The sequence below is a fragment of the Podarcis gaigeae genome, assembly GCF_964106915.1.
Source record: "Podarcis gaigeae genome assembly, chromosome: 5".
NCBI lineage: Eukaryota > Metazoa > Chordata > Lepidosauria > Squamata > Lacertidae > Podarcis > Podarcis gaigeae.
In genome coordinates, this window is record NC_139681.1 from 71,416,223 (window position 1) to 71,487,048 (window position 70,826).

General features: G+C 39.9%; 1 protein-coding gene across 6 annotated transcripts; it reads right to left on the reverse strand.

Moving 5' to 3' along the window:
* Positions 1–3,000: 3,000 nt before the first annotated feature.
* On the reverse strand, positions 3,001–54,717 carry CUL3 (cullin 3). Of its 6 annotated transcripts, none has more exons than XM_083742083.1 (17): positions 54,245–54,704; positions 35,388–35,585; positions 28,749–28,862; positions 27,316–27,476; positions 25,463–25,577; positions 24,265–24,493; positions 22,702–22,847; positions 21,270–21,446; positions 20,300–20,470; positions 18,894–19,001; positions 8,209–8,333; positions 7,866–7,962; positions 7,032–7,166; positions 6,193–6,261; positions 5,205–5,391; positions 3,808–3,953; positions 3,001–3,480 (listed from the first exon to the last, which is right to left on the reverse strand). In XM_083742083.1, the coding sequence occupies exons 1-17, from the start codon at positions 54,308–54,310 to the stop codon at positions 3,349–3,351; spliced, it is 2,376 nt and encodes a 791-aa protein (XP_083598209.1). In that variant the 5' UTR covers positions 54,311–54,704; the 3' UTR covers positions 3,001–3,348. The 6 variants fall into 6 exon arrangements, with proteins under 6 accessions (XP_083598209.1, XP_083598210.1, XP_083598213.1 ...); XM_083742084.1 differs by lacking the exon at positions 54,245–54,704 and adding an exon at positions 43,113–43,220; XM_083742087.1 differs by lacking the exon at positions 54,245–54,704 and adding an exon at positions 42,858–43,024.
* Positions 54,718–70,826: the final 16,109 nt, after the last annotated feature.

Consider the following 70,826-nt stretch of genomic DNA (forward strand, 5'->3'; position numbering starts at 1 on the left):
CTCTGACTAAACACCAGGAAGAACTTTTTGTCAGTAAAAGCTGTTTGACAGTGGAGCGGACAAACTCAGGAGGTGGTGGATTTTCCTTCCTTGGAGGTTTTTAAGCAGAGGTTGGATGGCCACCTATCATGAATGCTTTAGTTGAGATCCATGCACAGCAGGGGGTTGGGCTAGATGACTCACAAGATCCCTTCCAACTCTACAATGATTCTATATGGCATCATCATGAAGTATATCTGGAGTGGACACAATGCTTTCTGCCCTAAATGACACAGAATAATGGGGAAATGGAGTCAAGAAGTACGGTAGTAGGATTTGCAAATGCTGCCAAGGCCGTAAACAGGAGTCAAAGCAAACGGGTTGAGCAAGGAAAACTTTAAAAAACTCCTTCACCCACCTCCCAAAACCTCTAGAAACAGTGTTCATCATAGAGTATTATTCAGCCTTAATATAAATTAGCAACAATCTAAAGGTTAAACTAGATGATGTGCAGGAAATCTAGAAGCAGATCCCCATTCCACATATACCTTTTTAAACAGTATACTAGGGTGGGAGGTTGAACTCAATACATTTTCCTCAGCAGGGCAAATAGCTTGTGGGGTGGGTGGAATTTTAGTGAGAAATGGCAGAAAGGGCTAAGCAACCCGCAACCCTCCTTCCTCAGCAAAAACAAATTTTGTTTCCAGAGTTGTTGCTACTTAAAGTTAATCCCCCCCCCCCCAATGTATAAGCTTCTGGCCTTATTTACATTCAGACACTAGATCACAGGATCAGGTCTATAGGTCCCCATTATACACTTGCATAGGGGAAAACTTATCAGCTTGCACCAGCTGGCAGCCTTATCCCAGTCTTGCATGCCAGCATTCCTCACCTGCAGAGCAGATGTATCTTGTATCTTGTGAATACCTTGTGAATAGGACACAACAGTCCCTTAAGGGGCATCTTACTGGCTGTTTATCAGCCCTAGAGCCTGAAACAGTGCAATAAGACAACAATGCTTCCTTCCCATCAGCAAATGGCTACTGAAAGATAGGGCAGACAGGATGTAGCTTTATAGAGCAACGTTTATCTTGCAGCAGCTAAACTTCAGTCACAATGAAAAGTCTGCCAGATATAGTTCTTAAATTTACAGCTAATTAAATTAGCATGCTTGTTGCAGACTTTGTTATAAATTCCCTAGCAAATCCATGCCCTTCAAGCTTACAAAAAGAATTGAATACAAGGATATGGCATGCTAACAATACTACAAAAAGGAATGTTAAAGCAAACTTGCCTAATTTTTGTAGTGAACATGATCAGCAAACAGTAGTAGCCTCAATAAGAAATATTAAGAGCAATCATCTTCATGTTCAAGTAAGTATAGGCTGCAATCTTAAGTTACCGGTACTTTTAAAAAATTGGATGGGAAATCTTGGGAAGGTATAAATATATGCAGTTCATTGCTGCTGAAGCCTATGCATTTTATCTGTGTTTGCTTCAAACAGCTTCTGTCACAGAACCACTTTTATTTATCAGCTAATGGTCAGGGGCCCCTTTACCCCTTACCTTTGTATTTCAGATCCCCCCTACAATTCCCCCCCTTTCAATTTCTCTTCCCCATCATTCTTTTGACTTACTTTACATCATCATAACTGACAATATATGAGAAACATTGCAGATGTGCTAAACTCCTGCTAAGTAGCAGCTATTCTACAAAAAAAGGTATTTGTTATATATTCAAATAAGCATACAAATATACTGCAGCAAAATGGCCAACTGAGTTCTTGGAAGTTTTCCCTTGCACTAGCTGTACAGTTCACCCTGACAGAGACCAACATGGAGTGCTACGTGAATATTGCTCAAATACAGACCCCTTTACAAGGGGCCAACACATAACAGGCAGGGAATTTGCGTCTCCCCACCTCCCCCCCAAAAAAACTTCAACTTTTTTCATGCTGCACTGGTTTTGTTTTTTAAGTTCACAATGTTACAGAGAAAACAATCAGAGCTGTAACATCTGAGAGGTTATTGATTACTATGCATGAAATAAAGCTAGATTTAATTCACCAGTGGCAACTTGAGGGTGATCTCTAAAGAAGATAGTTATTTGATGCAAAGGCATGTATGTTATATGGTACAGGGACTACATAAAGCTAACATTTACGAACATCCTCTAAGAAAAACCCTGGTTTTGAAAGCACTGGAGCAAATGTTATGCTGAACCACCCTGAGGAGAGGGAGAAAATACTTGCTGTAAGAACTGGAGATTTCATTAAGATCAAAGTAACAATATTTATTGCATTTTTAGATTGCATTTTAAAACAGTAAATTAATAGTGCACAATGGCTTCACTTGAACCTTCTGAAAAGTGGGAAATCAAAAGCCATAACCCCCTCTCTACTTCGTGAATAGAGTGCAGGCTAATGTGCTTCTCCAAGGGGCAATATTTAGTTTAATAAATTGCCATCCCTGTGCTCTAAATACACTTGAATTAGTGCTCCTTGTACACTAAATCCATTTATTTTAAATTTGTTTTGTCTACATTGAGTGAAATAAAAACATCGCTCTGTACAATCCACTATGAGCAGTGAGTACAACAGCAAAAAGTATCATACAGTTTATACACACTAAATTTCTTCCCATTTCTCCTATAAAGGAACCAGATCAAACCTAATCAGTATGTAACTTAATTTGGAAGAACTCAAATTACAAAAGGGAAGGCCAAATATTACAGCCCATAACTGTACCCAGAAAAAAGGTTCCTGATCATATTAGCTGGAACATGAATGAATGCAGGTGGAGAAGTAAAGCATGCCAAAACTGTGTTCTCAGGTCTTTATAAATTCACCAAATATTTAAATTAAACATGGCTCTTTAAAGAAATGTCCAAAGCAGAGCAGTATTTTTGGAAATTCAGTCTTACCAGCTGTGTTTTTCTTGTAACCCAACGTATACAATGCGCAAAGTGCTAAGCAACACTACAGAAAACACATTTACATCAACACTGAAGATCCGGGGAAATGAAATTCCAACAATTTTATTTTTTAATGAGCTGTATTTTCTAAATTTGTTTTTATTTTATTTTTTCCTGTTTTCATACAGTATTGAAAACAAAACGCGGCACATTCACATTTTCCCGAGGAACTGTAAGGATGATTTCTACTGGGATAAACGCTGAGAAGCTTGATGCTCAATCATTTTGATGTTGAAAAACTCTCAGAAGGAGAAAAGGCTTGATCTGAATGATCTAGAACATGTATTGTAATTTAATAGAAGAGATGGTCGTCTTAATATTTAATGATTTAAAAGAACTTCCCAGTTCATGCGAAGAGTATAGTCCAAGAATAAATCATATTTGCGGAACACATTTTATGCTACGTAAGTGTATACTTTGCGGTCCTCAGGTGTTCGTGCCAAATATTCACGCTCAATAAGTCCTTCAATACGCTTTTTAATAACAACTGGACTTGGTAGGAATCGTGCCTTCAGTTGTTGGGTTACCTGGAATATAATAAAAATTATTTTAATATTGATAATGATACTGGCACAGCAAGAATGCACACACTAGACTTAACATTGACTTTAAAACAAGAGGGAACTTGTGCCACCTCAGTTAGCTGTGTTTCACAAATGGCCATTGCATATTAATCAACATTCTATAAAGCAACCAATCATCTGTACCAAAAGATGTAGTTAGTGGCCTCAAGAGTTCAGCAGCAATTTATTTTTATTATACAGTTGACACTGCTCTAAAGCAGAGGTGGCTAACCCTTTTGGTCTGTGGGCCACATCCACCCTTGACTAACCCCTTTCAGTGAGTGAGATTACCTCTGCTACTAGAACATTATGCTGCATCTTCTTCCTAGATTTCATTATCCGGACTATAGCAGCCTCTATCTCATGTTTTCTGTCATCATCTACTTTCTGTCTTGTTTCTTTTCTTTCTGGGTCCGATTCTCCTTGTTTGGCAGCAACTGAAAGAACAGAAGAAATATCTCAATTTAGAAATACTGTAGCTATTTAATTCTAAAGATACTAAAGCCAAAATATTATTCTTTAGCAGTGTCAATAAATACTTGAAACAGAATATGATGCAAAAGGACAACCAACCAAAGTGCAAAAATGGAACATATTTAAGATTAATAAATGATTATCAGTTACAGCAACAAGTTTTAAAACAGGTCAAATGCTTCTTGAGGGATTTGATATTTTTATTTTTAGAACTGAATGCATTTAAAAGGTTCCTTCACATTTGTTAAATTGCAATTCTGGATAACACTGGGTTTCATATATTGAGTCACACACGGAAATAAGTTATATAATACAACCTTTGGGGCTTGTTTAGCTTGCTTTGTTGAAGTGCCAGTTTCTACTGAGATAGTAAGTGAACTGGGTCTTTGCATTTGCTATAATCATGAAGCTTTCCTAGCATAAGTAGTTCACAAAGTCTAAAAGGGCAGCATTGTCTGTCATAACATGCTTTTTCTATCTGCATATCCCTACATCTGTAGCTGCTGTCAGTGGATCTTTAGCCTACTTCTTCATTTTAGGCTTCCATTTCCCTTCCAATTTGGATCCATCTCCATCTTCATTTTGTATAAGTATCCTGTGTATCACTGGTAATCAGTTTAACTATATACTAGTCAAGAAGAAAGGATAAGGCTACCAAGGATTATTAGCTATGATGGTTTATGCTCTCCCTCCACTGTTGGAGGCAGTATGCCTTGGAATACCAGTTGCTGGGAATTACAAGCGGAGAGAGTGCTGTTGCATTCAAGTCCTGCTTGAGGCCTTCCTATAGGCATCTGGTTGGCTATTGTAAAAACAGGATGCCAGACCAGATGGGTCTTTTGCCTGATACAGTAGAGCTCTCATGTCTGAAGTAAATGAAGGCTTTAAGGAGGTGCAAGCATAAAGCTCACAAAATACATGTCTGGTTTATTAAGTTAAACACCCACCTGGAATTATAAGGCTATGGCTTTATGAATATTTGTATTACCACAGTACATGACATGGAAAGGATCACAAATAGAAAATACATAACAGAATCCTATCCAGCTTGCACTGAGGCAAGCATTGGTTCAAGAATATATTAGTTCCTTGAAGGCAGCCCTAAGAATGGGTGACCAGTTTAGTTTCCATACTAGAATGTATGATTCCAATATGGTAAATTCAGGAGTTGGACAGATTCTAGACGTGGTAGCTGAAAATGAAAGTGAGCATACCTGTTTGAATCTTGACTCTGTGCAGTTTGGATGTGAACTGGTCATTCACTGTAAATATGTGTCCATTTTCTATTTCTTTTGATTTCGGCTCTTTTGTGAGAACCCGTTGTGTTGGCTTTCCACACGCGAGGGACTGTAGCGCTCGTACAAGCTCTCTTTCGGGGATATCAGTCTCTTGTTGTATTTCCTACATTAAATTTAACAGCCAGATGGGTGGGGTATAAATAATAAAATTATTATTATTATGGCAAAAGGTAGTTATGAAGAAAACAAAATTCTGAACAGTTTTGAAGATGTCTTCCCCCTCTAATCAAACTAGTTCAAGACTATCAATGGTTATTTTGACAAATTCAGAAAACATCTGGCAGTAAATCTATATATAATTCATAGCTGAAAAGGCTATTTAAAGAAAAAATGAAAGTTACTCTAAACTAAAAGTTGACAGCATTGTGTTTCAGCACTTAATTTTATCACTTAATACAGTAATCTATATAAACTTCAACTGTGCAAGTTACTGTAGCACAGGACACCTTGTTCACAAATCTGTAGAGGAGTAGGATGATCTATATGTTCAGCATATAGGAAGTTTTACATATACCAAGTGAAACTAGTGGTCCATCTAGCTTAGTACTGTCTATTCTAAGTGACAGTGGCTCTCTATGGTTTTGGACAAAGGTCACTCCCAGCCCTACCTGGAGATACTGGGGATTGAACCTGGGACCTTTTGCGTTAAAGGAATGTGTTCTACCATGAGCCATGGCCCTTCCCTCTTGGCACAGGTGTGCTGAAGAGTCCCTCTGAACTATACCACTTCAGACTCCAGGTAGGAGGTAGGAAGTAGAGAGAGTTCCTTGTAAAAGGCTTCCTTTCTATAAAGAAGCACTGAAAGAAGGCTCCTAGAAACCCTTCCCAGATTCCCTCATTTTCTACATGTAAGGATTTTTCTTTTTAAATGTGGGGGGAGCATTCAAAAATGCAATTCCTGCACCTGCAGACTTAAGCGTTCCCGTCCAGGAAATACTCTTGTCACTTGAACATGGTGCTCAGCAATTAGTGTCTATATAAGAACAAGATTTTTTACAAAATATATTAAAACATCAAACTAGAAAAGAATGGTAATTGCTTGATTACAGGGTTGCATTTCCTTTGATTTAAATATAGTTTTAAGGGGAAGTAGCAACTAGACTTCCTGTCCACAAACTGTTAACATTCAGGCTGCTTGATTTTGTTTAATTTCACAATGTATCAATTCACCTTGTGTGGTGACACTTAAAGAGTACTTTCACTTAAGTACTACTGTCATACACACATGGTGGCAAGACGGCAACTAAGGATTTGTTTTCCACATCATTACATGGCAAGTAAAAAAAGGAGTATCCATTAGGAAAAATACACACCATGAAAAAGATGTGATTACTATCAGTAAATACTGTAAATAAATATATTTGTTTGGGCTTCCAACACTTGAATTTCACCCAACACAATTCAAAGGAATTTTAAAATCTTCCTTGAATCACAGGGCTTTGAAACATATAAATTATTTTTAGAGCTGAACCCAAGAAGTATTTAAGTATAGAAGTATATAATGAATGATACAATCTCAGACTTTCACTAACAAGTGAGGGTATTCCTGGATGAGGACCAGTAAGATTCCAAAATACTCTAAAAGTGTTAGCAGCCTCATATACCAATAGTTCAAGAACTTCCTGTACAAATGGCTCAAAGGGATGAATAATCCCTCTTCTCCATACGGTAGAGGAAGATGAATGCATATTTGGGAGATAAGTTAAAATTTTTACAGCTAGCAGAGAAAGTCACAGCTCATACCTCAAAAGTGTATTTTTCTCTGTTGTTAAAGAGCATTAGTATCGTCATCTGGAAAGTGGAGACTTGCAATATGTGCTTCCGTGTGTTAGAGCCAGTTACTTGGGCGCCTCCTACACCAACCTCTGAGCCATCTTCCTGTTTTAATTTTCAAAAAAGTCAAAAATCATTGTCGGAACATTATGTTATGCTCCTTTCAGCTTTCTATGTACTTGCTATAAGGTATAAGTCATGATCTGACTCATCTGCTTGTAAATATAAAACAAAGATTTTCATTTTGAGATACTCATTCCATTTTATTCCAGTTTATATAATTAGTTTTGCCATTAAAAAGCAAAACAGCTTATAGAGCTGTTTGCTTTGTAATAAGCCAGCTGAAGATCCAAGTCACCATAGCATCTGACAAATAGGCTTTCACAAAACTGAGTCAAGATTGTGCAGTTTCTCAGCATACGTAAATTGGATAAGTTTTTTAATGTCAAACTTTACACATTATGACAACCACAGCTTCTGATACCCCACAGCTTCCCAAAGTGAACTATAATTCCACTGAGAGCCAGAAGCAAAGGCAGCCTGCTAGAAAGATGAAAATATATATATTTTCAGAGAGGGCTATTCTGGGAAATTTGCAGTGCTAGACGGTGTGTATGAGTGTGTATTATATATATATATACACACACACACACAGCTGACTATATATATTAAAAGTGGTAAGTATTGTTAACATGAGCTTATATATGAAAGACTGAAATGTATGTGGAACTGAGTTTATTTCTAAGTTCACAATAGCTGAAGGCACAATCAAAGCAATAATATGTTTACAGACACAGCACTTACCTTTTTAACAGGACCATAGAAGGTGGCATTGAGATCTGCAGAGCCCATATGATGCTGGAGTGTCAGCTGCCTTCCACTATGTTTGGCTAAATAAAATCTACAAAATTCAAGAAGTTGAATGGCCATTTGATCATCTATACTTTTAACTATGGAAGCAAGAGCTTCTTCTATATCAATATAGAAGATTACTATTTTGTGACTGATAACATGGCAAGCAAGCTTCAACTGCATGCATATAAAGAAGCATTTAATGCATGCAGATTATCTGGCCATTAGCTGTATCTTTTTTTCTTTTTACACATTCCACTAACCACTCACACAAATAATCTTAACCATTCCTTACCTCCTAAATATTTCAAAAGCATGTCTGGGGGCTGGGGGAATGTTGCACTTTGGTGTGGCTGACTGAGTAGGCCAGTAGCCTGTTGTGAGAACCCGCACTGTCAGATCAACACCACCTAATGAGACCTGCATGAATACAAAGACAAACATTTGTTTATTTGTTTTTGTTTTCCACACGGCAGGAAAGAACATAGCTTGCTATTGAAGACAGACTTGGCTGCCTTAATTTCATTAAGCAAAATCATTAGAAGCTGGTATTCAAGCGTGTGGGCTACAGCAGAAAAACTTGTATGTGCAAAGTGAGCCTTAGGTGGAAGCAGGAGACTTTACACTTTCTATGAAATGCAGAAGGGCATAGGAGGGCAACCCAGACACATGGAGATAATAGAGAGGTTTTCTGGTGGGAGGAGAGTCTCAGTGAAGGATGTATAATGTGTAGTGAAATGTTAAGAGATGGACCAACAAAACACAGCACAGGAATTATGCAAGTACTATGTCCTGCAAGGGAAAGCAGTGATAGGAATTGCAGAGGCTTCTGAGTTCTCTTCTCCCACATTCTATAGGTACTTAACCAGATGGGACCAAGACAGGCAATTTTCCATTCCACCTCTTGATTTATCAGTTTCAAATATTGTGCTTGGAAAAATTTCACTTCTCTCAGCACCTCCTTCGACTTAGGCCTGGATCTTAGTTTTTTCTCTCCATCTCTTATTTTTTCCAATATCTTCTCCTTCTTTTCATTCCAGAATTTTTTCTTGATCGTATTTTGTTGTATTAGAAACCCTCTCATGACTGCTTTACTTGCGTTCCAGATTATTCTTTTTTCCACAGTGGTATTTAAATTTATCTCAAAATAGTCCTTTAAAGTTTTTTAAAGTTTTTTGGGCCTTCTTAACAATCTTCTCGTCCCTTAGTAAGGTGTCATTCATTTTCCATCTGAAGGATCCGGTTGTATTTAGTCTCAATTCCATTTTCAAAGCATTATGGTCGGAGCAGGTTTTTGGGCAGATTTCCACCTTTCTAGTCTTGGGTGCCAGTCCTCTAGTTATCCATATTTGGTCGATTCGTGTCCATGTCAGATGAGCTTCAGAAAAGAAAGTCCCTTCTTTTCCTAGGGGGTTCTTAACCCTCCATATGTCAATTAAGTCCACATTGTCAGTCATTTCAAAAAAAGTTTTAGGTAGTCTGCCATCTTTCGTTATGTTAGCACTTTGCGACTTATCCATATTTACAGACACAACCCCATTCATGCCACCCATCATGATGATGTTGTTATAGTCTAAGTAATCCAGCATAATCTCATGCAGCTTCCTGAAAAATTCCGATTTTCCTTCATTTGGGGCATATATTCCTAATATCAGAAATTTTTCTCCTTGTGTCTGAATTTCAATCGCCAAAATTCTGCCATGTTCATCTTTAAATAAGAATTTCGGTGACAGGCTCTCCTTTGCATATATCACCACTCCTCTTTTCTTCACTTTGTCCGAAGAGATAAATTCTTGGCCTAGTCTTTTATTAATTAACACTTTTCTGTGGAGCCTTGTCACATGCGTTTCTTGCATGCAAATAATGTCCAATTGTTCTTTTTTCAAAATATGAAATATTTTTCTTCTTTTTTCCGGAGAATTTCCGCCATTTATATTCCAACTAAGAAGCTGCAGCGACATCCTGGTCTAATTGGTGGGTCTACAATGGGGTGTCTAGGCTTCCCTCCGATCCCGGAGGTGGTAATGTTGGTCCAGATCCAGGCGGTGTAGGCTTTGGAGATGGTCCCGGTGGTGGTGGAGGCCAAGAAGCTGCGGCTCCTTTCTGGAGGTCCTCCTCGTGGTCGTGTAGGAACTTCTGTTGGTCCTCCGGTGTTTTAATTCTTACTTTCCTTCCTTTGTAGGTAAATGATAGTCCTTGCGGAAACTCCCACCTATAAGGGATTGTGTTATATCTCAACAATTTGGTCAAATCTGTATAAGTAGTCCTAAGGTCCAAAAGGTGTTTAGGTATATCTCTGTAAATTTCAGCCTTTTTTCCTTCTATCTCCAAGGATTTTTTGAAGTGTAGGCCTAGTATCTTGTCTCTTTCCTCTCTCGATCTCAAAATAACCAAACAGTCTCTGGACTTGTCCTTCTTTATCAATTTTCCCAGTCTAAAGGCAGTCACAATTTTAAAGTCCTTATCTTCCTCTATCCCCCAGAATTTGGAGAACAAAAGTATTAAAAATCCCTGTAGGTTTCCTTCCTCCAATTCTGGGATAGCCCTTAATCTGAGATTATTTTCCTTACTTTTCAATTCAACCAATGACAGGTAGGCTTGTTGTTCCCCTACCTGTCTTTTCAGAGGCCTTACTTCCCCCCTAATCTCATCAACCTTTTTGTTCGCCTGTTCTGCTTTTTGACAAGCTTCCACCGCAAGCTTATAATTTTCAGTCGTTGCCCCTTGTAATTTTTCAATTGCCTGAGTATGATGGGAAACTTGCTCAGATAATTTGGTAATAGAGGATGTAGCTTGGTCAATTTTTGATGATTGGTTGTCCACTTTTTGATTTAAAATTCCAAGTTGTTCCAAGATTTGCTTCAGAACTATTTCAGATCCTCCAGTTGCCATATCTTCTGCAACAGGCTCTGCAGCAGGCTCTTCAAATTCCACCTCCTGTGCTGTCAGCACAGTTGGGACGGATGATCTTCGTTGATGAGATAGGGTTGTTTGAACAAGTTGCCCTGGTTTCTTTTCTTTCTCTTTAGCTTTAGCTGCTCTTGTTCTCCCTGTGCCACTCATTCCACACCTGCCTCTGTTCAAGGTCAAATTTTCTTTTGTTTCATAAGTTAGACAAAGTCCAGAGTGTAAACAATTTAACCACAGAGAATCACAATAAAGTACAGTTCCCAGGCCTCTATATCTCCACAATCCTCTAGGTGGGGGTATTTCAAAGTTTCAAGGAAGGAGAGAGTGCTTGTCCACCATTGAAGTTCTTATATTCCCTATGTTAAGTCTTTAATAGTTCCAGAGCACAAAAGGAAGTTTCCACAGGCTTTCTTTGTCTTAAAGAAAAGCCACAAGGTGTCAAGAAGGGTCCCAGCAACTATGTTTAAACGTTAATGTCTCAGTCTATGTATCAGTTAAGCTCCAATAACAGTATCAGCAGTTTGACAGTTCTCCTTTGCACACTGACAGCCCGATCGCTGGGTTGTCTCTTTTAACTCCACATAGCTCAAAATTAGGAAGAAGGTCCCAAGAATAAAATCCACAACTTTTACAAAAATTTCCTGCTTGTCTTTTCGCTACAAAGTCTGTCAAATACACCCTCGTTTTACTTTTACAGTCCCTTTTCAGCGCTTCAGCGCTCTTCTGCGCAATTGCTTTAATCTGGTTAGCAGGATCGGGAGACGGACTTCCTGTTACTCGCCTCCCGTTTTCAGCCGAATTTCAACCAAATTCCCAAATTTTCCGATGTTTAGCTCCCCTTACTCACGGGTATGTAGCAGCCAATTTTGATGTTTTCAAGAAGAAAGGTCGGCGCTCATCAGCAGCAGCAGCGCGGCTTTGCATCCACGAAAAGAGCGATGAACTCACAGCGCCGCTCCCCCTTTCGCGTTCCGGAGCCCCTTACGGAGCCCCTTCTTCGTTTCCGGGGGGGCTTTAGGCGCCCGCCGAGTCCCACGGCCACAGGCTCGCTCTGCCTGCGGTTTTTCTTAATGGGTCTCCGCTTTGCCGTAGCGGACGACCCTTTTTCGCGGAGCCCCTCTTCACCAGGTAAAGAGGACCGCCATTGCTATTTTGCGCCGCCTCCGGAAGTCCTCTTCTCCCACATTCTATAGGTACTTAACCAGATGGGACCAAGACAGGCATGAACTGAAGGATTTACCGAAGGCCAAAACAGAGAGAAAGTGCTTATCTGATCATAAAAAGTTGCTGTTCTGAACTGCTACAAAGGCTAACTGAGGAAATCATAGAACTAATGTGAGGAACCCTTGGCCCTCTGAACCACAATTCCCATCAGTTCAACACACACACACACACACACACACACACACGTGTGTATAGTGCAGAGAGAGAGAGTGTGTGTGCGCATATGGAAAAGCATATGGAAACCCTTGGCATGGATTATTTGGGGGATGGAGGGGGAAATGATTTGAGGATCACTTATGCTGTCCCCATGTTGGCTGAGGTTAACAGAACTACATTTATGCATATCAGCAGTTTCTCTGTTTCATATTACTGCTGCCACTTTTGAAGACTGCTAAGTCTTTTATTTACTGTTTACATCTATCTGTGCGCTCATTCTTCAGGTGCTTTGATCTTCTGACAATTGCTTAATATTTGGCATGTTACTGAAATTAAATATTCTTTAAATAGTTATTGACATTAATTGTTAATTGTTTCATATGCCAGGATAGTTAAACATATTCAGAGGCCTCGATTTTGAGGTAGCATAGCTTTGAGTTCAAGAAGCTGAGGACTAAGAATAGAGGAAGCCTAATACCTTCATGCTTGAGGGCCCCTTTGGGAGCATGGGGGGGCACTATTGGAAGCAGTTGCGTCCTTGGTGTGATCCAGCAGGGCTCTTTATATTCTTAATACTTTTTTAAATATAAACAAGCTTAGGTTTTTTACAGTCAATATTCTGATGTAATTATAATTCCAGTACAGTACTTGTTTTGACATGCTACAAAATTATAATTTGAGAGCCTATGTAAATGAGACATTGAAAGATGGGAGATGTAAGCAATCTCTAATTTATTTAGAAATGATATGGGGGTGGAGGTGGGAGGACAACTGCAATATGATCCTGAGGTTGGAGGGAGGGGGAGCTTCAACCCTTTCCTTGCACCGTTTCCCTAATTTAAATATGCCCTCTCAGCTATTAGCCCGATTTTACAGGTCATTTATTTTGGCCTTAAACCAATCAGTCTTTAAAATGATGTTATCAATAGGTCCTAATATCAGGTAACAAAAGTCAGTTTGATCCAATGAGCTAAGCTGTTACAGAGTTCTGAAAATTAAAACTCTGATGACACAGATGCTTTTATTTTTTTAATGCATGAACTACAAAAGGTCACAGCGCTCACAAAAATACTGCCAGAAGTTTAATTATATTTCATTATTTTAATAACAAAAAGCAGGTGTGTGCCACCTGCTGGTGAAGCAGTTCAGTTAACAGATTTTGTTTTTAAGATTCAAAATGTTTCTTCAATCAAAAAGTAGCACATACAGTGGTACCTCAGGTTAAGTACTTAATTTGTTCCGGAGGTCCATTCTTAACCTGAAACTGTTCTTAACCTGAAGACCACTTTAGCTAATGGGGCCTCTCGCTGCTGCCGTGCCACCGGAGCACGATTTCTGTTCTTATTCTGAAGCAAAGTGCTTAACCTGAAGCACTATTTCTGGGTTAGCGGAGTCTGTAACCTGAAGCGTATGTAACCTGGAGCGTGTGTAACCCAAGGTACCACTGTATTCTAGAAAGGGTTCTAACCGGCCATCAATTTACTGCCTCACAAATGTTACAATTTCCACAGTGCAATGCTACAAATATTGACCTCTTGTGGAACTCAGAAGGCAGAATTGCCATTAGTACTACGTAATGAAAACATGGCTGTCCTGAAGGTGGCTTCTCTTGTTGGGATCACACCATCTCCCTTTTAGTGTTAGAGCTACAAGATCCCAAAGCTAGCAGGTGCTGGTGGGGTGGGTGATGAAGGAAATCCCCCGTGTACTGCATGTCTCTGTTTTCCTTTGTCCTTAAAAAGCAAGGAAGCCCCATGATTCTGTGGGAACCAGAATAAAACACGAGCCTCATAATTCATCCTCCAAAGAGTCTCACATCCAGTTTATCCAGTTGTATACAATCCTCAGGTTTTTTTGGTGGTCACTCCTAGGATTATCCCATGCACTATCCTCTCTCATCTTATCCCAATTTGTTGTCTCCCCTTTTCTTGCTCCAGCACCCAGAAAGCAATCACCCTCGACAATCTTTTCCTCCTTCAAACCCTTCACCTAGTCACCACCACAGAAATCTTGCTTCCTAGGGCTGGCATTGCCAGTTTTGCAGCTCTCACCTTCTGCCACACTTTTCTTTGCAAGCTGCAGTAGTGATGTTGGTCTTTCCCTTTTCCAATACTTCATCCCTTACTGAAACCCAGCCTAAGTCCCTGTAACTGAACTTAACTTATATTCTTCTGTTAATTCTCAGCTTCCTCTTCTCTGTTGCCTTCCTGCACAGAACTCTCACACCCCCCTTTACCGATGTACAACGGTAAAAATTGCAAAATAAATTACATAAAGGGAAATTTCAATTTTCCTCCTCAATATGCACAATGCATACAAAGCTGCTGAATTTATAGCAAATGGACAAATAACTTTTTAGACTTCCGGGTTAGCGCCAACATCTAATGGCAGATTCCCTCCGAGCTCCGGAGGGGATCGGCTCAGTAGGGATCGGGTTCTACTGCGCCAGCGACACGGGGACCCTTAAAAACCACAGGCGCGGATGCCTGTGGACGTGGTGCCTCGGCGGGCACCATTAGCGCCCCCCGACCCGCAAAGGAGCCTTTTTAAAGGCTTCGGGACGGGGGACGGGGAGCGGCGTGGTGCTGAGAGTCTTATGCTTCCCCTGCTGAGCGAAGCCGCATGCCATGGATGGAGAGCGCTGACTTTTTCCTTTAAACATTCGGACCAAAAAGCAACAACCCGTGAGTAACAAGCAAATTGGACTTAAAAGGGAAATTTTCTTTTTTTTAAATTCGGTACGATCGGGGGTGGTGTAAAAAGGAAGTCCGCCCCCCCCATCTTGTAGACAATCTAAAGCAAGGACCAGATAACTAAAGTTGAGAGAAACATCTTTGTCTTTTTGGAAGAAAAATCATTATTTTCGCGATTGGACAGTACAACTAATTTTGCTGGAGGATAAGAGCCGGTTTAGGCTAAAGTGTAACCCCCCCGAGATCCGGGAGTGATCCGGAGAGAGACTGTCAAAAGATTCAGAAGACTTTGACAGCTGTCAAATTAGCTGTCAAAGTTGGGGAACAAAAGGAAACTTTGTTTTTGGTATTCTGCTGGCTAGACTTTCTTTAACTTGGATACAAATTGTCGGGAAGAAAGGAAAATAAACTACATTTGACTTTTGGATTGATACTGGAAAGATACTAAGTAAACAGAATCCCCCTAGAGGGAATTTTGAGATATTGCAAGAAATGGCTGCAAGTGGAAAAATACTCACTGAGCTGAATAGGACTTTTTATCTCCTGGGAAAGCTCAAGGACCAGAGTGATATTTTGACTACAAGGATAACAACATTGAATGAAAAAGTAAAAAATCTTACGGGAACAGGAAGAGATTTGACACAAGTCATTGTTACTGAACCAAAAGCCCTTGAAGTTGGATTAGAAGCTGCTGCAGCTGGGGAAATGAAATTTGATAAACTCCAAGAGACATATGAGGATTTTCTGGAAAATGAAGGTGAAGCCACAATGTTGCGGAAGACCAAGCTAGACCAGAGGCCTGGTAGCATAAATTTGATCAAGATGGAGGCTGGAGCTTTAGGGACATATAGACTTAAAAGACTTAAGAAATATAATCTGAACTCCACTCTTAAATACAGAGGCCTGCCTGGAAGAAAATTGGACATTATTGGGACAGAGCTTCTTCGAGAGTGGGTGTTGAAAATAAAGGACTGTCAAAAAAACTGGCAGAGAGAAACTGAGAGAGGTTTAAAAGCCTCAGAAGTCTGGGATCCAGGTTGAGAATAGATGGACTGATGGTTATTGGTTTGGGGATCAAAACCGGGAAAGGGTGGGTGGGATTTGGGAATCCAAAGGGTGTTAAAACATAAATTTGCTAAGTTCTTTTTTATAAGTAAACTCTTTTTTTCTCTTTTTTGCAATTTTTATGGAATGTGGGGAAATCGTGGAAGGGAAAGTTAGGTCGACTTTAGGAAAAAAGTTTAAGATTAAGTTAAAATTGGGTTTTTAAAATTAAGTAGATATAAGGTTTTAAAAATAAATCGAGGAACATTAAGTTAAGGCTGAGAAATAAGCTAAGAACTTGTTGAGCGGAGAATAATGAAATTATAATACAGAAGGGGGAGGTGTGAGGAGGTCGGGGAAACAAGGTTTAAGAAAAAAAATTATTGAAACTATACCTGTTTTTTGTTTGTGTATGTTTCTATGTTTGTGTGTGTTTATATGTATAAATTGAAACTTTAATAAATATCATTTTTTAAAAAACAAATAACTTTTTAGACCCGAGTACAGGTCTCTGTCCTTAATATAAAAGAGAACGAAAGAGTTATATATGCAGCTTGTCGTATTAATGCCCAGCACAGCTCTCTCTCTGCTGCTGCTTCCCTTGGGGAGCAAGTGGCAGGAGGGAAATCAGTCGTGTCTAATTACTAGAGAACAAATGGGAAAGAAGAAAAAACAATGATCCAAAACTATAAACAGAGCAGGGCGGAAGAGGAATAGCTGAAATTGCATACACAAAGCAACGAACCAACACAAAATCACTTCAATTCTATTCACATACATATTTAAAGTCAGTAAACTGAATACAAAATGAAATGCTGATAAAATGAAAAATCAAGGTAAAGCCAGTTCATATGCTTTCATAACTGTGTCTACACTGAAATCTGAATCAATGTCAGTTTATAAATGCAAAAGTATTCAATGATTTTAACAAATTTGTTGAATTGTTGTTCTATCCGATTTGTTAAAGAATTTAAGTTGTGTTCCAATTGCAGGCCCTCAAAAGAATGATGAAATTATTTAAATGGGCACCCAATTTTTTGATGGTACTTTCTGTGCTTGTTGAAAGAGGCCAAAGAGATCTACAATTCCCCAGAGGAAACCTGAGAAATGGCTACTACATCCAAGAAAAACAGCAGGGACACAAAATGACTCACTCCCAAACTGGGGAGGTAATAATGAATATATTATTCTTCTAAGTCCCCGTAATTGGAATAAAGAGGATTTAGACAGAGTAAGGACTTATTTACAGAATGTACCCATTTCCCAAGGAGACTTTATTGCAGGCAGAGCAAGGTGCAAAGACACCAAGGATTACTTCCTTGCCTCAGGAAGTGGTAGTGGAGTCCTGACTGGAAGTTTGGATATATTTTTTCCTATGGAAGTGTGTGACTTTTGAATGAAGTACTGTGTTATATTTGGGGTTGCCTTTGAAAAGTGATTAGAAACTTCAGCTGGTTTGGAAGACTGCAGTAAAGCTGTTGACAGGAGCTTGGCACTGTGAGAATATTGCACTACTTCTTAACTCCAGTGATTCCTAGTTTGTTTCTAGATGCAGCTCAATGTCTTGGTTTTAACCTCCAAAGCCCTAAACTAGAAGCAGGGAACCTACAGCCCCCTACTTAATTTCATCAGCCTCCCAACTTTTCTAAGGACTCTTTACCACTGAGGTAATGGGTAGCACAGCTGCTCTGTGCTGAGAATAGCATAAAAGATAAGATACTTCCACCCGCTAGCAATATTTGGGAGAAGTTACTTCAGAGTAAACATGCTAACCCAGTTTTTATCTGGAACAAGTTGCTGACAGAGCCCACTGACTGGTGTCACCTACTTTATGAAATGTTGGAAATATCTATTTCCATTCATCCATTCCTTGAAAGGAGCAGGTGTCCTCATAGAACTGTAGAGTTGTAAGGGACCCCGAGTTATCTAGTTTAACCCCTTGTAATGCAGGGAATCTCAATTAAAGCATCCAGGACATATGGCCATCCAACCTCTGCTGAAAAACCTCCAAGGAAGGAGAGTCCACAACCTCCCGAGGGAGTTTGTTCCAGTGTCAAACAGCTTTTACCTGCTTCTCTCTGCAGGGATGGTTATATGGCTCCTGTTAAGCAATGGATCCCAACCTGAGTAGCCAGAACTTCTCAAGCGGGTAATATCCCAGAACCATCTTCCTAGGCAGATCTATCTATCTATCTATCTATCTATCTATCTATCTATCTATCTATCTATCTATTGTTTAGAATATAATTAAGAACCTGTAAGACAACCCACTTAGCAATACAAGAATTCACTCTGGTATGTGCTCCACCATAGACTTTTTTCTGTAGGTCAACAGCCCTTAATAGAAAAATAGTTCCCCACTCCTGTCCTATACTCTGGTTATCAGAAAGACTGCTTGCTGCCCTCTGTATATAGCCAACAACTATAACCTTAACTGGAAGCCATTCTCTTGGCACCTCTGCCTGCACAAGGTGATCCAAGGAAGATGATATTTTCTCTGGTTGAACTCCAATTTTGGAACACATTTCCCAAGAAGACCCACCTGCAACCTTTATTGCATATTTTAGGAACCCAGCAAAGACTGTACTATTTTTCTGGGCTTTCAGTAGTTGACCTATTTAAGATTCAGCGGTTTTTTGGGTAGCAGCGTTAGTTTTCTGGTGGAAAAAATACTAATTTATTTACTGGCTGCTCTCTTTATTTGAGTTCACATGTTGCTGTTTTATCTTGTTGCTGCTTTGTATTTTACAGTGCTGAATACTTTACTGGTTTTCTTTAATTGTTAAACTGCTTTGGCTGCTAGCTTGCAAAAAGATAACCCATTATTCTAAAATAATTTAAAAAAAATAATTAAATAAAAAGCAGTATTTTATTCAGAAGGGCATTTCACTCAAAAACTTTGTTAGAATAACTGAAATAAGTGTTCAGATCAAGCCAGCAGTTAGCTTCTTACCCCTGTTGCCTGTAGATGTTGCCTAAATTCATCCATTGTTGTGTTTGAGATGCTCATATCCCTGAACATTCCTTCCAGTTTTGATGTGAATTGACATCCACATTCAGTCTATAAAAAAGAAGAGAACAATTCTTTTAAAATTATATATGCCATTATATATATATTTAGGCCACATACTTGGAACCAGAACATTACAAAATATGGGGAAAATGTTTGAACTTGTTAAAGATATGAAAAAGCGAAACACATTCTGCTTGATTACAATCATCAGTTCCAACAGTAGAAAACATCCCAAAATGTTTACCACAAAATGGTGTGCTATTAATGTAAAAGTATGCCATGATTTTAATGGTTGATGGGCAGGGTATAAATATATTATTATCATTACTACTACTACTACTACTACTACTACAACACCAGGTTGGGGGGGGGGGGAACAAAAGTTGTTCTGTAAATGAACAGAAGAACCTGCTGTCCCAATCTTTTAAAAAGTATAACAAAATATGTCTTCCTTATTCTTTATGTTTAGGAGGAAAGTTACAACTTTTGAATCAGGCTTTAAAGCCTTCCAACGTATTCTGAATGACGTGCTTTCTCCTATTGTTTTATATTGTTGGGTTTTTGTTTTTATTAAATACCACTCTGTCTTAAGAGGAAACACAAAAATAAAGAACCCACAGTATAGGAACATACACAAATAGAAAAACAGGGGTGCCGGTCAGCATGCAAAGTCACACGTCTTTGTATACTGGCTTGAACCCTTGTTTTTTCTATTTGTGTATGTCTTAAGAGGAAAAGCAGGATATAAATAATTTCAAATTTAAAAATTAGAAATTTCTTCCCAGGTGCATTCTTAAAATCCCAGTTTAGTTCTAGCTGTACTATCCAAAGAAGCACATTACATGAAGTGCTTTTTTTAGCAGGAGAAAGAAGAGGAAAAGATGGATTGGAAGGTTAGGGTGGGGTGTTTTTCAATCCTTCTCCAAGAAGGAATAGCAGGTAAGTATTCACTTTGTTGTGAAAATAAGGAAGAGGACTATAGCTTAGATGGAGAATGGGGAGGAACCTTTTGCCATGCACCAGGGGTTCCAGAAAATCTGTGAACAGGGAAAATTGACATTACCTGCTTTATTCTATCCTCTTCAACTCCTCCCTGCTTTTCAAGCTTTCTGGCAGGAAATCGACTGCAGTTCCAAATACTGCAGTTTTAAGTTTTAAAAACAGTATAAATAGACTTTTGCTCATTTGTCAATGAATTTTTTTTATTGCCCTACCTTTAGTATTTAGGAATATAGCATACTGCAATGATCCCACATTAGCTAAAATTATGACAACTGAATGTTTGACTGAAACCAGAAATAAAGGGAAACAGTCATTAAGTAAAAGATTACAGGGACTAACTTTACCTTTAGCTTAGATATCATGTTTTTCTCAGAGTCATCTGAAACACTTTTGTTTGTTAGAAGCCTCCTTGCCAAGTGCTGTTTATAGTATCGTTCAAAAACATCCTTCTCTTGCATAAACCTAAACAAAACCATTGCCTTGTCCAATATAGTCTCTACTTCTTGCTCAGTTAGCTGTAAAGACAAAAACATTATTTTTCAACCAAATGCTACCAATCTCCATCGCTAGAGATCGTGCCCACAAAATCCTATTAATTAAGAAACACTCATAGCACAATCAATGCATTTTTACTCAGAAATAAATCCTGCTCTGCTCATGTAGCATGGCAGCCACAGCCTTTTCAGGGCAGCTTCACACTTCACAAAATAACACTGTCTGTGATTCACTGTGATAAAACACTAAGTGGGAATGGGAGACATATCTTCAAACGTACGAAGGCATGGACTTCAAGTTTTTGGTGCAACAGTAACTTGTTAGGGGACAAAAGTTCAAGTACTAAATGGGAACATATTTTGCTGGGGGGGGGGCAGCAATCTGATTACATGGTCAGCATGCTAAACTACAAAGAACTACAAAGGCGTCATACTGTAAGCTGGAGATGTATTGCTGTGCAAGACCCACCAGAACACATACATTAGTACTTCTGACACTGCCACCAGTAACACTTTCCTTTTAACATAGGTCATTTTTAAATGTCAATAATTATCAGCATTATCATTCTAAAAACAACTATGACTAACAGTGGTTAAGTCAATCAAGAATTATTCAATTCTCTATTTACACACATATAGTTCATGCAGTTGCAAAAGATTCTGACGAGCACATATAATTTGTTCACTCAACTGCACTGATTATTGCATTTTGAAAGTTAAAACAGTATACTTTCAGGATCATAAGAGAACAGAAGTTTGCACAAATATATGTTGCTGTTTTGTCACAAATTTGCATAGTTGTAACTGAAAATATACTTACTCCCTTGACTCCTTTTTTTAACTTGTCATCAATAAATAATGAGAGGTACTCTGGAGACCTAGAGTTAAGGTTGAGGAAATACTCAAAGTCACCCGCAATGGTTTGTTTGAAGAGCCTGTCGTTATTGAAAGATTCTTGAAGGAAGCGATCAAACCTACTTTTCAAATCCAGTAAACCCTTAGAAAAATAAAGAATATTTTTATTTTCAGGTAGGTAGCCGTGTTGGTCCGACACAGTTGAAATGAATTAAAAAATTGTCCAGTTTGTTCTGGGTATAAGCTTTCAGGTTTCTGAAGAAGTATGCATGCATATGAAAGCTTATACCCAGAACAAACTTAGTTGGTCTCTATGGTGCTAATGGACAACCTTTTAATTTATTTCAAATAACGTTCAAATATGTTACAGATTTCTATTATATGTTGTATGGAAATCACATCCATTGTGAGGTTATTTGACTGAAAACTATTTGCTCATTGCTTCAAAGTGTCTAGAAACTTTACTTGACATTAGGTTAAGCTTAGAAAAACCTGGTATTTCAAATGGGAAAGAAAATCCATTGTTAAGTATAGATTTTTTTCTCAAGTGCAGAGGACAGCTAGCAAGAGGATGTTACCAGGGTTCACATGCATTCTGTATAACCTCAAGCACCATCTTGCAACTACCACCACCAACTCTTTTTCTTTATGGTTGTATTTGCTCCTGGAGGTCCAAGTCGCAGGCAACAGCCTCACATACTGGACTAGGAAGTGAATGACAGCTGCATGTCCTGGCTCTTCCTAGAATTCAAACATTCAACAGTTTGGGTCTTGGTGCCATGGTTTCTAGGGCATAGCAAAGTGCTCTTCACCTCTCTGTATTTTGGTTCTACACTTGGGGAAGAATGATTTGGGGAAGGTTCTGGGAGTGGTCCATTTCAATGATCACTGGGTGATTTCAATGAAATTCTGAATATCTTCCTTAAGACCAAGGTGACTTGGGTGAGGATGCTGCCTAGGAGTATGTAGGCAGGGCCCCAGGATTCCAAGATGCTTCAGATGGCTTAAAGAAGATCAGTGCTGAAATTGCCGAGGTGGCATTTTAGTGGGCTGCTGTAGCCATTTGTCAACAAGTGATCTCTTGGAACTTGCCCCACTTGCTTTAGAAGGATGATGTCCACCTGTCTGCTAAGAGGTGTGATCTTTACAAATGGACTCTCCTGTGTGGGGTTTCCCTTGCTTCTATTCTAGCTGCTTTAGTTGCTGTAGGTGATTTTTTTTTTTTTTTTGTCTGTTCTGAGAAATGTTGAAGGTTTGGGTCTTGTCAGTTCTACAGGGATGAGAAAGGAGTCAAGCAAAGTTTGCCCTTTCTTGTGGCAAGTCCACCAGTGGCAGAAGAGCAGCCAGATCTGAAGTTCAATTAAAATGGGCAAATGAGATATGTAAGGTTTAACTACCTGAATATAGTCAACTGGGTTCTTTCCTTCTCCTTCTTCAGATACAAGAGCTTTACCTTGCTCTCGGAGGTAGGAGCTCATACACTCACACATTGTCTTAAGACCATTCGGCACACGGCTGAAGAGCTTGTACATACAAGCAAGATCTGCAATGGAGGAAAAGTATATTAACTACTACCAACATGGTATTTCTATCACAAGACAGCAGATGAACAGAAAAAGTGTTCTCAAATTTTTGTCAACTCATATTTTAACATGAAGTCTCATTGTGAGGCTCTTCCTTCTGTCCTGGAATAGCAGACACAACAGACCTGTCCTAAATGTTACCTTAATTTTTGTTCTTCACCTTTTGGCTGCTATATTATTTTAAATAATAAAATCATTATGGTGATTTGCTGCAGCAGTATGGCACATTGAGTGTCTTTGAATATAAGAGCTATAAATGTTTAAAATTTAAATTTAAAAAAAATTTCAGCACAGAGTGTCCAATTCAACAGCAAAATATAATAAAACTAATGCCAGATTACAAATTAAAAACCCTAATGAATCCTAATGCTATGTTATGCTAAGTGACCATTGGCTTTTAAACTAGGATTGGTAAATATAATTGTATTTAAGTAGAATTTGGTTGATCACAATAAGCAAGCATGAATACCACATAAACTATTAAAAAGTTTCTTGGAGATACATAACATTTTATTGCTGTTGCAAGGAATGAACCGAGCTGAAACTCATTTCAGGTGAGCTACCATCTCACTCATTAGTTACCATCACAAGCATATAGAGCACACACTAATACAAATCTGCTAATGGAACTATGCAAAGCAAAAAGTTTACATTAGTAAACATTGATGAGAGGCAGACATAGTTTTCTAAAATAAAATGGCATTTCTTTCAAAATCTTTGGACATGTAAGTAGTATCTATAGCTTAGTCACAATAATTATTCTTTAGGCAGCTTTAGATAGAATAACGCTACTGAGGGAATGGAAAACACAGTTGTTTTTTCAGTATATATATATATATATATATATATATATATATATATATATATATGCAGGTTTTGGTGTCCTCGGGTGTCTTCCCGTGTAAAAGTTGGGGTGTCTAGGCGACGTTTCGACGAGGTCTCACTCGTCATCTTCAGGCTGGTGCTTTCGGCTTCTTGTTACTGGAACAGAGCGGGATCTCAATGTTTGAGTTCCTATAACCACACCCCCTCTACAGTATTTATAGGAACTCAAACATTGAGATCCCGCTCTGTTCCAGTAACAAGAAGCCGAAAGCACCAGCCTGAAGATGACGAGTGAGACCTCGTCGAAACGTCGCCTAGACACCCCAACTTTTACACGGGAAGACACCCGAGGACACCAAAACCTGCATTCCTGTACCCGTGAAAATCTACGAAAGCAAATATATATATATATATATATCACTTCATATTTCAACAGAAATCTCTAAGGAATATAGATATTCTAACAAAAAGGAATAAATATTAAGAATTATTTAGTACACTTCATTCTTATAAACTACTTCAGTGCCTGTAACCAGCATAATCTGGATTTACCTTCTGTTTTTCCATTTTTTAGCATGTGAACTAGACCAGAATTCTCCATTTCCACTATAGTCTTCATATGCTTGGAAATAAGCTCTCTCTCAACAACTTTTACAATTGGCTCTTCAGTTGATTTATCAAGGCAGTGCATCACACGTTCTATTTCTTCATTAATTCTAGCTTCTACTTTCTTGATATAAACTGAAGCACTATTTTCTGCTAAAAACTTCTGGCTCTCCATCTGTATTGGAACAAAGCAGAGGCACGCCATGTGATACTATAATATTCTGAAAGAATTTCTACAGATGCACTCCCCCACCATAAACATTTTTAATTGAAATAAGACTTCATACCTATTACCTTGATGTAATCCATACATCAACCCTGTATTATTATTCATATATTACAGTATGCAATGAGGATTAAAGGATGGTGCTTGGCCTCATGTCCACGACACAGGCAGGATTTGAAGTAGGATTTTCCCAATTTATAACTCTGCTATGCTACATCAGCTCTGAACATGCCCCCTAATTAGTGATACTTGCTAATTTAGAACCTTGTGGATATGGGTTGGGATTCACTCCCACCACCATCTGCGCACCAGTGTCTATGTGGACTGTGGATGAAGCAATATTTATCTTTCTTTGGAATTGGAGCATCCTGCACTTTATGGGATTCCACTCCAAAGGACCCCCCCCCCCATGAATCTGAGTGCATCTGAGTTCAGCTCCCACTGAAAAGCAGCAGAGATTAAAAGATGCCATGTGCGAGAAGAATACCATCCGTATGATATATAGAGAGTGAGAGACATCGCCTTCTTCTTTCCCACTGCAGCCCAAATTATGCTCTGGAGGGCCCCCACCCTACCTGCCGGAGCAGATTTTGAGGGCACAAAAAGTGTTTCAGGGAGGAGGAGAGGAAAACAAAGTTGCACTGCATAAGTGGAAGTCCATTCTGCTTATGCATAATCAGCATTGGATACAACCAAGTTTTCCTATTTTCCAAATAACATTTTATTTTTGCTGGATGTTTGGGGCAGTGAATCTTTAAGCAGAATAGCAGTCAATATCTACAATTAAAAACCTTATATTGGGGGGGGGGGAAGGAATGATTAGAAAGATTACTTGCAAGTAATTCCTTAACGAATTCATTAAACAGATTAACACCAATAAACAGTTAACATCACATACACTTGAAACATATTTTGTACCTGAAAGAATTCTGCTGACATCTCTAAAAATGGGGCTTCAAAATCTTCTTCATAGACAGATCTTCCTTCAAGGCCTAGAATCATTAACATCTGACAAGCATTTCTGATTGCTCCTCTGTCAAAATATTAAATCAGATGTAGAGATTAGATATATTTTAGCAGAAGTAGAATTTTTAAAGTCATTCAACAAAACATCCTCATATAATTTCCACCCTCAGCGATCAATGCAAGTCCCTCTCATCAAGGATGTAAGAATTAGAAGAGAACAAAGAAGAGACTTCTCCACTCTTACCCTGAGATTATAGTAGTTAACCCCATGCAGAGATAACAAAAATGTGTATTGCTGCTGAACTTCAAGAGGCAATTTAAGGAATCCCTCCTTTGGTGGGCTCTTTGGAGACTATAGTGACACCAGGTTTACTCAGAACTGACAGGCTGCTCAACTTGATTTCCTAGCTATAATGATTTTTGGTTGTCTCCATTTAGATCTGGTATAATTAGTTATTGAAGAGACTGAACCGTGAACCATGAAGTCATAAATTCTATAATTCCAGCTGCCATGAATTCACTAGGTGGCATTAGATACCTTCCCTTATCCTCACCACCATCTGCAATATGCAGGGAATGGCCTGTTTTGCAGACTTTAAGAGGATCACTGAGAGTGTATGCAAATGTTATGTATTATTCTGAGTAAGGAGATTGTTTAGAACCAATTATTTTAGACAAGATTATAAAAGTTCCTTTACTGGCTCTTCTGAAAATTTTTAGGTACTTCATCTTTAAGGCACTGATCTTATTCAGTGTTCTCAAGTGCACAAAAACACACACACCAATCCCCTAATTTCACAACTTTCTCCATCTCTGGAAACTCCTCAGCTGAAAATAATAATAATTTAATAGTCACAGCGACCAGTCCTTATGTAATTTTGTACAGGAAAATAGCTAAATTATGAAATCGGAATAGGAACTTCACACTAGCTTATCTGTGTAAATTTGTAGATATCAATAGCTTGATAAGCATTAAGGGCAATATCCAATGAGCTCATTCCATTAGCACAAGGATTTAGGCCTGCACAACAAAACTCTGCCAACCATCTCCAGTATATGCCAATCCCATATCTACTCCAGAGTGTTGAGGGAACCCATGGAATAGATTTGGGAGTACACAGAAGGGATGTTCCACTGTGCAAGCAGATATCCTTGTGGCAACAGAATGGGTCACACAGCAGTACTTTGAATACAGCCTTTAGGGTTGCGTAGCAATGTGGAGTTGGCCAAGTTGAAATACTGTGTACACATTTTAAATTACTAACAAAGTGTTAATAGCTACTAGAGCTCCAACATTGTAACACTCTGTAACTGTGTCAGAAGAACAATTTCTTTACAAGCAAAGACGTGTTGAGAATGAAGCTCCCTAAACATTCCAAAGGAGGAGAATGTTGCGCAACTGGTACATACAGCCATATATTCATAAAATGCCAATGGGCAACCTGCAGCCAAAATAGAATCAAGTTTCAAATTGTTTTTAAAATGGTAGGGAATTGGGGGGGGGGGGAGGCAAATAGCTACTGCAGTGGCAGAGAAGGTAAGAAATGGATATATTGATATATTGATGGCATGCATTTTTTAAAAAATGTTTCAGTTATCATCTTGATTTTGATAATATAGTATACTACAGTATTAGCCACCCAGGGAATTTTTATTGATAGCCTCGTAAAATATATCCCACTATTAATAATTAAAAATGAAATTAAAAAACGCAAACAAAAGCACAGCAGCAGCAAGATTAACTCATGCACACAAAACAAAGATCTTGCAAGAATGACATCAAAGCTATTTTTTTGCAGTTGTACCTGTCCACAACTTCTCCTTTCCGTTCCCTTGCAATCATGTCCAACAATGTCTGTCGTAGATGATCCCTAATACACCCGTAACGTACAACTTGATCTCGAAAGATAATTAATCCCAAGTTGTAGACATTTTCCACATTATTTTGTTGTACATATACACGGTCCTAAAATTAAAATATAAATAATAAGGCTTGTATACAATACCACTCTTATGCAGTTTATCCAGAGACTGCTTATAGCTACATGAGCATACCGCAATCACCCCCTCCCCAAAACAACCTCCAATGCACTTTGTCTTGAAAACTGATACCAAACTAACTATAAATGGTTATTGTTTATATTGCAGAAAATAACTGTCTTACAATTATCAGGGAAAATAAATAAATTGGAACACACTATCATTTAAATTCTCTCAAATCATGTTTGTGTTTATCACCATGTAACACACACACACCCCTAAATCGATGCAATCAAAACTTTGCCATCTGAAAGATGAGAAAGCTGACCAATACAGCAGAGCTCAGACTACAAAGAAAAAAGAAATCTATCCCGTGAGTTATGAAAGATGTACACATGTATAATAGAGAACACTGACTGCAAGGAAGAGGAGAGCATCATAAAATGGTCTCAGGGTACCTAATCCTAAACAGGAATGGTCCTAGTCAAAACTTGGAAGAGAGACTATTTGGAAACCCTCAGAGCTCTTCAGATGAAAGCAGACATAAAAATGTAATACAATGTAATTCAAACACTCTCGGTAGAAGAGTGTTTTCATATGGCACTGGAAATATCAGATCTAAGAACCCAATCCTAAATTGTGCTTTGCAAGACTCCTTGTAAAGGTAAAGAGTAGCTGCTCTTTCCATTTAAAAATTAAAATTTCCAGTGACAATATGGTCCACATACAGAGTAAGACATGATATGTAAAGGGTAAAACATCTAAAACTGTGTTCAGATCAAAACAGTATTTGAATAAAGTGGAAATCTGAAAGAGCGCACTAGATAAATGACAACAACAACAACAAAAATTGATCCGGATCTCTTGACATTTCATTAGCAGTCTTTAGCCTAGTTCAGGAGAGATGATAGCAACAGATTTCACATGGAAGCATGGGTGTAGATATTCCACCGCATACCTAGAACAATGCATTATGCAGGTGCCCCACATAGAGGCCGATATATAAGCCTTTCTCTTTCATTATGTAAGCACAACTTGTTAACCTCTATTCCAATCTCAGCTTCCCAAAAGAACCATTCACAATGAAACTACTGAGGAAGAAAAGTGGACTCCAGTGTGTGTATGTCCCACATTCATATCAGTTAAAGATTTCAACTTATCATGTCCAATTCTTCCGTCTGTATGAAGATCTACAAGTTTGTTCTTACGACTAAATACTTCTAGCTCCAGAGAGAGAGAAAAATAAGACATTACCTACCATATACATTAGAATGTCTCTAATCATCACCATTGCTGTTTGATGATCATTCCATGCTTGGTTTAATGTTTGGAGGAAGTTGTTATTTAATGAATTTAGCACATCTTCTCGCACCTGCAACCAAATAGAATGTTTCAAAATAACCAAGGCAATTTATTTAATGCAAGTTATTGAAAGCTACTACATATACTGCTATGCTACTGTCACAAGAATGAGCAAAAAGACGTGCCAAATAACCACACTACCAGTTCAAATCGTACCACTATTAGGAAGCTCTTTGCATTTAAAAAACAGACAAGTGTTGTCTGCAGATAGTCTGACTCATGAGTATATAAATGAAATATATAGATGAAACTTGTTAATTTATCATGTTTTGTTAGCAGTGTAGGCAGATTTACCATATAGGATAAATGATACATTTAGCCCTGAAGCTCCTAGAAGCATAACCAAATTAATTCTGTGATCCTCACAGCAAGTCATATTACTCACAAACATTTACACTTTTTTCTTACTGGAAGGACAGGAAATAGCCCTAGTTAGTCATGTGCATTGCTGTGCTACTGGGACTTGTCTTGTAATGTGTGCAAAATGCGAAAGGAAGAGTAATCGTGCTTACTTATCAAGAGCTGACTGACCATGCCATCAGCTCTTTCCTACAATGGCATATGGAAAATGGATTTGAGTAGCAACCTTCTTGGTTGGTTCTTGGAGCCTGCTTGTTTATTTTTTGGTGCCTGCCTCTTCTGGATTTCTCCCTCCTCTTTCTGTGGCAATTGTGACCTTGTCTTCTGGATGCATTTGACGAAGCCTGCCTCTGTTCATTTTTAACTCAGCAGGTAAATAGTAGAGCAAATGCTTTGCATGCAAAGGATCCCAGGTTCAATCATTGCTATTTCCAGGTAGGGCTGGGAAAGATGCAGATCTGGAATACTAGAGAACTATGGCCAGTCACAGTAAACAATACTGAGCTAGATGGTCTGAGAAGGTATGAGACAGCTTCCTACATTCCCACATACTGGCACCCAACCTCTGTCTGGAATTGTTAGTATTCAATGTTGTTTAAAATATAACTCTTAATTTTATCATAAAACTGTAACGGGAGGAAATAATGTAGTGTCTTCCTCTGTAATGCCTCACAATTTCTGATGGCTCTGATCTACCACTACCACTCTTTTTCCTAATCACTAACATACAGTTGTTGTTTTTGGGCCATATTTCTATGACTAAGCTTTCACTGAGCCCTAACTCAAATTAAACACTTACTGTGAACCAATTAAAATGTTTGGGGGTTTTATTGGAGGGGAGATTTCTTTGAATGAGTAAGAGGGTGAGGTGTCCTTATAAAAGCATTATAGCTAGGGGTGAGGGAGAGACAGCAAGGCAATATACTATTAAAGACACTTTCATTCATCTTAATGTTGCACATTAAGATAACATTTCCCAGAAATGAAAGCCAAGTATGGAAGCCTTACAAATAAAATGATAACGATGATAGAAATGTAGTAGGCTGCTGGAGGTGGGACCAAGCTCTCTATCCCTCCTCAGCCAGCCACCAACACACTAGCAAAAACACTTTGCAGGCTAGTAACTTTTGTGCCTTGATTTACAAGGTTGAAGAATGGTCCTTTTTGGATAGAAAGATCCCATCTGAGGCTAACAGGTATTCATCTCAATATTTGAAAGTTGTTTGCTGTTCTTTAAATCCCCTTTGCAGCTTACTTTTTGTGATACAAGCATGTAACTGTTTTGATTCCTACTGTAGTCCGTGGAAAGTCCTGAAGTTTCAAGGATAAATTTGGGGAGGAGACTGTCATTTAGCAGCAGCTGCAAGTAACAGCCAGAGGCTGTATATTCTTATCCTAAAAAAAGTAGCATTTGCTAGTTCACAACTAAAATTCTTAGTCTCTACCAGCTGTTGAGTTCAATGTTTATACAATATACAGGCATATTGGGAATGGGGGATAAAATTGGCTCCTGTAGCCTTTTAACTTCAAAATTCTCAGGTGGTAGCAGGCACACCAAAATAAACATCTAGATTTCAGAACTATTTACATGTGTTTTAAGAATAGCAGCATTTGACATTGCTTTTCCACAAAAAGGTTTATTAGTGAAGTCACATAGCAATATCCCAGAGGAAGTCTTGGCTCTGTTTCCTGCTATACAAACAGCTATAGTCTCTGTGATGAACACCGGGTCCTTGAGAAGGAGGTGTTCAAGTTTTTCTTGTAACATTCACTTGAGCAAACAGTTCTGGATATCTTGTAGTACTACTCTGCTCCCAAGTCACAAAAGCACTCTTTGGGAGAAAAAAAATGAAGCCTGTCAGTCAGCCATAGGGAAGATGCCTTATGTTTCATTCTCTTTTTATCTGTAAAGTCTAGGTTCTCCTGCATAGCACATAGAGACTTGGTGTAGTTGTTACTGGCAGTGCATTTGATCTGCATCACTCCCTGTACATATATTGCAACCAGTGTTCGACATTAGCCTGTTACCTGACGCATTCTGCACCTGATTGTCGGCCACTTGCAACCAAGTGAAGATCCCTGGGTGCCAGGATGGCACCTGACATCACTATCTGGAGGTGCATGTCTGGGGATCATTGGATCTTGATTGTTTTCACACACTAATACCACATCCTGTAAAATTCTATCAGTTATATTTTATCTGCACAATCACAATGGATTTCAGGAACCAAAATGCTTTTTCTGTGCAGCCTGAGCAGGAACAGTGAGCAATGTTATAGCTAACTGTTGCAGCTTGTCTTCACTTACCCCACCCTACTGCCCTGCTCAAAGTTGTGAAGAATATATTTATGTTATGAATTGTCTGTGTCACCATTAAGAAAAAGCAGTAGGAATAGGCCAATATATATGTGGACGATCCCTGGATAAAGTGGCTTTTCTTCCTTAAATTCTCAAAGTTTTTAATCTAGCTCAAGATTATCATCTGAACTACCCAGATGTTTAACTGATAATCAATCAGTCAGTAAATTGTTTGGGAAAAAAGACTTTAGAGCTGTCTTGCCCCAAAACGGCAACTCATCATTTTGTTTTGCCAACTGTAACCTTTGGCCTCTAGCTTGTATAGCTCAGTTTCTAACACTGATTGCAATCTGTTTCTTTGAGGAAGAATAGGTATGGAGTATGTAGTGGTTATCTGCTCACTAAAGTTACTTTACATTTATCACCTATGCAGCTCCTCTTTCCAAGGCAAAGAAGCTTCATGAAAGTCAAGTGCTTAAGACAACTATAGATTATACAGCAAATTATACAAAATAGAAAAAATGACTCCTATTTTTAGCATATACTAGATGCTAGTCATGTTAGAAGATCTTCTATCTACATAAAATTGGGCTGCTGAAGAATCACAATATGTGTTTTAGTATTTCATACTTCATGCAAAAAATGCATGCTTTCATTTGCTCATTTAAGTTTTGCGTTCACTGCTTGCAGATAATGACAACCAGCAAGTACAATCATGAATAGATTTTTAACAATAATTGCTCACTGTCTTACTAGGTTATATAATTTTTGTTTAAAGTACCAGTGTCTGAGTGAAGATTCAGCAAACAAATTAGAACAAATTGAAAGGAATACTTCCTATATGTGCCACAGTATAAAATAAAAAGAAATCCCACTCCAAACAGTAACAACTTTGTATTCCAAACATGAATGCATGCATTTAAAATTGTATACAGTGATTAGCAAGTAGCAGTTTACTAATGTTCCCAGACTATTATCCTGAACTGACCCTTAACTGAACTCTTGCTTTACAGGATATTGTTAGCACATTTGGAAAATTTTAAAAGTATTGTTCCTAAAGGTTTTATACCAATGTAGTTATGATTTTCCATGGGTGATGTGTGAACCAATTACTTACAAGTATACATGAGTGGAGCTAAAGGGATATGCTGTGCTCAGCACACCTGTCCCAATATAAGCAGCAAATATTAAATGCATAAGGCTTCATCAAGGTGGTTTGTGTTGTTTACGAATACACACAATTCCTCCCCAAATCCCAAAGCTGCAGCAGTGTTTTTTTCTAACAGAGGATCCTGAAGTTAATTTTTTTCCAACAACCTTCCCCCTCCTAATTTTTTGTATTGTTTCATTAATTAAGAACTAGAAAACACTGTATTTAAAAAAACTCTCCAATCCTGTCAGTTTAGCCCTGATCTCTGAAACTAGGCCTAAAGAATAAAGGTTTTGAAATGTTTCTAAAAGATGGCCAAGTATGCTTCTGAATTGTCTGGTGTTCCTGCTTCTATCTTTTTTTCTGACAATGGCAGCAACCTAAACACATATAAACCATTCATATCTGAGGTTGAGTGCATTTTATATACAGGTGCAAAATCTGTCCTTGTATTCTCACATATATTTTGTCATTTTCGGGAAAGACTAAATCATGGGTAGGCAAACTAAGGCCCGGGGGCCGGATCCAGCCCAATCGCCTTCTAAATCCGCCCCGCGGACCGTCCAGGAATCAGCATGTTTTCACATGAGTAGAATGTGTGCTTTTATTTAAAATGCATCTCTGGGTTATTTAAAATGCATCTCTGGGGCACAGCAATTCATTCATTTTTTCCCCCAAAATATAGTCCGGGCCCGCACAAGGTCTGAGGGACAGTGGACCGGCCCCCTGCTGAAAAAGTTTGCTGACCCCTGGACTAAATGAAACAGATTCAAACAAGACGAGACTCATGACAAAATACTATCACAAGTGTGCCTGTCACTTTCAGATGGCTGCAATGTTAACATAGGAAGTAGCTGTGTCAGCAATCCATTCCTAGTGATTGCTTCCTATCACTACTGTCACAGTAGAATGTGATCCAGACATGGAGCTGAGCCAACCATACCTCTGCAGCAATAGGCCTTGAAACTCCCATTACCAAAAATGCTACATTCACACTAGTTGCAGCAGTCCCAAAGCTGAGTCAATATCAACCGGTGGCACAGTCACCACCACGGGCAAAGACAGCTCTAATTCACTAGGCTATTGACCACCAAAATCAACTTTAGTAGATGACACTTTCCAGACCCAATAGCAGACAACCATTTTTTTTCCACCACAGCTACTTCTGTGACACAGTCTTTATGTCAGGGGCAGCAACATGGACACTAGTATGACAGCCGGTACCTCACATGGTGCCCATAGTAGGTCTCATAAATATCCTCTAAAAAATCAATAATGCATGAAACAGGTTGCACTGGCTCGGCCCCTCCAACATTCAACATGTCCCCTTTAACATGTTCACATTTAATTACATGCCACAATTAGACATCGACTTTGCCACCTGTTCAGAACAGTGTAAAAAGTTTTCTATCTGTGAACAAGCATGGCAGTTGCTGTGGTAGGTGCCTTGAACCTCACAGATTTTTTTGGGGGGGGAGGTGAGGGTGCCTACAGCATTTTGTGGTTCTGTCTCTATTTTGCTCTTTTAGAAGTGGAAGTCATTTTTTGATTCCAAATGTGCCCTGGGTCCCCAAGGGTAAGAGTTCTCTGCTTTATTCCATCACCAACCATAAAGTGTGAGCCAACATCTGTGAAAGATGAAAGGTTTCACTAAACTAGGGTCCCCAGCTGTTTGTTGGACTACAACCCCAATCATCTCTGACCACTGGTCCTGCTAGCCAAGAATGATGAAGTATGTGGTCTTGAGCAAGTCAATCATCCAGTTCAATTGTAAACACTAAACAAGGTTTCAGAGCCTGAGCTGTTGCACTAATTGTGTTTTGAATGAATCACTATTTCTTGTATTCAGACATTACAAAAAAAAATGTTGAAAGTTGTGGCAACCTTTACACTATTTGCATATGCATGAGAAGTGAAAGGGGAGTGCCCAGCCGCCGGTTCACACTGCTCACCTTCATGAAAACAAGCCACGGCAATAGTTCCATTCAAACAATATGCCAAACCAGGTTTGGTGTTGCAAGTCTTGGGCTCAAGCATTTCATCCTCCCTTGTTCCATGTGAGGAACAAAATTAGAAGCTTTCATTTCTGGTTTGCAGTAAACAATCATTCATCATTTTATACAAATCTGGCAAACCATAGTTTGCCCACAAACCAAGATCAAATCCAAACTTGGAATCCTGGTTTGTGGGAAAACTACATTTTGCTGGGTTTAAATGAAACGTGATTTCATTCAGATGAAACACCAAATTGATTTGACATTATAAACACAAGTGGCCTCTGTTCTGATTCCCATGCTTCTTCCTACATGCACAAGAAAAGAAATTAGAAGCTTCTGTTTTCTGGCGAATAATAATTTTTATTATTATTCTAATAATTTTATAATTATTATAATAATTTTACAGTCTCACCTGTAAAATTAATATGGCTTACTTTAAGAATAATATAGCTGTGAATGTAAACATGAGAAAGACTGTAAAAACTTTCTACATATTAAAGGTGCTTTATAAATAGTTTTTACTAGTAACAGTTTCACTGTGTGTGAAGAGAACGCCCCAGTGAAAAGCAGCTAAATTTTATAATTTTTGTCTAGCATTTGCTAACATGCAGAAAACAATCATAATGTAACCGGAACGTTGTGTATGATTCTCTAAGGAAGAAATGAGTTTCTTCTATAACCTTAGCCATTTGCTTCCAATTTGCATATGGTGTTGATTGCACGTAGATACCTTGTTTATGAGATGCTCAGTAACCACTTCTCGTAGTCCAGTGTATAGTTTCTCGCCGTGTTTATGTAATACCATAGTATATGCATTCCTATAGAGTTCCTCAAAGCTGAGACCACTGTTGTTCTTACGCTGAATCTCTTGAATTGCGTTTTTCAGAAGATCCCAAATGCTGTTCACATATTTTTCATCCATAGTCATCTGCAAAGGCAAAGAAAAATACTAATTCAGAAACTACTTTGATTAGGAAGTTACAAAATTATTCCCCTTTCAAAACTGTTGCACATTCATAACCCCAAATATATGTGATTATCAGAAGCTCTGTTCCAAGCTGACAGGTGAGTCAAGCCCGATACCAGATACATGACTAATTTTCCAGCAGTGTATTAACAGATCTTCACGCTGCACAAAACTCTGTAAGATATCAGACATTCTTCTTTGCAACACACACCACTGATTCACATGTGTTTTATTATCACTTGATGACTGCTGTTGTCTTGCAAACATAAGTAAGCTATCACAGACACAGAACTTTTCTCTCACTTCAAATACAACTTTTTCCAGAGGAATCAGTTCACACATTCAGCTACAAACTATCAATCACTGAGTAATTATGATGCAAAAGTAACCATCTCAGTTTCACTAGACAATAGGATCTCGCGGGAAATATATTTAAGTATCACTGCAATTTTCCCTCCCCCACACTATCATGCATATTACCAGTGAGCCTTGCACTGCTGGTGCTATCAGGTGTTCAGCTTACTGTTAGTGCATTACTAGTCCAATGTGTAACAAAAGCTACTGATCTGAGTCACTGCTGAATCATTTGTTTTTTGCTTACTGAAACATGCCTATGGCAATATAAATGTCTCAAATACACAAATACACTTAAAGGGAAGCTAAATGTTTTTATACTTTCACATTATCAACTACTCTATTTATCTGGGAAACAACCTTGGCTGAAAAGTAGGGTAACAAAGTTAGAAAAGCAAGACATATTAGATAATTTACACATGCAAGATTAGTAGTAAACCTTGTTATACCTTGTAAATAAAGGTATAACCCTGGACAAATTATTAATGTAATGCTTTACAAATGCTTTAGTAAGTGAAATTTGTTGGAATTAGAATAACAAAATTAACAGGAGGGCTTTTTATTTATGTATGAAATCCAATTGTTTAATGATAAACCAAGGTTTAAGGCAAAAATCCTCAGCCACCTCAGTTAATAGTCATCATTCATACTCCAGTAATACATAAATATGTTAATAATAAGCATAACCACCTACAATGACTTTCAGATATAGCTTGATGCTTTAAAGGAATCCTTCACTGCTGTTTTAGGCATATTTTCAATTAATTTAATACACAATTCTAGTAACATTACTCTTCAAAACCATATTGAAATGGCTGTCTCATCACTATACTATCGAGTAGCATAATAATAGTTCAATCTCCAATATGATTCTAAATCACTGATCATTTTGCAATACTAATGCTGTCCTCAATTATGTGTTAGGACTGCAAAGTTGGAAGATTTTTTAAAAGATGCACAATGAAGGTTATAATAAAAAACTTTTAAAGTTTATCTAGATATCTTGGAGACCCATCTCTCATCTTACTAAGCCAGGGGTCTGCAACCTTTAAGACAAAAAGAGCCACTTGGACCCGTTTCTGAAGAAAAAAACAAACTGGGAGCCGCAAAATTCGTCATTATAAAAATAACTTTTTTGTCACTTTTTTATTATTTCTTTGTTTGACCCCTCAGAATTACTTCTCCTCATAGAAATAAACGTTAAATTAACAAGTTACCTGTGTGTGTGTGTGTGTGTGTGTGTGTGTGTGTGTGTGTGTTCTTCACTCCCCTTCAAAACAGTGACCATCGTACATGCCCCCTTTCAATGCAGTGACCAGCGTACATTCCCCTTACAATGTAGCGGGCGGGCGGGAAGGTGACGTCGGGACGGTGCGTGACTAACGCACGCACCGCCCCCATGCGACGTCACAGCCAGTACAGCGCCCGCCACAGTGGAGAGTGTCGGGGCGCACAATGCGCCTCCTCCCCTTGCTAGTATCCGCCCCGGAGCCGCGGCAAAGGTGTAAAAAAGCCACATGCAGCTCCGGAGCCGCGGGTTGCAGACCCCTGTTAAGCCAATATATAACCAAGCTTTCTGTTCAAGCAGCAACTGAACCAAGAAGTCCCTAGTTAATCACAAATTGCAATTTCATACAAATAGGAAGCTATCATTTTCAGTTTCAGAAGAAGCCAAAAGTCTAACTTGACCCAATGAACCCAGTACACACAATCAAACCCTGGCTTTAATAAGCTATAACATGTAAGATATTCACACACCTACTCATATTCTTGCTGCTCTTCCATGTGCAAAACCGGTGAAAGAATGGAGCAGTTATGTGCAAACTGAGAACTATTTAGTAGCTTCCCAAAAAGCCAAAAATCAAAAGGCAATGCATTAAGATAGAATTTTATCATGTTTTAGGATTCTGGCTTGTCCTAAAACTGAAAACCATGGTGCTCAGTTTATGCAAAACAGAAAACTATAGAAACTTCTGCTCTGCATTCAGGTGTGCTGAAAAGGGAGGAGCAAATGGACTGTTTGAACCAGCAAGAGGCTTGTTTGTATCTCACCTTATAAAGCAGTAGGACCATCATCTGAACTGGGCCACTGCATCACTTCTGAACATTATTTTTTCAATTATTAGTTCAGAATCTCCAATTCAAGGAAGTCAAGATAAAAGCAAACAAAAGCAAAACTGTACAGTGAAATGAATAATACTTTTATGCAACCAATGTATCTTGACAAAACAGAAGAGATATAATAGCCATCAAATTTCTAAAGGGCTATCACATGGAAGATGGAGATAGCTTGTTTTCTCCTGCTCCGGAGGGTAGGATGAAAACCAATGGCTCTAGTTACAAGGAATGAGATTCTGACTAAACAACAATAAGAACTTTCTCATGATAAGAGCAGTTTGACAGCGGAATTGACGTGGTGGACTCTCTTTCATTGGAGGAGTTTAAGCAGAGGTTGGATGGCCATCTGCTATTGATGCTTTAGCTGAGATTTCTGCATAGCAGGGGTTCAACTAGATGACCCAGAGTCCCTTCCAACTCTACAGTTCTATGATTCTATGAATAGCTAAAGAAGCACATCATACTAGCTTCCAAATGTGTCAGAATAAAACTATTTTCACTGATTGGCTAAAAGTACACAATGAAGGATCGAAGCTGGTCTCTGTAGGGAATTGGCTCCATAATTGCAATACAACTACAGAAGAGGCCCTATCCTATCCATCCACAGTTCAACTTCTGGAGGATATGAGACCCAACAGAATTTTACTTGCTGACCTTAACAGACAGGAAAGTTATAATCAAAAAGCATTCCCTACAGTAGACTGAATTGGAACTTAAAAATTTGGGAGAAACTCTATACTACACTTTCCCCCATCCTCTTAAAAGCATTTTAGAGCAGAATGATGCAACCCCAATTTGAAAGAAATTCCATCCAGCGAAGGATTGCCTGCTCTATCTCATATTGTACACATTACCTGTTGCATTTCCACCAACTAATTTGAACCCGTTTCCATTTTAGTTTTGTATAATGATCAGAGCCAAATAGAAACTACTTCAGCATTCAGCAGCAGCAAACATGTCTATCCAAAAATATATGCCAAGGAAATGGCTTGGGTCAATATTTAACTAGTCAACTCAAAGACCGTTTTGAACGGTCAAATGTTTAACTTACCAATTCCCATTTGTATACAGCTGTTTTGAATCAGACAATATGATATAGCAGAAAGGGAGGACGGGTGCTTGTATTAAGTGGGACCAAAACTGCATAGCAATAAGCTACTCACTGTTAAAACATGCAGATAGGAAAAGCTTTCATGACACTGTTTTTTCAGGAACCACCATCCCTTTTACAAAACAAATGTTTTGAAGTCCAAAGAATGTAGCAAGACTGCCCTGAAGTACTATTTCAGCAGGTATGAAATGACTTCCAGTTACAAATTTCCTGGCTACTAATGCTGTGCTGGGTGAATTGGGAAGGATGAAAAAAAGATGCAGAGGCTTACTCCACTTACAAGTGGAGCTAGTGATCAATTTGACATCAACACTTGTATATCACAACTAAGTCTACACTTTCTGCATTTTTATTATATTATTTTATTATTTCTGTTTATATGTAAAAAAGAAAATACCACTTCTAGCTCAAGCAAGGTACAAACACTATGCTACAGATAAACAGACAGATAGATAGGACAGATAGATATCTTACCTAATTGAAGAAAGTAAATAGAGTGGTACCTCGGGTTACAGATGCTTCAGGTTACGCAATTTCGGGTTGTGCACCGTGCTGAACCCGGAAGTACCAGAACAGGTTACTTCTGGGTTTTGGTGCTTCGCGCATGCGCAGAAGCGCCAAATTGCGATCCACTCGTGCACAGACATGGCACTGCAGGTTGCGAACATTGCAGGTTGCGAATGTGCCTCCCGCACAGATCACGTTCACAACCCGAGGTTCCGCTGTACTTTTAATCTTAATGTGCTAAACAAGTTGCACTGTTTGTTGTAAAAATCAAAACCCTGCACACGATAGCTTGGGTTCTGACACAATGCTAAGTTTCATACTACAATAATGAGCTTGGTTACAGGTAGGTAGCTGTGTTGGTCTGCCGTAGTTGAAGCAAAATAAAAAAAATTCCTTCCAGTAGCACCTTAGAGACCAACTAAGTTTGTTATTGGTGTGAGCTTTCGTGTGCATGCATACACTTCAGATACACTGAAACAGAAGTCCATGTGCTTGGGTGAGCCATGAGTGCATGCATTATTCTCCCCTTAACTCACCTGGAGCAACTAAAAGGAGACTGGAAGAAACTGCTTCTGTTTTCACCTAACCAACCACAGTTAGTCTAGGTCAGTACTGGGATGAACTGTGGCTAATTTAAATCATAGTTAAATCTGTGCAGAAAGACTTAAAATCATGGATTACAATCCTGGCTTGGATTGTAGCTCCCTATTCAGACATAACAAACCATGGTTAGTTGAAGCAGAAACAAATGCTTCTTATGACCTCTGCATGACCACGCCAGAGGAAGAGAGATGAGGGGTAGCAGGCACATGGATATAACACAAAATTATCATTTTATTATAAATCAACGAGTTCAGCTACCATATATTTAAGTGTTCAGATCCTCTTTAGTTGTTAGGTTCCCAAAATAATTAATTTCTTTTGGCTTGTAAATTTTTTTGCTTTAGAATAATGAACAAAATGTTTTAGACGAGGCATTCATACTTCACTAATCCAAAATTATTTCTAAAACTGTGTAACAAAAAGAGTTTTATGTACAGAATTAGATCATCACAATTCCTGTACATTAGAGGACAAGCAAGTCCTGAGTAGTATACTGAGAGTATAATTTTCAAATGCAAGAGCAAGGTGCATTCCAATTATGGAAGGGCAATGCCATTGTCACAAGGAAAGAAAGGAGTCAATGCATTATTCGATTGTGCTTTCCTCTTGTTGGCATAGCTGGTGGATCTGTTTCTGTTACTATGTCTCAAAGGAGTGGGTGAAAGTACAGAGCAACATAATTTTGTTGCCATCAAGTTCATGTTGTTGCAAAACTGTCAGATCCAAGATTCAAAGGTAGAAATGTAAATGATGATAGCACTGCTTCTGCATTTGACTGGCTTACAAAACAGGCTGCAGATTTAGGGAAAGGTACTTTCAAATGTTGCAAAGCACAGAACATCTTCAAGTATTTGGCCAAGGAATGCACTCTGGGATTCTGCCAAGCATATCCCTCATGTAACATGGTGGCAAGGTGTTTTGCACAAAACAGCCTCTGACTTCTCTTGCTTCTCACCTACTTCAGATTGCTCCATCTTCCGCAGCATGTTGAAGAAAATGGTCTATGTTTGGATATACATTAAATCAAGAAATAAACTGACATGTGAAAGGATAAAAGCTTGTTTCAATCTGGGATAACCTTCAGTCTTTAGAAGTCCATGATAAATAGGAAGACAACTATGAAGAACAGGAAGTGATAGCAACAACTTGAGACTAACTAAATTTCAAAGTATTTACTGAGTTTTGTTCCATTTCTCCTCTTTTTCTCAGTCCTTTTTATAAAAATTAATGCCTTATGGCTGCTTAATAATGGGAGTCATAATAATTTTCCAAATAAATAATAATTTATTTTACTATAATGCAAACAGTTTGTTTTTATTGTTTTTTTACCTGCTTCTCATAAAGCAGAAAAACCAAAGAGATGCTAGGTTTCTTAAGAGTTCAACAGCTTGTAGCTCCATTTGTATCAAATACTTTTACAAACAAATATAATTTGTAATTATTGTCCCATAAACTGAACTTTCAATATACAAAAACTGATAACTCTAGGGTATGTAAAGTTACACCGGGACCACATAACACCGGTTCTGAGAGATCTGCATTGGCTCCCAGTACGTTTCCGAGCACAATTCAAAGTGTTGGTGCTGACCTTTAAAGCCCTAAATGGCCTCGGTCCTGTATACCTGAAGGAGCGTCTCCACCCCCATCGTTCAGCCCGGACACTGAGATCCAGCGCCGAGGGCCTTCTGGCGGTTCTCTCATTGCGAGAAGTGAGGCTACAGGGAACCAGGCAGAGGGCCTTCTCGGTAGTGGCACCCGCCCTGTGGAACGCCCTCCCATCAGATGTCAAAGAGATAAAGAATTACCTGACGTTCAGAAGACATCTTAAGGCAGCCCTGTTCAGGGAGGTTTTTAATATGTAATGCTGTACTGTTTTTAACACTGATTGGGAGCCGCCCAGAGTGGCTGGGGAAACTCAGCCAGATGGGCGGGGTATAAATAAATTATTATTATTATTATTATTATTATTATTATTATTATTATTATTACACATAACACAGTTTATGTTGCTAAAATAACAAGCAACTTCCAAAATGTGAAGAGTGCTTTAAGAGAGAGAGAATTGCATTTTTAAAAAAGATTCTGAAAATTTCCTTTTCCTAAACTTTTACTGTTGTAGCACATGCACATACCGCCTGCTTACATGAGAAGTCAGTTCACATTTCACCATTCTCACCTCTTCTAAATTCACTAGCATTGATCAATATAAACAGACATGGTAACATTACAGGCAATCAGTCTAAAGTTTCTCCTTTTATCAGTACTCAACACTGATTTTATCATCTGCTTCAATAAAGCATCTCATTTCTGAATAAAACAAGGCTGGTGCTTAGTTAAAATTATAACTGAAAGTATACCACTTTCTCTCAATGAGTTGGGAAATATGCACCCTGGTTGTCTGCTAACCAACACTTTCAAAAGCACTATAAGGTATGGTCATTCACTTAGGTTAAGCCTCATCAACATCACTATAGAAAGCCAGTATATTCCTGGCCAAATAATAGGGGTATCAAACCCTGGAAAAGATGGCCATGCATTACCTTCAGAAGCCCAGCAGCTACATACAGGACATCCTACCACCACCACTGCCGAAATACATGCAAGTAGCTTGGAGAAACTGTACTACCACAAAAACGAAGTTCAGAGGCCTCTGAATCAATTGGCAACACATCACACCAGTGAACAGGTGATGGAACACTTCTGCAAAATTCTGTTTTGCTTTGTAGGCAATATGCAATACCTCACATTGACTACAAGTTTCTTTCTCAAGTGAAGGATTTATAATACACTGTTACCTCTGAAGTGTTTTCTTTATAACGCTTTTCTAAGAATCCTTTGAAAGGATTATTTTCAAGTATTTTAAATAGTTTTACAAAAACTGCCTTCATTTATTCACCACACACACACACACACAAACTCAATGTTCTAATGTGGTTACCAAGGGGCACAAGAGTAGTCTGTGATGTCATTAGAATGTTGAGCTATCTCTTAAAGAAATTCAAAGATTTCTTGCAACCAGATTCCACCACAAGGTTTCTTCATCTACCCCCCCCCCCCAAGTTCAGTGCAGACAATATTATTTTCGGTGATGTACATGGAAGATTCAGGTAGGCCGAGTGAGCCACAAAACACTGTAAATGGTGTAACTGCTTAGAAATGCAAGTGTCTACCATTTATATTGTCTTTTTTTCAAAATTTCCTCACTGTAAAATGAAAGAACATATAACATAAGCTTGTATCCAGGACTGTGCACATCCTCTTCCTGTACACCAAAAAATCAGCTCTGGAGGCTTCTTCAGCCCTCTGGATCAAATTTTGAGGGTGCATGGGGGCACTCAAGGGAAAAGAACAACTAGGTTCCATTGTGGAAATATAAATCTGCTGCACTAGTGGAACAGCAGTGTTGGAAACAACCCTATATGTTTATTTCAATGAGAATTATGTATCCTGGCATCTAACTCATGTTATCCTTATCAATATTTTAGATGTTGCTTTAACACTGCAGTTTTACACATACCTCTCAGAAGTAAGTACCGGTAAGTTCAGTGGTGCTTAGTCCCAGGTGAGTATAGGCCTACAGTCAAACTAATCATTTTACCATTTTTAAAGCAATATTTAATCTTAATGTATTCAAAGAAGCTCAGAACCCCAGACATTTCTGACACTTTAAAAAGGAGTCTATAAATAAGAGACTTCAACACTTGGCAAATAAGAAAGAGGGAGGGAGCACACAAGCTTCCATCCAAAACTTAGCGTATATCGGCAACTTTCTTAAATGTCTGAGCATTTCAGTGCTTGTATTAGCGGAAATCTCTAAGGAATTTTGAAGTGAAGACACCCTACTATTATAAAGATCAAAGTGTCACCATCACTCAAATGTTTTAGCTCATAGTGTATGTGAAAACTTTATATGGCATTGTAAGGAAATTAAAAAATCAAAACTCCAAGAGAGCAGATTCAGCACATTGAAGAGGAACCAATGTCCTTAGCAATGTAGGACATGCTTTGCATGCAAAAGCATCCTGATTCAATCCCTGATGTTGTCAGTTAAAAGGGATCATATAGCAGGCTAACAAGTCCTCTACCTGAGATCCCAAAGAGCTGCTAGCATACTGAGCGAGATGGAGTTTTGAACACGCAGATACATCCACTAACAGAAGAAAAGGGGGAGATTATTTTCACCAGTTCCCACCCCTCACCCCTTACATGCTGCTCTCTAAAGCTGATTCAGGTGGCTGCTGACAGGAATCAGGAAAAAATATCACCTACTCTCTCCACTGAATCAAAAGTGCCGGACTGGCTCTGGAGACAAGCTCTTTAGCGGCACCTTGTTCAACAACTGCTCCTGAATCAAAGTATCACATGAGACCACATCCGAAACTTTGCTGTTTTCCTCTAGTCCAGGGTTTTCCAAACTTGGGTCTCCAGCTATTTTTGGACTACTGTCTCCATCATCCCTGACCACTAATCTCACTAGCTCAGTTGTTGTAGTCCAAAAACAGCAAGTGTGGAAAATCCTGTTCTAGTCTATTAAACCAGTTGGTTGCTCAAGAAGGAAACTAGGGTAGTACATCTTAGGTTGGTATGCAAATTTCTTAATCAATAATACCATGCTGACAAGTAATATTCCATATTCTCATGAGAACTTACAAGTTTATTTGTTTCATCACTTTTCAAGCACAGACACTAAACCAAGTTTTTTTGTTTTTGTTTTTAAGACATCAGTGCCATTTGCTCTTTAGTCTCCTATGACTGTAACGACTGTCTCATGAATTATGGAGTCCAATACTGATTAACTAATGTAATCAGATTGTCATCATTTGAATGACTGTAGATTAGCCAAGAATTCTTAAACACACTTTCCTGTTATCCTGACAAGGATTTTTGCTTTGCCTTCATTGATGTTCTATATCTAAGCAAGGCTCCATTCTCTGTAAATATGAAGTACCCTAGTCTCCATGAATTCTGTCATTTTTCCTGTTGAGGGTAACTGTCAATTCAATTTCTTTGAGTTTCTTCAGATATACTTATAAAACCTTACTGTGGTTTTTCATTAGTTATTAGTTACATTCTGGAGCCAGTCCAGACATTACATTTTTCATGAAGAGGAAAGTTGTAAATTATCACCAATTATCAGCTTTTGCATGTTGCTGCTGTAACATGCAGTATGATTAATCATATGGTTTTCTGGTATGAAGGCTTTCCATGCCACTGCCAACACCTGCTATTATTAGGAACAGGTGGAGCTCATGTAGAAACTCTTTTTTAAATGTGAAAAAATCATAGGATAGCCACTGCTACATGTTGTGATGAAACATGGAGAAACTGTCAAGTGTGATAAAGGTAACACATAAGCCAGAAGTTGTGCATCTGTTTCTCTCCTGTGTTAATATGCTCATATTAAATAAATATATTTATGCCTTTTCAAAACTAAACTCCATTTTAAAATTTCTCTTTGCTTTCCAACTGGTTATTAAACTCTGAATTTGTCAAATATATGATCCTAAACTGTAACATTGTATTTACTGTTCACCCTGTTCTTACAGTAAAAACAGATGTAATATTTTAATTTTGCTGTAAATTGTTTGAACAAACATTTACTGCTGTAAAAACACATTTCTCTTCATGGCAGTAAATATGCATTTCAACAAGTTCCATCACACTTATGTTTGTCTTCACTATTAGAATCCCAAATTATGAGATGACTTCAGGACCTCTCTATAATCCTTATTCAGGATTCAGGACTTCTCTATAATCCTTAAAATAAGTTTAGGAAGACTTTGATACCTTCAGCACCTACACTAGCTTTATATTTCCAAATATAGCCCCCTAAGTTATCAAAAACTCATAGCAAGAAGAAATATTTCAAGGAAGCAAAGATTGCTTTTTGGCTTTGCACAGAGACTGCTATTGGCTTTTCTAAATAAAAGTAATACATGTGAAGTATTTTCTTGCTTCCCACCACAGGAATGGATATAAACCAAACACTAAGATACAAATAAAGTACATGTACTTTCATAACAGGGACGCAGGTGGCGCTGTGGGTTAAAGCCTCAGCACCTAGGACTTGCCGATCGAAAGGTCGGCGGTTCGAATCCCTGCGGCGGGGTGCGCTCCCGCTGCTCGGTCCCAGCGCCTGCCAACCTAGCAGTTCGAAAGCACCTCCGGGTGCAAGTAGATAAATAGGGACCGCTTACCAGCGGGAAGGTAAACGGCGTTTCCGTGTGCGGCTCTGGCTCGCCAGAGCAGCGATGTCACGCTGGCCACGTGACCCGGAAGTGTCTCCGGACAGCGCTGGCCCCTGGCCTCTTGAGTGAGATGGGCGCACAACCCCAGAGTCTGTCAAGACTGGCCCGTACGGGCAGGGGTACCTTTACCTTTTTACTTTCATAACAGGAATCAGGAAGAGTGTGTTTGGGTATAGATCTCTGGACATGCAGATTTGGGTATAGATCTCTGGACATGCAGATGATAAGTTATACTTATTAAGACTTCTTCAACCCCAAAGCCATAATTTCATTATCAATGTTTTAGGTTTAGAAAATGAATTTTATATTTTTACATTTGAGGCTTGCCAAGGGTCCACAATTCCAATTACCATGATGAGTTGTTGTAAGCACAACACAACATACACAAACCCCTTGAGTTTAAACTCTCTTGAGTTTAAAGCTGGGGATGTGGGGAGGGGAGAAGTTATTTCCACATTTGTGCTATACCAGAGGCCCTCCAAAAAACAATGCAATTGCAAGGACAATCCCCTATTTAGCTCCAACTCCAAGCCCAAGAGGAGGACAAAACTTGGGGCCTGAAGTGGGAACAACTCTTTCCTCCACTGTGGCAAGTTTGAAGCTGGAAAGGGCAGCAGATAATTTTCCTGGTCCTCAGGGTACAGTGCAATGTCAAGGATTACACGTCCATGCATGTGACCTACTAAGGTAAACTAGGATTTGTGGGCTCCTGTTAAGGGCCACACAAGACATGACAGCAACAAAAAATTTTCTTTACATCCATTGCCTTTTAATGTATGGTGATAAGAATCTACATTTTCCAGCAAAAAGTTTATAGCTGAAAGCAGCTGAACTCTACCTCCTCCCATACCTTACATCGTGAACCCTGCATCCCTTCAGGCTCTTTTCGCCAAGCTTGGCTCCAATGTGAGCCAGGCCTGTGACAAAAGTTCTCCAAACAGCAGTGTGTAGGAAGTTTGATTCCTGGCATCTACATTTTGTGGGGGTAAAAAGTAGACCTTCTTGCTTCCTGTGAATGGGGCAGGTATGCAAACAAACATACTTGGCTGCCTCACCACATATAGCTTAGCACAATTTTATAGTCTCAATTATAACAAATGGGAAAGGTTATTGAAAAACAGACAACTCTGAAATAAAAATAAGTGATTTTTTTTTAGTATGGAGATTTTTGAAAGCAGTTGAAAGCACCTTTTGTCAACCCTTATTACAGATGCATTATCTAATTGGACAAAATGCCAGACTGAGCACAGGATTGAGTGTTATAATGACAACATGCTTCAAACAGAACTCTGTTTTTAAGACCCACCTATTCTACCAACAGCAATTTGCTTTAACATATTTTAATCTTGTATTTTTAAATTGTTGTAACCCACCCCGAGACAGCACAATAATAATTGCAACAAAAATACCCTCCTACTGCACACTGAAGTCTTGCCCCCACCACCATAACAAGCAAGTACCGTATTTTTCGCTCTATAAGACACACCAGACCACAAGACGCACCTAGTTTTTGGAGGAGGAAAACAAGAAAAAAATATATTCTGAATCCCAGAAGCCAGAACAGCAAGAGGGATCGCTGCACAGTGAAAGCAGCGATCCTTCTTGCTCTTCTGGCTTCTGGGATAGCTACGCAGCCTGCATTCGCTCCATAAGACGCACACACATTTCCCCTTACTTTTTAGGAGGGAAAAAGTGAGTCTTATAGAGCAAAAAATACAGTAAAAGACAAGGCCTATGATTAGTTTGTGACTAGGAGTTCAACCTTAAATGTGATTGGGATGTGTGCAAAGTTCCAGAATCTATCAGCACTTCTAAACTCCTGCAAACAAACACACCAGCCAGAACAGAAGGGGGGGTGGACTTACCTCTCTTTTGCTCTGTTAGTGTGTGTGAAATAGTTTCACCAATACCAGACACACAGGATCCAATTTAGGGCCTCTTGAATGAATGAAAGAACCTTGAATCCAAGGCTGCCTATGTCCTCTCCCAGAAACTCCTATTTTGGGGCCTAAGGCCTGCTATCACTGGTAGAAAGACCGCCAGTGGTAGATCTAAGTATATGAAGGCATAGCAGGGTCCCTCAATGGCAGATTATGTGTCTCTGCTGGCGAAGCTCTTCCCTACTGAAGAGCCATTGTTGTTTCTTTCTAACTCCCTCCAGCCAGATGTGGGGTTCAGAATTGCAAGGCTGCATCATTTACCAACTGGGAAACTCAACAAACACTTGCTGAAATTTCATTTAGATGAATTGGCCACCACCTCTATCAAACAGAGAATGCATCATTATTCAAACTGAAAATGTGAAACAAACTACAAATATATCTCCTGAAGTAGGCTATTGGGTACCTCACAAAGAAAGAGGCTGAAAGGGATTAGGCAGTGAACAATGGGCTCAAAAACAGAATTGTCATCTTCTAGTAGGACTGCTGCATAAAATACGCTTACACCAATCTGCAATATTTTGCAGTGTCCTTGTATACAAAAATATTTAAGTAAGACACAAAGTCTTCAATTTAAACAATATACCTATATCTATTGCTGTCTGACTTGGCCACTCCCTATAGCAGGAATCACCAACTTTTTTGGATCAGAGGACAACTTTTGAATTTTGAAAGAGTGATGAGGGTTCCCATAACAAATCAACCGCTGGGGTGAGGTTGTGGTATAACACAAAATGGCTGCCATGGGGAGCATGGCGTAACACACAATAGGAGATCCCCACCCATGACATCCTTATGTTTACTATGGGAAGCCATCTATGTCCTGCTAGTCCTTACTGTGGAGATCACACAATATTAATTTTTTTACAAACACACTGATACTGTCTCTGTCCAATAGCATCAGGAAGCAATTCTCAGCACCAGGAAAAAAATACAAGGTGGCCACCTCACACTGACTCCCATTTCACAGAGTCTGAGGCCTCTGCCCAAGGGCACTGGTAAAAGCATTTGTTGGCAGCAGGCAGCAGGTTTACAATCCCTGCCCTACAGGGAAAAGTTACCACTGTCACTAAAGTCCCTGCCTGAGGTGGGTGCAGAAGGAAATCTTGTAGAAAAGCACCACATAAGGAGCCTATGCAGAGGCAGGCAATGGGGAAACAAACAAGTATGGCTAGATTTAACCATCACCTAGGGCAGTGTTTCCCAACCAGGGGCCAGGATAATCCAAGGGGGCCACAGGTGAAAATTGTGTAAGGGGGAGCACAGCACGAGGCTAGGAAGCCACAGAGGAATGTGAGCAGTGAAGGGGGGGAACCTTCTTTAAAAAAGAAAGAAAACAGTTCTGATTGGCTGGCTATCAGCCTGGCCAATCACAAGCGGGTGAGGGGTTGGCCCACCAGGGCCTAGAGCTCCTTTTTGCCATGTGTGTTTTCTTAGATAAGCCCTGGATTGTTTCCGGTGAGAGGGGGCGATCAATGAGGCTTCAATTTTGACCAGTAGAGCCCGCAATCCTAAATCCCCAGGTCAGGTGAGTGCGGTGGTGGCATGGCAATGGGTGAGCCGGAGCTGCTTGTTGCTGCTGCCAGTGCTGGGCCTGGTGACAGCCTGGGCCTGACTCTGCAAGATGCAGGGTGCAATCCACCCCAGCACCTAGCCGAGTGGAGTCATCTGGTGCTGCTGACTTGCATCTAGTAAAGAAGTGTCTACTCAGAAGAAAGTTGCACTGAATTCAGTGGGCCTTATTCCCAGGTAAAGGTGTGGAGGGTATAGTGTTTTATCTAGGCAGCCAGTGCTCCTCCAGATGACAAGATCTTTTTGCACCAGGTAAGTGAGGAGAACTTGCTTTTTAAAATTCTCCTATATACAGAACTCCCTGCACGCCTTTTGGACTTTTATCTGTAGGTTTTCTCCTCTGTGTCAAATAATTGAGGTCAAATAAGTGTTGTTTACTTTTTATACTACATGGAAGATGGATCTTCCTCAGGAGGTTCTGCACTCTCCTTCCTTGGAGGTTTCTAAGCAGAGATTGGATGGCCATCTGTAATGGATGCTTTAGCTGAGTTTCCTTACACTGCATAGTGTTATACTAGAAAGATGACCCTTGGGGCCCCTTCCAGCTCCATGATTCTATGTTTTTCTGCTTCAACAATATTTCATTATGTTCCTATCATGTTATAATTGTATTTTGTATAAATAATAAAAATTATAAATAAAACAGGTTCTATTTACAAATAAAACATTTAAATAGCTACCTTTCTACCAGTAGGATGAGGGGGGCATAGGCATAGCCAGAATTTTATTAGGGGGGCACACTTTTGTTGGGGGGGGCAGAACATCATAATTATTGATTTTTACTTATTGGAGTCAACTGCCCCCCCCCGGCTACACCCATGGGGGGGGGGGACACAGGAAGGAAACAAGGTCAGAAGAGGGCCATGGTCAGGAAAAGGTTGGTTAACTGAGCTAGAACACCAAGATCACTCTTGGTAGAAGGACAGTTGGATGTTGCCCCAACCATTTCCTAAACTTTCTGAGACTGCATTGCTTTGCTATAGGGGAGAGGTTTTCAGAATCTGTCCAAATTTCTGTTGGAGCAAAAGAACTTTTATTTATTACATCTATATCCTACTTTACTTCATTTGACATTTAACAGACATTAAGATCACATAACAGGCACCGAATTAAAAAGCAGATATTGTGATCAATATAATGACCTGTTCAATTACTATATTGAACTTAGGTCAGTTGATCCCTTAACTCCCAAAGAAAAATATGCTTTCTCTCAGTGTGTCCCCTATGAATGATAAAGTCGGTTAGAAAGCACTTTATAGGTCATTAAGTGTAACCCATCAGATTTTATTAGGGGTCTCTCACAGGGTTGTATGCTGTTTGTGCACAAGTAGAACAGAAGGCTAGAAGGCCTTCTGGAGTGGATTTTGGGAACAGGTTGGGGGTGTTATTTAAGGGAAAGGAAGGTTAAGGCACAAATGCAAGTCTACTTATGCAACAATTAATTCTGTCCACAAAATTTTACAACCCACTAGCACAAATTCAAAACTTTCATCAACCCAATCCAAAGTCAATATATGGACTAAGTAAGGCTGTCTCAGCATGTGATCAATACTACATTGTACATTATACTAGTTTATACATAAACTAGTGTAGATCGTGGTTAATTATCCCCATAATTCAACTTTGAATTGTGGGCATCTATCTTTTTGTCATTCCTCTTGATTTTCTAATGCTGCTTTTTTGCTGAATAAGTTGCACCATGCTTGGTACCCATGTACTGAAGATCTTTGCTTCTATCAGTAGCTCAGTGACAACTTCTTGCTTACTGACAGCCTTCAGTCAAATTACTTAGATGCAACCCTTCCCCACGATATTCTAAAGAGCTGAGTTAAAAATATGCTCCCCCTCCCCATTCCAGTCCAAAACATGAAAAGGTATGCCTCAAGGTAAAAAGCAAGATTTTGTTGTTTTTGATTTGTTTTGCTGCTGATGGAAGTTGGATGGTAAAGAATGGCAGTTTATATATAAAGTGGTACCTCGGTTTACGAACTTAATCTGTTCCGGAAGTCTGTTCTTAAACCAAAGCGTTCTTAAACCAAGGCGTGCTTTCCCATAGCAGTGGAGCACTCAATTTACAAATAGAACACACTAAACAGGAAGCGAAACATGTTCGGCTACTTCCAGGTTTGCAGCGTTCTTAATCCAAGTTGTTCATAAACTAAGTTGTTCTTAAACCAAGGTACCACTGTATATAAACCTGTCTAGAAATTAGCTCCAACTGGTGGGTTGGACTCAGTTCCAGATCAGTCTGATCCAAGATAGGGTGCAAATGCAGCACTACCACAATAAATACATATAAAAACATGTACAAACGCACATATGTAGTAAGGAGGGAAATACAAAACTGGGTCCCCAAATACATCTTTGAGTTAAAGGACGGTTCCAGGTCCAAAAATGTTGAAGACTACTGTTAGTTTGCTTTAACAATGGTTATTTTAATTATCTTCAGCTCATGATGTCTATGTACCCTCCCCACTAAGTAGGCATTAAATATAGCTATTTTAAAATATATTTCTAGAATGAGCCACAATTATGACAACTGCTAACAAAAAACACTTTTACAGGGAAAACAATGTTCTACTTTGTGTGAGAAGGCTGTGTGAACATTCTTCACCCACTAACATTTTATAGGCTCATCTGCAAGAAAGGAAAATGAAAAATGTTTACCCTGACTGCAAACTTTGTTTCTCTCAATCTGTTCAACTCCCATATACAACCAAGTGTTTGATGCATAAATCTCATCATCCAAATTTAAAAGGCTTCAAGAAACACTTGTAATATATGTTTTACTTAGAGAATAATTGTAAAACACTGTAAGCAACTGTCATTGTTGATTATCATGATAGCATCTCCCACTGCTATTCAGGCAGCCAAAGCCAACTTTAAGACATTTCAAAATTAACTTGACTAACATGTTGTACTTTCAACAGCTCCTAAGAACACAGCACTTTATTTAAAAACACAGATCTCTTTATCTTCAGAATCTATTACATTGTCATTCAGGGAGTCAATCTTAGCTGAAAAACAGGGTAAATATATAATAAGCAAGTTTTGTTGCTCTTTGTCAGTTAATTTTCCTAATCTAACTATGCTGACTTGGAAGAAAACACTAATGGTTTCAATTGGGCTTCTGAGTAAATAGGATTGGGCAGTAATAACTTAAAATTTATAAATACAAGTTTAATTTTGAGAATGGAACTGCAGGTTGATCAAATGCTGACGGTGACAGTTGTTAGTTCATTCACATAAACAGGTAGAGCCAGTTTCTTTGTGAAGGCAACAATTATTTGCCACTAGTTTCCTGACTCAAACGCAACAAAAACTTTTGCTCAAGCCTAAAAAACGTACAACCAAACATCTCCTTTTAAGCATATATGTATGTGTATAAACACTCCAGTACTTTGGCAATCAGCAAGTCAGATATCCTTAAAACAAAAACTTTACACGTTACAAAAAAACAAACAAACCCAGGCCTTCATCTTGGGTGTCCATTGGCTTTCAATCTTCAGCTGAAACAACTATCGGTCAGGAAAGATATGAGGTAATTTACGGTACAAATCACCTCGAAAATGCTCCCTCCCCGTATGACAACTCCACAGAGGGGGGGGGGGAATGTCATAAAAACTGTCCGGTGTCAAAATCCTTATAATATTCAGCTTCATTTATTGATACTGGCGAGACAAAAAAAACAAAACACAACAAGTTTGAAGTTGATACAGAACTAGTATGACGTTGGACTCTTCGGGCGAGTGTGTGTGTGTATGTGTGTTGTTAAGACCTTCACGCAATTTATTGTCATTATTATTATTTAAATAACAGGCGCTGTACTAGGCAGGCCATTGTCAAGGGCCCGAGGGGAAAGCCGCGATCTCCCCAGAGCCCCTTTCCTGGGGCGGCGGGGGGAGGGCCGCCGGGCCCTCTAACCTGCCTCTCCCTTTCCTGGGACGGGAACTTGGGCTCCCCGCCCGCTGACAGCCTCTCCTGAGGGGCTCCCCGGAGGGCCTCCCCTCAGTGCCCGCGGCGCGCTCCCTCCGCCGCCCCTGTGACAAGCCAGGTCGGGCGACGAAGAGACGGGGCTCCCTTGCACGCAAGGCCGCGGCCGGCGGCTCGTCTCGTCGCCAGGCCCCGGTCCCGGCGCCGCGACGTCCCTCTCGCTCCCTCACTCACCGGGAAGGCTCGGATCCGCATCTTGGTGTCCTTCCGGCTGCCGGTCCCCTTGCTCAGGTTCGACATCTTCGGGCCCGGCGGGAGCGGAGCCCCCCTTTCCTGAGGGGCGGGGAGAGGGAAACGGGGCCGGGGAGAAGCCCCCCTCAGGCGGCGGCGACCTTCACTCCGAGGGCGGGCGGAGAGGCGAGGTTGAGGCGAGGCAGGCCCAAGTGGCCGTCTGTACGCGGCGGCGGCGGCTCCCTCAGCCTCCTGCGCCTCCTCCTCCTTCTCCGCCGCGATGGCGGCCAAACATCGCTCAGTGCGCAGGGCCGAACAGGCCCCCCCTCCCCTCACGCAGAGACACAGACAGATCCGGCGGGGGCGGCGGCGGCGCAAGAGAGAGAGGAGGGGAGGGAGGAGGAAAGGGGAGGAGCGCAGCCGGCGGGGAGGAGGGAGGAAGGGGGAGCAGAGTGGGGCCGCCAAGTCTCGCGAGAGCTCCAAACGGCTCCCGCGATAATAGGAGGCGGGCGGCGGGGGGGAGAGGGAAGCAGTGTTGTCTTTCTTCGCACTGACCCTAGGGAAGCTGGAGGAGGCGGGCGGGCGAGCGAGCGGTGCTGGTGATTGGCGGGTGGTGGCGGAGGAGGAGGCGGCGGCGAGTGGGTAGATTTTGCTGTCACGTGCGGCAGGAGGCGGCGATTCGGGTTTGCACGAAGTGCGGTTGGTCGTTTGTTTCGGTTAAACCCGCTTTTAACCCGTTGCTTGCCTGGAGGCCTCTCTTAGGAAATCACTCGGGAGGTTTGGAGCGCCTCACCCGCCCCAATTCGCCTTGAGTACCTGGCCAAGGGCGTTTGGCTGGCGGTGGAATAAATGGCACATCTGCTGGGCCCTCATGTAAAACACACACACATTCGTGGCTGCTGCTGCTATTTTCCTCGTGGAACCAGGGACGCGTGCTTGTAGCTCTTGGGTTACCCCAGACTCCTTATTCTCAGGAGCCCCAGTCAGCATCGATGGTAGTCAGGGATGCTGAGGGATGTCTCAACACCTGGAGGGTCATAGGTTGCCCATCTACCTAATGTCTCCCACAAGGCATCACTACTTTTATTAGTTATGATACAGCTGTGTTGCATAAGCAAATAGAAAACAAAACTTTCCCCAACCAGGCGTACTTAGGGAACAATATTTTATTTTAGCTGTTGAAAATACTTGACAATACACTAGCTTGTCTACCATAAGGTAATTACAGAAAACAGAATAATACAAACCAGATGAAGGAGGTGCAAAAAGAGCCCATGTAGGTGATTGGGTGAATTAATCCCAAGAAAAGGACAGGCTAGATGTTTTATTGGGCAGTGTGTGTGTGTGTGTGTGTGTGTGTGTGTGTGTGTGTGTGTTTGTACACGCACACACATACATATATGTATAAAGTCAATAAACTAACACAACCTTTAAAATAAACAAGAGCTGCATAACAATTTACTAAATAACAATCTACCAAAAGCAGCAGCAACTAATCAATTTATCAGATCAGGTCTCTCCAAATGCCCAACTAAAAAGGTGTACCTTAACTAGCTGCCTGAAACTACCAGTAAATAGAAGGGGTCCTCCGTGGAGGGGAACCTCCATGTGCAGGGGGCTACCACTGAAAAGACCCATGGTGTCCCACACCATGAACATCCTGCACAGGGACCATGAGGAGCACCTCATCTGCTTCAAATGCACTTCTTCATAGTTTGAGATCATCATCAAAAGCCTTTCTCCAGGTTTTCCCACCATCTAAAGATGTTGTGGGAGCCCACCAGGGAGAGGGACATTGTCAGTTGTGGCACCCTAATTTTAGAGGCTCACCTGGTGCCCATTCTGATTTTTCCAGATTCAAGTGAACTTGTTTTGTTTTATTCTGATTGTTTTGATAGTATTTTTAATGCTACTTTTACCAATTTTCCAGGTTTAGCTTATTTTTATTTATGAGTTATCTTACAGTGTTTTTAATATTTTATGATAAGCCATCCAGATAGCATGCTTGAAGGGAGGGGTATAAATCTTAATTGTAAACTCTGATTGGCAGCTTCCATGGATGCAGCAGGACTTTGTCTTCACTCTCATCTTGTCTGCTTGAGCCTTCTGCCTACTGCTATTTGTTCATGCACATTCCCCAAATTATTTTTCAAACTTCTCCTGTTTTTGCACAAAATTTAAATGATCGCACCCATAGACATCTTTCACAGATGTCAAGATCATAAAGTACCAAAATTTCGTCCAGTGTAAGTAGAAACCACATATAGCATATATACAGGTCAGCTTGCCTTCATTTGTCATGCTTGCAATAGGCTTTATACTGAGACTGAAAAAACAGGTTGTTATTCATTTCAACATGCTAGAGTTAAAAAGTTCAGGTCTAAAGATAAATGAGGTGTTTACTGAGTGCCAGGTGCAAAATGAAATCCACAATATGGTAATAATTTATTAAAACAAAACGTCAGGAAATAGTACTGCTGACTTTTTTCCCTAATAGACCAACATGGCTGCATATGTTTTTTTTTTCAGTGACTGGGAACCTAGAGGGCTGAAATTTGCATTGAAATTCAGAATATGAAAATTGTTGGAAGTCAACAGTATTATTCCATATGCACATTAATACCTTGCAGTATTGAAAGAAGACTCTCATAAATGTTTTGAATGGTGTCGCTAAGGTCAACAGCAAATACATATTTTTGTCAGTTGGGAGTTGGATAATTTGTGAAATGAAGTGAAATGATAAGAAAGGATTGTAGGCCTGTTTCAGATATATATCAGTGCTAAGACACCTTGGAGATGGTATGACATTTGAAATGATGGATTTGGTATCTGAAGGCCCTTTTTCAAAAAATACAGTTTGTTATGATTATAGCAAATACGGTAGGTTTCAAGAGGGTTTTAGCAGCTGATACAACAGAAGCTGTTTTAGTTCAATCAGTGCAGCAGCACTGGGTGTTGGGCTGCAGGGAGCACCACTACAATGCTGTAGAATGGAGCATGAGAGGTGGGGGGGAATCACCAAATTTTAGCGTTGCTACTGAAATTTCAGAGCCCAAAGTCCACTACTGGATATAACCTCTGAAGTCACATGTTTATACCAGTTGTATCCAACCAAGTGAGTCATATCCATTATTTTCAATGTGTCTACTCGGAGTAGGAGTAACATTGGAAACAATGCACTGTAGCCATATACCCTATTATGTGGAAGTCACTTCTGTGACAGTCAGTAGGCTGTCAAGAACACACCTGTGATCAACTTTGTTTTCCTGTAGTTCAAAATATCTGCAGGGTACCATGTTGTGGAAGGCTAAACTAGAGTGAGATGATAGGGCAGAGAGAGTGACGTCCAACAGATTTGAGCTCCAGTGCCAATTATTTTAGACAATAAGAACTTTGTAAATAAGCAGCCTTCAGGCTTGTGAAGATGGATAGGTATGCATCATATTATTCCATGTGCAGCATTAACTGCAGTGAAAACATTATTTTGCCTGGAGTTAAATGTATATTTGAGTGTTTGTAACTCAGCATTGTTCATTATACATATACAAAGTCTAGCTTCCTGTTATTTGAATCTGAGGGTGCATATTCAAGATCACACCTCCGATGTCTGCTTTAAATAACTCATAATAACTAACTACCTCTGCCTGGTTTCCTGTTTGTTATCTCAAATGTGAATCAGAATCTCCTCATAACTTATAAGCGTACATTGGAAGAGCAGGAGGAATTCCAGCCCTTTACCACCCTTCAATTACTCTGGTTGATGGGTTATGGATGCAAAGGTCTAGCTAAACTATGTTAAGGGAACATGACTCTACAGTTTGTGTGTATATACTGACCCGTTTGTAGCGCAATATATTTTATTTTCATTCCAGAAAATATTTCATTCCAGAAAATATTCATTTTCATTCCAGAATTGCTCATGCTCCTCAGCATGCTGCTTTCAATCTAGATAAATTCTAGATTCTGTGGTCTGTGAAGGTGTGATTACTTGGTACACATTTAAAAACCCTCCGCTTGATTAGGTTACCCATGCCTCTTCCTTCCTACACATGCCCCAGGTGAATCAAGAATGAAGTAGTGATTGTGATCTTGGTATACACCCACCCACAACATCATTGGGCAGGTGTGGATACACAACCCCCCAATTGCCAGGATATCCTACATGATCTGTTTCGAACTCCTGACCCACCAGTGGAAGAACAATGATCCAAATCTCATAACCTAAATACACACAAATAGAAAATCACAGTTGCAGAAAGTAAACAAACAGTATATTGTAAGCAACAGGTCACACCAAGCTGGCACACCTCAACTGAAACTGCTTTGTATGCCATGTATGCCATGCAATAGAACTATAAGTATTATTTTGCAGAGATTGCATATCATGCTCTTATTACTGCCACCAAAAAAGGCATCAACATAACAAGCTGTTAGACAGCTTGCCTCCACACTGGAATTTTGATAATGTGCTGTGGGAACCAGGCCGGGGTCATGGGGTTATGGCATAATACCTGCCCTATCTTAACAAGCGGATGCCATCTACCCTCTGAACTGCATTTAAGCCAGGCTGCTTGGAGTACAGCAAAACTGGTACTAGAAACTTAATTGTTGGTTGACTTGTTTTGCTTTGTATTTATGTGCTTAAGACTAGATTGTTAAGGTGTTTTTTTTGTAATATGGAATTTATACTGTTTATGCCACATGGTTTATTTTTGTCATCTTTTAATTTAACCGTCATCTTCTGTATTTTGCATGTTTCCCAGTGCTCTGTATATTGATGCTTTGAACGTTTGCAGTAGGACACAGCTCATTGTGGAAAAGTGGCATATGACTAAATCAAACAAAAAGACAGGACTTCAGAATTGTGTGGGTCTGCACCCCATCAGCTGCCCCATCAATGAGGGAAAAGGCAGCCACTACCACACACAATCAGAAAGAGAAGCTCTTTGCACGTCTCCTCAGTTCAGAAGAGATGGGAGGGTGGGTGTCCAATTCTGGCCTCCAGTAAAGTGTGTACATGTTTAAGGGACATGTTCAATGGAGAAGAAACTGACTCAGTGTAAACACAAACTGAGCAGGAAGAGCAAAATATTTTTGAGTGGATATTTATTAAGATCTTTCATAGGTACCAGAGGGGGTAATGGTGCCTGTGAATGCTGCATTGGTGATCCCTGTAATACGCTTAACAGTTCTTCTTCCCTATCACATTAATTATTTTCATTTTCTCCATTTTGTGCTGTCTTGCAATTGTTCTTAGAAAATGATATATAAGTATATATTGTTTAACAAATGCATTTAGATTGCAGTCCTGTACATACCTACCTGGAAGCAGGATCCTTTGAGCATTGTGGAGCTTACTTTTGAGTAAACATGTATATGATTTAATTGTCCTCCTTCTGCTGTACTGTGTGGCAATTTTTTGGGTACTCCATATATTGAATGGCTCTGACCCTATGCAGGCATAGGCAAACTCAGCCCTCCAGATGTTTTGGGTCTACAACTCCCATCATTCCTGACCACTGGTCCTGTTAGCTAGAGATGATGGGAGTTTAGTTCCAAAACATCTGGAGGGCTGAGTTTGCTTATGCCTGGAATAGAGCAATAGAAACATTAAGACATGTTGTTTTCAAATGGTACTTTTCCAGAGATGGGTGAAACAAATTTTTCACTCCCATTCTACTAAAATATCCAGGAAGGACTTGTGAATTATAAATTGGCCTACTTATTGGCTGACACAAATAAAATAATAACAGTAACAGTTGCTAGATTCCTTTTTTCTGCTGCAAGGGATTTTCTTAGGTTAATTGTGTATTAGTTTGTTTCTGTATAACTGTTGGAGTTTTATGACTTTTGAGTTTCAATTTGTTTTCATCAGTTCTGTGACCGTGTAATAAAAGTTAATTGTTCTCAAAAATGCATAGAATTGTATTGTTAGTTTCTCAAGAAATGTTGTTACCATTATGCATGTACACTTTGGGACACTTTGACGGTAGCTATGATTTCCCCCCTTTACAGATTGTAGATATTTTTGTGCACAAATGTCACTTTGAAAAGAGAAACTATAAAAATCTCTTTACCTAATTTTCAGCATAATATATGCTAAATCATAAAATAGCTGTAAATGTGCAAATCACTTCAAGTTTCAGTCCCCTGGGCAATTGAAAATGTTGCATCAAACACAGTGGGACTTACATCCAAGAAAGCATGTATAGGATGACGCTCCGAATATACAGTATATGTATGCACAAATCTATGCTAGATGATATATATCATCTTTATTGGTACCTCATGTCCTGGTTTTATTGACTTAATTCAACAAGCCAAGCTGAAGAAAAACAGCATCCTCCTTGTTCTACCAGATCTTGTTCTACTAGGTGTCTACCATATCCTGAATAATCCCTGGTGGCCTGCTGCCATTTAGTATACCTTGAAAGGAAAGGCTTAAGATCACAAGGATGTTATAATTACACCATGACACACTTTTAAAACAAGTCTAGCCAGAGAAAATCTGTAGCACTGAAACAGATGGGTGGAGTTTGCCTCTTGGTGTCAGCATGCCATGTTCTACGACTTCCTCACACAGGTGTTTCTATTCCCTTCCTACTTCCTAGCTTAGCCTCAGCAGCCGTTTATACATGGTTTACTATGCCTATGCCAAATAACGCAGCAAAAGTCAAGCAACAGATATTTCTGCTGGACAGGTGGCTATACCGTCAGCGGTGGATAGGGTTGAAGAACATCTCCCAACCACAGAGAAGGAAGAAAATATACTTCTTGACTTCAGCAGGGTGGCCCAACCAAGGACTTCACTCCCCAAATAGTGTAGGAATATTGGGGTACAAGAGGGGGAATTTTTGACACTACTTGGGGCTGTCTCTGGGACCACTTTTTGTTGCTGGATTTATTGTGGCGTTTGCTGGCTTGTGGTCAACTTCCGAGTGTTGCTTCTGCCTGTGCAGCAGAATTATTTCAAGCTTCTATCTAGTGCAGTTGAAGACATCAGTTTGCCAGGACAGAGAACTGTAAACAAACAACTAGCTTATCATAATGCATTGGTGCCACTGCTCATTTAAGGACTCGCCCATCTTATGTTTACATCACAAAGTTGTCCTTCAAGGAAGCCTTTTAATGACACACCTACACATGAAAACACATGACTGCTAGAGCCTACATGAAGTCAACACTGCATCGTTTATATATTCTAAAGATCCAGTGCACATGGTTAATTAGAAACCTGGATGAACTGGAAGGCTGTTTGCAAAGGCATGACCTATCATGCAGTACAACTGTGAGGGCAATGTGCCATAGAAAGATTTATGAATCCATTGATTGTTTGGCTGATAACTAAAGCTACAAACCTATGATCACTTACCTGGGAGTAAGCTTCGTAGAACATAGTAGCACTTCCAGGTAGACATATGGAGGATTGTGCTGTAAGAGGGTCATTTTGTACAATGAAGGTTTGGTTCCTGGTGATATCAATAGCGCTCAGTGCACCACAATTCTCTAAGCAGTAAGAAGTTCCAAGAGTTCAATACTTTTCCTAGTTCAGTTTCCATTGGGATGAGGTAGCAGGAAGCTTATGGCATTCTGAAGTGCTTTTGTGCCAAAACTGCATGAGGGTGGTCAGTCACAACAGTGGTCATTCAGCTAACACTCTCTTCCTCACATCTAAGGCTAAATGCACACTCATAGTTTAAAAAGCAATGGCGTCATTTTCCCCATTGTGTGTTGCATCATTTTTTGTCATTGCTGTAAACACTAGAGGTGGAGTGGGGACGTTTCTGCCCAATGCACATTGCTGATTTGCTTCCCCACACCAAACACCTACTCATTGAAGCTGTCATCTGTGCATGTACCTCAAATATATATATATATATGTCTCAGCTTAACTATGACTTACATTTTCAAATTGAATGGAAGCTGGCTTGAGAGACCGAAGGAAAAAGATAGAATGATGCCTTAGGATGATGCCCAAACATTACAAGATCAAGCTAACCTATGGGAGACTTGTTGGGAAAATGCAATTCACGAGGAGCATCACATCAAGTGTAGAAATGACATGTAGTATCTTTAGATACTTGAAAGTGAGGGAGAACGGAATATTGGCACCATTTTGATATTTAGAGCCTGCTTAGTCAGGAGGCTTTGACTGACAGATTGCAAGGAGTATCCAATGGGCTTAGTTGCACAGTCAGGAAAGAGAAGTCTACTTCTTCAACTTTATTTTATTTTATTTTTTGCATTTATATCCCACCTTTTTCTCCAAGGAGCTTCCAGATTGGGAGCCCCCATGACTGCTTCATTGAGGTATGACTAGTCCTAAGCATGTGATTTGAATATGCTTTTAATGTTAACACTTACCTATCACGTAGCATAGGAAACCACTATTGAAAACCATTAATTGAAAGCAACTTAATATACGACAGTGGAAACTGTTGCTTGAAGTGCAAGTTAACAGGTCCAACCTAAAAATTACTCACTCATATGTAGTAATTCAGGTCAAGGCATACATGTTTAAAATTAATTGTTACGTCTTCTGTCCATTGTACAATTTACTTTTGTGCATGCACACCTTGACCTGAATTAAGGTATGCATATTTAAGTTTGATTGTACAATGGACAGAAGGCGTGACAATTAATTACAAACATGACTGTGAGAAGCAAAAGTACAAGCAAGGTGGAAAACTTTCAGACATGGGGACTCCATGTACAGATCTGTTTGCATAAATGAATGAACACACTGGGTAAGTCTGCACTGTCAGCCACACATTCCACCGCCTGCTTCCACTCCCCATATTCCTATAAAGTAAGTATTTTGTTTTATTGTGGTTTGTTATGTCTTGTTTGATGGTGTTCCTTGTTTCTATTAAAAATTCAATAAAAACCTATAAACAAATGGAAAACAATGTCCAGTACATAACATTGAGATTGGACATCTCAATATACCTGAGTATATAAACTTTGGTTAGCCTGCTTAAAACCAGTCAGGTGACGTGATCTCTTTACCAGTAGATGCTGAAACTGGATGAACGGGTGCCTTCCCTGTTCATAAATAATCTCTCACTCGCAAATGTCATTTAATTTAGCCCTCCATGTTCATTAGGAATATTATACACCTCCTGCCAGTCCTTTCATTTCCCTCTTTGAATTGCCAGCCAATTTTAAGGACTTAATATTTCCCATAATGCAGCGGAATCAAGGGAGGTTGCTTGCCAACCCCTTTAAGAATTCCCAGGAACTAACTCTGAAACAGAAAGGAAGCTGTGGCTCCATTTATGTTCCATTTAAAATCTTTTTACATGTGTTCCTCTTTAAGATCCTCTAAGCTCTGTGTTGGTATCCATTAGATGTAATAAGCTAAGGCTCTGTTTTATTTCTATGTAGTGTAAACTCACGCTGTTCCTCGTTGCATCAGGTTAGACTGCCTTATTAGGGGTTTGTAGTTTAGCCTTTTCTGACCTTCTCAGGGAGAGCCCATTCAAAGTGCTGGTTTTGATCTATAAATCTTTACGCAGCTTCAGATCTCATGGATCTGAAGGATCAACTCTTCCCATATGTATCTACTCAGGCCTTAAGATCATCAACAGAGGCCATTCTATGGGTGTTCCTTCACTCTTGATATAACAGAGAGAGTCTATGAGGGAGAGGCTTTTTTCAATGGTGGTCTCCCAGTGGGAGAATGCTGTCATTAAAGAGGCTCATCTGGAACCTATAGTAATTATTTTTGTTTTGTTTTCCTTTTTTACTATGTTAACATTTTTATCAGTGTTATCATTTAAACTACAGTGGTACCTCAGGTTACATACGTTTCAGGTTACATACGCTTCAGGTTACAGACTCCGCTAACCCAGAAATAGTGCTTCAGGTTAAAAACTTTGCTTCAGGATGAGAACAAAAATCGTGCTCCGGCGGCGCAGCAGCAGCAGGAGGCCCCATTAGTTAAAGTGGTCTTCAGGTTAAGAACAGTTTCAGGTTAAGTACGGACCTCCGGAACGAATTAAGTACTTAACCTGAGGTACCACTGTACTGATCTCCATATCCCCCCCCCCTCACCCTTGTATTTGCTCCTCATTTGTTTGCTTATCTGTTACATTTATAGCCCATATGTGTTCCATTTTCTACTGAAAACACTTAGAAACTCTCCCCCAAATGGGAAATCCCAATAAGCCAGGATTCCTGCTGGAAGGGAGGTTTCTAAGTGTGCCTAATAGAACACACTTAAAAGCCCTCTTCAGACCTTCAGCTTGATCACACAGTTTCAGGCAAATCCCTTAACACAGCATCCCAATCACCTCTCTTTTAAGTGGTGACAGTACTCTTCTTTTTAATTCCACCCTTCTCTGCAAGATGTTTCAAGACCACATACAGATATGCTATAGTGCCTGCATTTCACAGTCCTCAGTCATCCTGTCTCTGGAGTAATCCAATTTACTCAACAACGCCACAGTTAAGAGGTTTAGGGGTAGTAGCCCCAGCCTGACCAATGACTGGTTATCACAGGTAATATTATTGCAAAACTTAAACCTGAGCAACATTGAGTAAGATTCTAGTGGAAAGAATTGTGGGGAAGCTGAACAGCTGTTGCGGGGCAACCTTTAAGGGAAGTAACACTAAAAGAGACCCTGAAGGAAAGGAATGATCAGAGGACTGCTGAGTCAGCTTTAACAGAGTGATTCCTCTGTAGCCTTTAACCCAGAACAGAGAAGGAACCCCAGGGAGTACTGAAGGAATCTAACACATGAATCTTTCTAACAAGGGGTGGGGGTGGAATACAAACTCGCCAAACCAACTCCAGCTGTTGATTGCTTTTATAGCTGTGTTCACATTAATGCGTGCAGACATCCATTAGTTATTTCTGTAGAAGATGAGCAAGGAGGACACAGCTTTCCTTCTATACTGTTCACGAACCTTTTAAGAACATGAATATACAAGGGGAAACCAGCAAGACAAATAGCTCCAGCCCCAAACAGGAATTGTCTTGCGCAGGGCTCCAGCTGGGCTGGAACAGTAGCTTTGGAATGCTGTTCAGGGTTTGCATGGAAGGTTTCACAAGGTGGGAAAGGATAAAGGATCTTTCCCCTCCCAGTGCCAGACAATGCCAGAGAACCCAGCCTCAAGAACCGAGTGCTTTATTGGTATAGCGGGGGTGGGGGTCTAGAGAGTGGGGAGTTACTAGAGGGAATAATGATGATTCTACTTCTTTTTAAGCCAGGAAACTCAGACAAAGGAGTGCATGCTGTGTCAATGTTTTGGAAGCACCTTTCTTTTTTATATAGAAGAACTTGCCATTGCTTGCCCAGCAAAGGTACTCAAAACATGTCAGACGATTTAATCATGCCAATGAACTGTTTCAGGCTCACCTTTCTTGGCCCTATTCGGTGGTAACATTAGGTGATTAGGAGTTTGGGGGCAAGGTGGCATCTGCACACTGGTGACACTCAGCTCTGTTTCTTGATAACATCTGAATCAGGAGAGGCTGTGTGGGCCCTGGATGCTGTGGTGGGAGGGATGAGGGAAAATAAGCTGAGCTTGAATCCCGACAAGATGGAGGCACTGTGGGAGGGTAGGTCCTGGGTTTGAGAAATTGGTCAATTGCCAGCCCTGGAAGGGGTTGCACTCCCACAGAAGAAGCAGATATGCTGTCTGGGGTGCTCCGGGACGAGAGGTGGGACCAGAGCTAAAGGTAGGTGAAGCCATCCCATTGTTTTACTTTTCTCTTTCCAATGCCTTTATCGCTTTCTTCTCACCTCCCTTTGTTTCTGGTACCCCATACAGTCATACCTCGGGTTACAGATTCTTCAGCTTGCGTGTTTTTGGTGCGCAGACGCGGCGCTGCGGGTTGCGAATGCTGCGGGTTGCGAATGTGCCTCCTGCATGGATCACATTCGCAACCCAAGCGTCCACTGTCTTTCCACCCCCCCCCCCTTGCCACCTGTATGGAATTAGTCCAAGGATTTATAGCCCTTAGAATTCTGGTTGGCCACCTGTGTGGTTATATAAAATAATAAAATAATAATAATATAATAATAATAATTTATTATTTATACCCCGCCCATCTGGCTGGGCCTCCCCAGCCACTCTGGGCGGCTTCCATAAAAACCAAAAATACAATAAAATATCACAGGTTAAAAACTTCCCTGAACAGGGCTGCCTTAAGATGTCTTCTGAATGTCAGGTAGTTGTTTATCGCTTTGACGTCTGCTGGAAGGGCGTTCCACAGGGTGGGCGCCACTACCGAGAAGGCCCTCTGCCTGGTTCCCTGTAGCTTTGCTTCTCGCAATGAGGGAACCGCCAGAAGGCCCTCGGCGCTGGACCTCAGCGTCCGGGCAGAATGATGGGGGTGGAGACGCTCCTTCAGGTATACTGGACCGAGGCCGTTTAGGGCTTTAAAGGTCAGCACCAACACTTTGAATTGTGCTCGGAAACATACTGGGAGCCAATGTAGGTCTTTCAAGACCGGTGTTATATGGTCTCGGCGGCCGCTCCCAGTCACCAGTCTAGCTGCCGCATTCTATGTAATGGGTCTATGTAATAGATTTGCAAGTCCAAATCATAGAATCCTTTACTTTAAAAAAAAGATACCCCTTTGCTGTGTGTTTTACAATATTCCTGTAGTTATGAGATATAAAACATTAAATACAAGGCCTCTTAACATGCACCATTTTTAGCAATTTAATGTATCCAAAAGACAGCCTTTAGAATCTGTTAAGAATTTTCTTCTGTCTCCAGATCTGCTACAGAAATCTGATATGGAACCCCTGTCAATTTTCCCTACTATCTTTAGAATAGTGTGTCAATATTAATCTCTTTAAAATTACATACCGCTTTAAATTACATACCATTGTACAGTCTGTGCAGAGCAGTACACCTTCAGAACTTATTATCGCATATTGAGATGTACTTTATATGTGTATTTGAGTAGCATGGCCTACCAGAAAGATTCCTCCATATGAAGCATTTTTTAAAAAACAACAACAACCACCAGCACCTGCTATATGATTAAACTATAGCGAGATGAATACTTTCTCTCTCTATGTGTCAGCAGTGAATAGCAGTTTGATGCGAAGGTGAGTATAAGTTTTGTCACAGAATTGCTTTGAATTGTCCTGGAAGTGAAACGTGTCAAATAAAGGCAGAGTAGCTGTCAGAATTCCAATTGAGGTGCTTTGCTAGAAATGGTTCGGAGAAAATATTTCCTTACAGCTCTGGTGTTCAGGAGTGCAGACTGAAATGTTTAGAAGATGAACTGCTGAGATAGTTGGACTATCGGGAGTAACTATTATGGCTTTACAGATGGCTCTGTCTAGCAGAAATCACTGCAACATAAATGCAAGGGGTGGGTGGGTGGTGGGTGTGTTGGGTGAGAGAGAAAGATAAAGCCTGCATTCAGATGAGGGATATAAGAACAAAAAGAACTGCCTTATTCAGAGACAGACCTGAATAGCCTTTTCCTGTCATGCCCAGCTGCTTCGTTGAATTCTGTTAGGCAAATATGCACGGTTCATCTTGTGTTTCGTAAGATATGCAGGAGGCAGTGATGGCCACCAGCTTTGGTGGTTTGAAAGGTGATTGGTCAAATTCATGGGGGAAAGGGCGTCTCCTGGTATGCCTCGCAGAGGACCTTATGGTCCAGAAATAATAATACTTTGGAGGTCCCGGGCGTCAAGGAGCCTTCTCAGCCCTGGTCCCGGCTTGGTGGAATGCTTTGTTGCAAGAGACCAGGGTCCTGCGGGATCTGACATCTTTCCGCAAGGCCTGCAAGACGGAGCTGTTCCGCTAGGCCTTTGGTCCGGGCCCAGTCTGGTCCCCTTCTTGCTTCCTTCTTCCCTCTTTCTATGGGACCCTGTATGTAAGTGACGTCTTGGCTCCTTCTATCGACCCACATGGGACCAGCATGGGTGGATGGGCCTGGTGAACATTTAATATTCCTTACCCCTACAGTTGTGATTCGTGGGTTCCCACCTAATTTTATTTTTATTTTGAATGTGATTTTGAACTGTATTTTAATCAATCGTTTGATTTTGTGTTTTTAATGTATTATATATTTGGTGTTAGCCGCCCTGAGCCTAGTCTTGGCTGGGGAGGGCGGGGTATAAATAATTTATTATTATTATTATTATTATTATTATTATTATTATTATTATTAAGATATTAATATTATAATAATAATAAAAGGCTATATAAGGTTAAAGGATGGGAGAAGTGGGTTTGACCACTCTTTCTGTGTGCTCTTACGGTTCAAGTTGGCTAGTGGAAATTAAGGGCTGGTATTTATTTAATGGACTTCTGGCCAGGATCTTATGCTTTCACTCTATGAATGGAATGAGAGAATTGCACTCATTGGAGGACTTTGTGTTGAGAGTCAAAATTAAGGATCCAAACCTAATCTGGATATAAAAAATAAAATAGGCAGGCAGTTAAAGTAGCTGGCACTCTTGCCTTGGTTTTAGAGCTGAAACTTTCACTGTCTTAATTAATGTGTGTGTGTGTGTGTTTGTATGTATATGCAAAAGTATTTTATGATACTCCCTGCTTCTTGCTTTGGTTCTTGGTACAGTGGTACATTGGTTTAAGAAAGTAGTCTGGTTTAAGAATGATTTGGTTTACAACCTCTGCCAAACTGGAAATAGTGTCTTGGTTTTCGAACTTTACCTTGGTCTAAGAACAGAATCCGAATGGTGGAAGGGCACCGGCAGCGGGAGGCCTCATTAGGGAAAGCATGCCTAAGTTTAAGAACGGTTTTGGATAAAGAATGGACTTCCGGATCGGATTAAGTTCGTAAACCGAGGTACCACTGTATTTGGAACCTAAATATTTAGAAATAGCCATTCTATTTTCTACTCAGGCTACACATCTAAATGTACACTTGGAAGGAATGCCCTCTAGTGGTAAAACTGAAGATATTACACTATCAATATGGTCCTGTTTTATCAGAAACACACACACACACACACACACACACACACACACACACACACACGGATAGGCTAAAATGATTGTTCTAAATGTTTGATTTTAGCTTCTGTTCATGCAAATTTTGGCTTCTTAAAGTAGAGCTATTCAACCAGGAATCAAAACATTTCCAGAAGGATTTCACGGAGGAAGTAACCATACCGTGTATCCATCTTTTTGGAAATGTTTCGTCTCTTACCAATTATCTTCAGCGTCTCAGAAAGATATGCAGGTCACCTGGATAAAAAACAAATGAACCCAAAGGGCCTCATTTTGCAGTTGCCTCTTTAGTGTCCTTGCCAGCCTGGGATTCAAGAGGCCTTAACTAGGGTTGCTATATTTCAAAAAATAAAAACCAGGACACCCCAAAAGCTTTTTTTTTATTATTAAGAAAGTTACTGACAAACTCCAAAGTCAGTTTTTCGATTGACTTGCTAAGCTCCAGGAAAAAGCACCACCTTTCAGATATTTCACCTAGATGTCAATTCTGCCTTTGAAATCCCGGTAATGTCCAGGAAAATCTGGAAAATGTGGGGAAGATCCAGCATTGCAGACTCCCATGCGGCCACCATGGCCACAACTACATCTGTCTACAGCACATATTGTGTGCGTTAGTTGGCACTGCTAAATGTACCCATAACTGTACAGTGTACTAACATCAACATAGCCTGAGATGAATAACTGAAACCATGAAAAATATTGGGGGGTGGGGATTGTGTGATATAACGAGAATGAAACACTTATCCAAGGAATGGATGTTTTGAGGGCAGACTAGGGCAGATCTCACATGCAGAGAGGTTTTGTGTGCATATTCACATTGCCCACGGGGAAAATGCTTTGCTTGGCATGCAGGTTTCATTGCTGGATCATGGCCACACTATTGCCAGATCTATTGCTGCCTTGCTGATGAACTAAGAACCGTTTTTCTTCAACAGCCAAATGAATCACTCCATTTTCTATGCTTCAAACCATAATGGGGAAGCATGTGGAACTGCACTTTATCATAGCCCAGACGCTTACAAATTACACAGTCCATCTTCAGTTCAGGGAACACAGCAGCCTTTTTCCAAAAATAAAATCCTCAGATGCCAGGCATGAAATTACTCCAAAATTCAGCATTACTTGGATATGCCAATGTCCCTTCTGCAAATGCTGCTCATGCCAAAGCTGGATATTCTCTCTTTTTAAAAGAAACAGTTATGTATTTTGTTACCGAAATAATGAGGAGTACCTGCAACAGAAAGCAAACAGCGCTTAAAAAAAACAAAACACATTGATGTCTAATAAATTCTTCAGAATATGAATATAGGAATAAATGGAATGTGAAAGATCCCCGTCTTCATTGTTAACTGTAGCTGAAAATGGTGAGTTGTAGTGCAATTACATATTTTGGATCTAAAGAGAGTGTCTAGGGACAAATTATCATTAGTATCTTTTTAAAAAATGTGTAGTGTAATACTATGTTTACCTTTAAGTAAATCCCACTGAGTTCAATGGGCTCAAGGCTACAATACTAGCCCCACTTGCCTGGAAGTAAGCTCCATTGATTTAAGTAGGACTTACTTCTGAGTTGACATGGAAGGGCTTGCACTCTAAGACTTGTAGAATCTGAATAATAATTATGTGCATT

What these genes read in the sequence shown, in the direction of transcription:
- CUL3 (XM_083742084.1), bottom strand. Translation starts at nt 43,205, where the DNA reads ATGAAGGCAGTTTTTGTAAAACTATTTAAAATACTTGAAAATAATCCT. An exon ending in ACATGATATCTAAGCTAAAG is followed by an intron (nt 19,002 to 20,299) that starts GTAAAGTTAGTC and finishes TCTTTTTTATAG; the next exon opens with ACTGAATGTGGATGTCAATT. An exon ending in GCTTTTGAAATATTTAGGAG is followed by an intron (nt 7,963 to 8,208) that starts GTAAGGAATGGT and finishes TGAATTTTGTAG; the next exon opens with ATTTTATTTAGCCAAACATA.